This window comes from Grus americana, unplaced genomic scaffold, assembly GCF_028858705.1.
Source record: "Grus americana isolate bGruAme1 unplaced genomic scaffold, bGruAme1.mat scaffold_778, whole genome shotgun sequence".
In the NCBI taxonomy this organism is placed as follows: Eukaryota; Metazoa; Chordata; class Aves; order Gruiformes; family Gruidae; genus Grus; species Grus americana.
This window is the reverse complement of record NW_026561988.1, coordinates 245,077-299,859: the sequence shown is the minus strand read 5'-3', so window position 1 is coordinate 299,859 and position 54,783 is coordinate 245,077. Positions and strand designations below refer to the sequence as shown.

Sequence of the window (54,783 nt, the reverse complement as noted above, 5' to 3'; positions counted from 1 at the left end):
GAGGGCAGCCAGGTAGATGCCCAGGAAGAGCCCGAAGTGCAAGAGCTGCAGCTCCCGTGGTGTCTGCGAATGCCAGGAGGAGGAACTCAGTGATGCAGCTATGGTTGAACATTGCTTCCTCTGGGTAAGCTTATCTGTTGAGGAGGAGAAGGCAGTGCTGAGTTCAGGCCAGACTGCTCCAAGCTAAACATATTGTACGTCTCATTGCAACCCCACATTATGACTCTTTCTTTTTCTGGAAGACCTCTCTGCAGCTCTCTTACTTGAGCTCTGGCTTTTGCTGGCTGAGGGTGCCATTGGGAGCAAGGACTCTGCAATGGGCTCCTGAGGAGTCCTTCCTGCCGTGCAGCGAGAGGGAACTAGGAATGCAGGGGGATGTCCAATTAAATGCACTCATGATATATCAAAAAGCTTTTCAGCATTGTGGTTTGCAATTTGCCCAAGTGCAGAAGAGGGCTGAGGGGATTTGGGGTTGTTTCTCTTCTTCTAGTTGCAAGTGGAGTGGTTTGGGATGGAGGAAATCCCTGACATTTCTAAGGCACTCCAAGTGAAATCTTGTGGGTCCTGCGAGGCAAAGGGACTTTCCTCCACAGTGCTGAGAGAGGAGAGCTGCTCTGCCCATCAGTCCTGTTCTCAGCTGCCCGGTGCTGGCAGCTTGGAGCTGGAGGATGATCACCCCAGGTGTTCCTCTGAAAAGAAACAGGGTGCTGCTGAGAGCAAAGAAATCCAGGTTCACCAAGCAGATTGAGAGAGTCCTCACCTGTTCTCAGGGTACCTGAGGAGGATCTCATCTCTCCCCTTCCAAGCAGGAACACAAAGAGATCATTCCATCTGCCCACGTACAGCTGCCCAGAAGCATTTCTACAGCCTTAGCACTGAGGTGTCTTCTCCATGGGGATCCTTGCGAGCACAGAGATACTATGGGAGAGCTGTGCCCTTCTGGAGGGCACCCTGCAGCCCAGCAGGACACCCCAGGGAAACAGCTGAAGGTCCTGAAGTTGCCCGGAGGAGACTTGGGCACTTTGCTCCCATAGACACATCTGCATAGCAGGACCCAAAGGGTCAGTGTCCCAAGAGGAGATGAACCTGCCACTGCAGCCCCCACCCCCTTCCGCACCGAGAAGGCAAATCCAAGGGTGAGCAGAAGGGCAGCACAGGCAGGAGGGGTGGGCAGTGACATGCCACCATGCTGCTGCCAAGGGAGGAGGGACACACCAAGACTGCTGGACATCAGGGGTTTGTCCTTCTCTGGGCTCTGGCTGCTCCAGAGGCAATGCACGCCCGAGAGCCCATGGGCTTGAGGGCAGAGGCTCTGCTGAGGCTGGGAAAGGAGACCAGGGAGGAGTTGCTCAGGGGAAGGTGTCTGCAGTGCAGGGACAGCAGGGAGGTGCCCACATCCCCCTCCCCAGCGTTTCGGGCAGCAGCTCCCTCTCACTCCCTGCCCGTGTCTCTGCTGCTTGGAGCTGCTCCTGCCAGGAGCCGTCACCTCCCTGTCCCCAGCCCAACTCCCTGTCAGTGCTCACAAACCCCATCCCTCCTGCTGTGTGCTCACCTCTGCCTGCAAACACCTCCCAGGGGCAGGGCACTGCCCAGGGGCCTCTCTGCCTCTGCAGGGGCTAAAGACCAGATCTCAGAAACCTGATGGGGCTGCGAAGGGCAAGTTGTTGCTGCTGCGTTGGCTGGAGGCAGCTGGGAACAGCGCTTTGAGGTGCTTCTCCCAGACTTACTTGTCTCTCAGGCTAAGAGTCTAGGAGTCGCAAAGCCTTCTTCTAAGCAGAAACAGGAAGTTTGATCTCCAGTGCCAACCCCAGACAACCAGACAAAGATTCAGGAAAGCCCTTCTCTTTCCAGGAGCCACTAACCTGATGGGCTTCTTGAGAAGTCCCCTTAGAAATGTCCCGAGGGAGAGCTGAAGCTGTGAGAAGCCCTGACCCATGCAGCACTCTCTCGACAGCAGAAGGACCGTACCCTGCCCTGCCATGCTGGGGCTTTCTCCTTCCACCCACAGCTTTCCCTTTCCCTTTCCCTTTTCCCTTTCCCTTTCCTCCCTTTCCCTTTCCCTTTCCCTTTCCCTGCCAGGCAGCAGAGTCCCTGCGCCAGCACACAGTCCCCGGGGGTGCAGGGACCCTGCTCAAAAGGACAGACCTGGACAACCCTGGTTGCACAGCCACCTTCACAGCCCTGCAGCCATCGTCAAGACAAGGGAGCTGTCTTGCCTTGTGCCTCTGATGGTGCAGCAGGGAAGCCCTGCTCTGGAGCACGTCCTCCTCCTCCACACCTGAGAAAAGCAAGGAGAGCCATCATGACAGGTCCTATGAGAGGTGGCATGGGCCAGGTCTAGTACAGGCTTCCAGGCACTCATCTGCATTGCCCTGCAGCCAGAGACTTACCGTGTCAAGGGCTGTGAAGATTTCTTTCCCCTGGTGAGCTCTCACTTGTCCTCCCAGCCCATACTGCCTTTAACTCCTCTCGTTCCTCTTGTCTGCTCTCAGTGCCTGCAGGCAGTGCCCTCAGCCCTGCTGCGCTTTGCAGAGGAGCTGCTCCTGGGCAGAGCTGTCTCTCTGCAGCGCTGCCCGCTTGCCATGAACTCCCTCCATCCCAGGAGCCCAGCCCAGCTCAGCAGCAGAGGACCAGCCCAAGGCAGCACTTTCTCTGCCCCCTCTGGGCTCCCTCAGAGAATGTCCCTGGGGCTCCAGAGGAACCTGCTGTGAAAAAACCTGAAGTCATTACTGATATTTCTGCCCTGAGCTGGGGAAGAGACAGAGTTAGGTCAAAGAATCCCCTCTTCTTGTCCCACTATGGACAGAATACCCAGAAACTCAAAGGGAGACATTTCCTGTCCCTCCTGTACCCATGGAAACCACAGGTGACATCTGGGGTACCAGAGGGTGTGCAAGACATGTGCAGGTAACTCTGAGCTCAGATGGAGCGATTCAGAAGGACAGGGCAGCATCTTGGTTCATTGTTTGGAGGCTGGTGGGACTTTCCTTTGGCCAGCTGAAGTGACAGTAGATGCCCACATTTAGAATAATGAAGCCTGTCCCTGCTCAGTATGGCCAGGACAGCTTATAGAGGTATTCCTCTGAGCAAACGGAGTCATTGCCATTGGGAGAGCTAAGGCTCTCTCCCTTCTCCACCAGACCTTCATTGACAGTTATGGCAGGCTTAGGTGAGGAGCGATCAAGAGCTGACTCCATGTTGGAGAGAGCCACTTTCAGCTGCCCCAAAATGGACCAGCCACTGCCCAAAGCTGAGCCAATAAGCCGTTGCAGTGGCATCTCTGTGATAACCTCTTTCAGAAAGGGTAAAACCCAGTGTGCAGCAGCTGTAAGAGAGAAAGTACCCTGGAGGCACCAAGGAGAGTGAAGAATGAGGTGGGGATGAGAGAGAGAGGCTGGGTGGGCACCTGGTGGCCAAAAGTCAACCCACCACCCCCTGACATTCACAGGACAGCACTGTGCAAATGCTGCTTTTGGTGTCTGGAGGTTCTTTGCATCAGCTTTTCAGCACAGCTGCCAGATGCGCCAAGAAACGTGATGCTCACCTGGATCTGAAAAGCTGTGTCATCCTTGTCAGCCTTGGCACTCATAGCTAAGAAATGCTGGAGTCTCAGCTCCCAAGGGGAGTGAGGAAGGAGAGGAGCAGAGCGCAGATGCCAGGTCGCAGAGTGGCAGAGTTTGGCCCGTTCCGGGAACGTTCAGTGGGCAGTATCACTCAAGGGGAGCAGCATTCAGTGCAACGGCTTTTCAGGGGCAGCATCCTCTAAGCACATAAAGCGTCCATGCCGATAGTCCAGCAAACAAGTGGACGTCTCAGGACAGCAGCTTGGCTAAACAGGCACCTTGTCGGGATGCTCCATCGAAAAAGGGAAGCACGGAGGGTGTGGATAGAGGACCTCACTTCAAAGGAGGAATTTAGAAACAGGGAGGGCTTTAGGAAAGACAAGGCTCCTGTGGAGTTGATACTTGCTTGGATGTCCAAGGGCATCAAGATGAGCTGTTAGTATTGAAGTTACAGTTCAAGGAGAATCAACAAAATTAATGTGTGGGCACTGCTGAATTTTGCCAGAGAAGATGCAGAACTGTCTGAGGTGCTCTTTGTCCTCTTTGCCTCTGTCTTCACCAACAAGGTCTCCAAGGACTTTGTGCCTTGAAGCAGGACTCTGGAGGAGAAACACCAGCAGTGGATGTGGACCAAGCCAGGGGTTACTTGATCAAGTATTAACAGTCCACAGAACTGGCAGGGCTGTATCCAAGGGTGTTGAGGGAGCCAGCTGATATCATAGTGAGGTCAGCCTGTGTTGTCTGTGTGGCACAGAGCGTGCCTTTGGATTTGGTTTCTGTGTATCTGAAAGAGAGGGTGACTGGATGAACCCAGGGCAGATCACGCTTGACTGTCCTCATTCCTTGCTAAGATGAAAGGACTGCATTTCTTGATACGGGAGCAGCAGCGGGGTTCATTTACCTGGAGTTCCTTAGGGCTTTCAACACCATTTCCCACCATATCCTTGTCTCCATGTTAGGACATTTCTGATTGCCCGATCCTCTATCAAAATAGCAATGTGAGCAATTGCATGACGCTACAGGTGATGAAAGGGGGCACTTATTTCATGGATTTGCTGCCCAAGGAACCCCAGCAACCATCTCAGGAACTCCACAGAGAGTACAAAATAAGCAAAGGGCTGCATCACAGGAACCCCACACAGCCCTGATGACATCCTTTTGCTCTGCACACCTGCTAATCCTTTCCCCATTGGCCGTGATTTTCTTATTTTGGACCCTCCTGTGGTGGGTGAAGGATCGGGCATCTGCCCACGTACCAAAACAGCTTGTGCCTTTCACTGTTGCCCAAGTAGAAAGGATTCAGCTGAAGCTGAGGGTGAGAATTCACTCATGGGCACCCAGGAATTTCAACTTTATTAACTTCCTGTCTTCTAAAAGCCTGAACAAGTGGTCAGAAGAGAAGGATGAAATGAGAGAGGATACTCACTGTTTTTTCAGGCCATACACAGCTGGATTTTTGCTACCAAGCGTGGTTTTTGAAAGTGTTCTGATATTGTGTGATTCCCTTTTTAGGTGCTAAAGACTGTCTAGAAAAGCACCGTCAAACATAAATAGCTGTACGGAGTGCTTTCCCTAATGTTGACAACATGAAGGGGAAGGGACAAAAGCTCCATTCAGGCTGGAAGTGGCCTTGCAAGATGTCTATAGACCAACATTGTGCTCAAAGCAGGGTCACACCAGGTTGCTCGTGGCTTTATCCAGATGTCTCTTTGAAACTTCCAGGGATGGAGGCAGTCTAAACTCTCTTCAAAAGGTCTTCCCAGGTCTGATTTGCCTCATGCATCAAAAATTTCTCCCTATATCGAGCCTGAGCCTCTCTTGTTGCCCGTTGCCTCTTGTCCTTGTGCCTTGCACCGCAATGTCTTCTTGGAAACTGCACCGAGGCAGTGCAAGGCTGTTCCATCCTCCCCCAAAAGCCCTCCGTTCTCCAGTCTGAACAAGTCCAGCTCCCTCAGCCCCTCCTAACAGGGCAGGTGCTCTAGCCATGACCATCTTTCTGGCCCTCCACTGAACTGGCTCCAGTTGGCCAATGTCTCTCTGGCATTACAGTGCATCAAAACATGCTAAAGTGTTCTGGATGCGGTCTAACGTGTGCTGAGTAGAGGAAGATGATAATCACTGCCACTGACTGTGCTCCTGCTCATACAGCCCAGGGTGCTGTTGGCCTTTGCTGAACGGCTCATGGTTTGCCTACTGTAACCCAAAGACCACCACAGCCTTTCCTGCAGAGCTGCTTCCTATACCTCGGCAGTCACAGGCCTCTGGCTTTGCAGGGGCTCAGTCCACCTCACGAGCAGGACTTTGGATTTGTCCTGACTGCATATCGCGAGGTTACCTCTGTGCCTCCAGCCTGTCTAGGTCCCTTGGGACGGCAGCCCTGTCCCCCAGTGTAGTGTCTGCTCTCCTCAAAGCGCTCTGTCATCTAGAAATCATATGAAAAAATACTCTCTCATCTTCTCTGCATCATTAAAAAGGCATTAAATGGGATAGATTGCAGGACAGACACCTGCAGGACCCTGTTAGATAGACACATCCAGGCACAGTAGCACACATTGACCACACCCATCCAAGCCTGAAAGTCCAACTGTCTTTTTGACCATCTACCTGTTCATCTATGTAGACCATAATGACCTTACTGGGACACCAGAACAGCGTGGGGAATGATGCTGAAAGCCTTGCTGACTTTGAGGTAAAGGGCAAGCGCTGCTCTCCCCGCATCCACCAATCCTGTCCTTCCATCACAGAAAGCAAAAAAGATGGGCAGGCACAGTCTACCATGGGTAAATCCAGTCACCTTCTCTTAATGCTCCCCAGAAATGGGATCCAAGTGCACGTGCTCTGGGGACAGCCTTTAGTTCCCCTGCTCATCCTTTTGGGTCTTTTTCAGAAAGTACATGCAGTGTTTGGGTGCTGCCAGTTGACAGGGACTTCCCCCAGTCTCCATGTCCTTTCCAAGATGATGGAGAGTGGCCTCCCTGTGGCATCGGCCTGCTCTCTCAGCTCCCTGGGATGCTGCCCCTTCACTCCCACAGACTGGTAAGGATTGAGCTTCCTCAGGTAACTCCTGACTTAATCCAAATTCGCCAACGGTTGTTCTCCTCCAGAGTCCTGCTCCAGGTAGAAAAGCCTCAGAGACCTTTCTGGAGGAGACGAAGGCAAGAAGGACACAGAGAACTCAGACCTATCAACACCTGCTCTTACTAAATTCAGCAGTGGCCACTCATTCTCTTTGTTTCTTAACTGTTCCTGAAGCAGCAGCAGCAGCAGCTCCTTTTGGTGTCCCTGTAGCCCTTGCAAGGGTCTACACTGGGAAGCTTTAGCTTCCAGGAAACCATCCCTACTTCTAAATCCCTCCTTGAGTCCCAGCATCCACCTCTTGGATGCTTTCTTTTTTCTATGGAGCTTCTTCATGAGGTCCCTTTTTAGCCAAGTTTCTGTCCCGAGATACCCGGTTGTTTTCCTGTGTATTAATGCGGACAGTTCTTTTGTGTGGAATGTGGTGTCCTGAAAGACCAGAAGTTCAGTGCAGCTCTGCTGCCCTTGAGTGCTGCTGCTGCTGCTACTGTGGGATTGCCCCCAAAAGTCCCCTGAGGAGGCTAAAATCTTCTCCTCTAGAGACCCAGCATCTCTACTTTGCTGCAGTCCTTTCTCATTCCCCTTGTGAGCTGAGATTTCATGGTCACTACAGCCCAGGCTCACACTCATTTTCACAGCCCTGATCAGCCCTCCCTCTGCAGGGACTGGATTTGGGTCAGCATCACCTTGGTTGGCCCACCTTGCACCTGTACAAAGAAGTTGTCCCAAGAGACCCAGAAGCCTGCTGGACAATATGCACCCTGCTGTGCACCCCTTCCAGTGAGCGCCAGAGTCATAAAAGTCCCCAATAAGACCTGGCGTCATTCATCTGGAGACTTCCTTGGGTTGCTTAATTAATGAAGGCGTAGTCCACTTCCTTACCCCGGTTGCAGGTTCTTCATCTCCCACCAGGATGCCACACTAAGTGGCCTGTCCTCTCACCCTCACCCACAAGGCTCACACAACCTGTTGCACATCCCGTAGAGGAGCACCATACGTACAACAAGCTCCTTCAGATGGAGGTCATCCCCCACCCCATCTTCCCGGCCTGCCTCTCCTGAAAAGCCCGTACGCACCATGGCAGCACCACTGTGAGCTGTCCCACCACCCCTCACCATTTACTCCATCAATGCCAAGAGTCTATAGTGGCACTTGGGACTCCGGCTCTCCAGCGGTCTGTGCCCCAGGCTGAGGCCATTGATGCACGTTTGGGCTGCAGCACCTCAGCCGTGGCACCAGGGAGAAGCTCAGACTTGTCACAGGCAAACCCAGGACCAAGTACCCAAGACCCATGCTTTGCATGAGACCAGAGACATGCTGGAGGAGATGGCAGATGTCAGTGTGAAGGCATAGAAAGAGGCAAATCTTCTCTCCCCAAGGCCAGAGGCAAGCAGGGCTGGTCTCTGCTGTCCTGGCAGGAGAGGGCTTTGCTCTCCGTGGTGTCTCTGCAGCCCCTGAGAGCCTGTGGTGGAGGCGAAGCTGATCTCAAGGAAGGACAGATGCTGCTGAAAATGTCTTTGGGTGTGGACATCCTGTGACCCAGGAAAACTCTGAAAATCCTTGGGCGGTTCCTTGCTTGTATCATCAAGTGAGTGAATAAGAGGTTGTCTTTAAGAAGAACCAGCAGACTTTGGGAGTAGGCAAATGAGTGGAGATCCCAGTGGGATATGCTTCCTGTGCATGAACTTCTGCATCAACTGGATGGAGCTGGGTCAGACCCCGTCTCATTGCAGTGGTGGGATTCAGTAGCTGGCCAACAGAAACTGATGCAATCGGACATGCCATCTGGAGTGTCTGTCTCACACCCACTCTGGACGCAGATGCCTTTCCTGTAGGTCCCGTGCGGTCCCTGCCAGCCACATGCACTTGTGCTGGAGGGCCCCGGCATCTCACATCATAGCACTGCAGGCCTGTGTTTGGCTGTTGAGTAGCTGCCCTGAATTGGCTTGGGCAACGTAGGGATGTCCATGAGACATCTGCCATTACAGTCAAAGGTGATCTAGTATCTACAGCTGATGCAGAAGATGGCTGACGGCTATGGCAAAGACTCCTTCTGGCCCCCTGACTACCTCAGTAGGCTGCCCTGGACGTAAGGAGTAGGGAAAAGTTCAGTTGTCCAAAATGTGGGCATCTGCTGTTGGCCAAAGGTATTCCCCTCTAAGCTCCAAGACCATGCCTCCAGATACTGCCCTGTCTCTATGAACGGCTCCATTGGAGCTTGCAGCTCCCTGCACATATCTTGGACCACGCCTGACACCTCAGATGTCACCAGGTGTTTGAGTCTGAACAGGTGACTCCTGGCCTCCATCTCCAGTAATTCCCATGGGAACTGAGACAAGCAGCTCCCAGGCAGCAGGTGCCTATTTGGTGCCCACCTGACCTGAGGCAAGAAGAATCCCACCTCCTGAGGCTTTGTGGGAGCCATAGGTGAGAGCTGAGTCCCCTTCCAGCCCCAGGACTGCAAACCAAGGATGAGATGCCTCAACTGAGTCAGCTGAGTCCCTTCCCTCAGCAGGGGTAAAGGAGAGCCCTCCCTGTCCCTACCTGGGTGTCCCGTCTAATGCCGACGCAAGGAAAGGAGATTCTTATGCCCAACGCTTTTTTTATTAGGAGGAAAGACTCTGCTGGAAAGTGGTTCTCCCCAGCTGTGGGAGGGAACATCAGTGATTCCTTCAGCCTGTTTCACAGCAGGTTCCTCTGGAGACCCAGCGACACCTTAAGAGAGCCCGGGGGGCGTGGGGGGACAGAGGAAGTGCTGCCTTGGGCTGGTCCTCTGCTGCTGAGCTGGGCTGGGCTCCTGGGATGGAGGGAGCTCGTGGCAAGCGGGCAGCGCTGCAGAGAGACAGCTCTGCCCAGGAGCAGCTCCTCTGCAAAGCGCAGCAGGGCTGAGGGCACTGCCTGCAGGCAGCGAGGGCAGACAAGAGGAACGAGAGAAGGTGAAAGACTTCTGGTGTGGGAGCTCACCGGGGAAAGAAATCTTCCCAGCCCTTGACACGGTAAGTCTCTGGCTGCAGGGCAATGCAGACGAGTGCCTGGAAGCCTGTACTAGACCTGGCCCATGCCACAACTGATAGGACCTGTCAGGATGGCTCTCCTGGCTTTTCTGGTGTGGAGGAGAAGGATCTGCTCCAGAGCAGGGCTTCCCTGCTGCATCCTCAGAGGGACAGGGCATGATGGGTCCCTCCTCCCAGCGATGGCTGCAGGGGTGCCAGGCTGGGTGTGGGGCTGCCCTGGGCTCCAGGCAGGGTCCTTGCAGCCCAAGGGGGCTCTGTGCCAGGACAGGGACTGTGCTGCCTGTGAGGAGCAGCACTCAGGTTTTCTGGGGAGCTCCCCACGGTGCTGTGGGGAGAAGGTCTGGGTGCAAGGAGCGACACCCGGCAGAGCATGACAGGGCAGGGTCCTTCTGCTGTTCAGAGGCTGCTGCATGGATCAGGGCCGCTCACAGCTCCAGATCCTCCCAGGGCTGGAGGGTCCAGGCAGGGGCTATCTGGAAACAAAGGTGCTTCCCTCAGGCTTCAATTTCATGCTTTGGGGGTGTGAAGGGAAACGGAGCTGCTCACATTTGAGAAGTGACTGAGATTCTTAACCATTACGTGGCATGATCAGAAGGTCTTCTAGGAACCTCAGAAAATGCCTTCGCCTACCCCTCAGCCTGCAGGCATCACCAGCATCACCTTGGCTGGCAACATCACGGTTCGTCTGACCTGCTCTTTACCCGTCGGAAGCAGGGAGATGTCTCTAGGCGGTGCCCTCCCAGGGAGAGTTTTCTGTAGGGCAACACTGAGTGCACCAACGGTGGGATGGGGTCTCTCAGAATTTCCTGTGAGGAAAACATTGTGGGGCAAAGCAGCAGGTTGAAAAGGACCAGGAAGCCGAGGGGTGGGCAGGGAAGAAGATGAAACTGAGAAGGCAATGTCATGGGAAGGAGAATTGGGAAAGTTCCCTGTCACCCCCTCCAGTGCAGACACCTTCCTCGGAGCAAGCCCCCTTGCCTCCTGTCTGACCCAGCAAAGTCTCTGCCCTCGTGGCCGTGGAGCACAAGGCATCAGCTGCCCCCTCTGCAGCCAGAGCTCCAGCAGAGCAGCGGTGCCTCTCTCCAGCCCTGTGCCCATTTTTCTCTGCGCAGCACAGGGGCTGAGCGTGACTGCCTTGCAGCATCGCTGTCTGGGAGGCTGCCTGCACGGCTGGTGAAGGTGACGACTGTCTTAAGTGCCTTTCCTTCTGTTTGTGGTGCTGCTCCTCCTCTTCCCGCCTGTCTGTGCTGCTCCTGCTCCTGCTCGTGGGCTCTGTGGGGTTGGGGGAGTTTCAGACAGTGACCCTTGAAGCCCTGCCAGGCAGGGGTCTGCATGGGAGTGAGGTGCCCCAGCCCCCTTCGAACCCACGGGGGCAGATGCGTCCCCCAGAGCGACTCCGGGATCACTTCAGCACTTGTCTGAGCTGCTCCTTAGCCCCTGCACACACAGAGATTTCTCTGGCCGGTGCCCTGCTGCCAGGAGGGGTCTGTAGGGAAGAGCCGAGCACACAGCGGGTGGCATGAGAGCTGTGAGCACTGGCAGGGAGGAGACTTGGGGGCAGAGAAACGGGTCCCAGCAGGGACAGCTCCAGGCAGTGGTGACATGGGCAGGGAGTGAGAGGGAGCTGCTCCCAGAAATGCCACGGAGGGGGCATTTGGCATCTCCCTGCCATGCCCTGCAGTGCAGACACTTTCCCCAGAGCAACTCCCTGGTCTCCTCTCCCACCCAGCAGATATTCCCACCCTTAATGTCACAGGGACTTGATCATGCGTTTCCTTCCCAGCGGCCCAACCACCGAAGAGGAGAAACACTCAAGCGTCCAGCTGTGTCTCCCTGTCCTGACTCCCTTGGCAGGAGTACTTTGGCATTTTCCCCTCTTGTCCCTGCCGCCCTTGTTCTTCCCCGTTAATCACTGGTGTGAGGGGCGAGGACTAGGGTGCAGCTCAGACACCAGTGCTGCATGTTGTCTCATGCAGATGGATCCATGGAGGAAAAGCATCCGCGTCCTCTCCTAATGTTTGGGGCTCTGGGCACTGCGGTGTATGGGGCCAGGAGTGAGCTTACTCTTCCTGCAGGACCCCTCATATTTATGACATTCAGGTATTTTCTTGGGGGGAATGGGTGGGAGTGGGTCCTGCTTGGCTGCAGGCTGCCCTCCAAAAGGGCCTAGCTCTCCCAGGGCATCTCTGTGTCACCTAGCAGTCCCATGGAGAAGACAGGCAGCTGCAATGAGCCCTCTGTGTCCCTGCCTAGGAGGGGAGAGCTGAGATCCTCCAGTGTCCAGTTTCTTCTCAGAGGAACATCTGGGTGCAATCGTCCTCCAGCTCAAAGAGGTGCCAGCGCAGGCCAGCCGAGACCAGGGCTGATGGACAGATCGACTCTCTTCACTCTGTATTGAGGAGCAGTTCCTTTGTCTCTCAGAACCCACAAGGTTTCCCCTGGAGCGCAGAAGAAATGCCAAGGGTTTATGCCTTTAAAAAATCCCTCGGGTGTGGATAGGCAAACAGAACAAAGTAAGCAAACCGAAATGCCCACAGCTCTACTCTGCAGTCGGGTGTACTGGGACCAACAATCCTGAAAAGCTCTTTGCAATTATGACTGGACTTAACCTGATATCACCCTATGTTCCTGTTTAGCTCTTGCTGTAAGCGGGACAAAGTCCTCCAGAGCCCCCAGAAGAGCTCCCTGCTCCTATGGCACCCACAAGCAGCACCAACCTGAACGTAGCAAAGACACCTGCCAAAGGTCTTCCTGAAAGGGGAAAAGCGCTTTGGGAGGTTTCCATGAGAAATGCAGTAGGTTAAGCTCTATTCTAACTCTTCCCTGTCTTTTCCTCCATGCACAGACCTCTGTGAGCAGCAGCCGCAGATGGCCAACAGCAGCTCCATGACCCAGTTCCTCCTCCTGGCATTCGCAGACACACGGGAGCTGCAGCTCTTGCACTTCTGGCTCTTCCTGGGCATCTACCTGGCTGCCCTCCTGGGAAACGGCCTCATCATCACTGCCATAGCCTGTGACCACCACCTCCACACCCCCATGTACTTCTTCCTCCTCAACCTCTCCCTCCTCGACCTGGGCTCCATCTCCACCACTCTCCCCAAAGCCACGGCCAACTCCCTCTGGGACACCAGGGCCATGTCCTACGCAGGATGTGCTGCACAGGTCTTTTTCTTTCTCTTCTTTATTGTAGGGGAGTATTGTCTTCTCACTGTCATGGCCTATGACCGCTACGTTGCCATCTGCAAACCCCTGCACTACGGGACCCTCCTGGGCAGCAGAGCTTGTGCCCACATGGCAGCAGCTGCCTGGGGCAGTGGGTTTCTCACTGCTCTGCTGCACACGGCCAATACATTTTCCCTACCCCTCTGCCACGGCAATGCTGTGGACCAGTTCTTCTGTGAAATCCCCCAGATCCTCAAGCTCTCCTGCTCAGATGCCTACCTCAGGGAAGTTGGGCTTCTTGTGGTTAGTGCCTGTTTAGCCTTTGGGTGTTTTGTTTTCATTGTGGTGTCCTATGTGCAGATCTTCAGGGCCGTGCTGAGGATCCCCTCTGAGCAGGGACGGCACAAAGCCTTTTCCACGTGCCTCCCTCACCTGGCCGTGGTCTCCCTGTTTATCAGCACTGGTATGTTTACCTACCTGAAGCCCCCATCCATCTCCTCCCCATCCCTCAATCTCTTCATGGCAGTGCTGTACTCAGTGGTGCCTCCAACCATGAACCCCCTCATCCACAGCATGAGGAACCATGAGATCAAGGATGCCCTCAGGAAACTAATGACTGGATGATTTCCAGAAACAATAAAATGCCTGTTTTCTTCTTCAGAATATTCATAATATATCTCATTAGAGGCCCAGCCAGTCTCCTGGAAGTTTTTTTAATGATCATTTTGGTCTTGGGGGAAGGGGGTTTGTGGGGGGTGTGTGAAGTTTGGGTTATTTGTTTTTTGTTTTACTTATCTGAATGCTTTCCACAAAGAAATGTCTTTATTTGACCCATTTCTAATTCACAATCTATCCAGCTTTTGTGTGACCTGGAGGCTGTGCAAATGAGGAGTCATACCCTCTGGGTGTTTAAACAAAATAAAGTGCCCTGCGTTGACTCTTTTTTCTGAGGTCCTTCCTCCAAGACCTGCTCTGCAGCTGCGGGGAGCCTGTGTGCAGAGGGGAAGAAGAAAAGAGCGTCAGCACAGCCGCACTGCCAGGGAGCACCAGCACTTGGTCTTTCCCAAGCTGTTCTCCTTCCATTTCCATGCTCTCCTGAGCCCTTTTTTGGTGGAAGGCCTGGGGGCTCATGAAGCTTGGTTACAGTCCTGCTGTGTGGTGGTCCTGTGACCGCAGGCAGGGAGAGGCAACGGGCACTTCTGATACAGAGCTGGCCTCCATAGCAGCATTTCCATCATACAAGGGGATCTTCTCAGGGCAGTGCCCGAAGGCTTAGGTGTTCAGAAGCTGGTCTCAAGAACATGCCCAAAGAATAGACTCTGCAGAGAGGCTTGTTGCTTTGCTTGTTTCTCTGTGGGCTCAGTAGGATGAGATCAAGGTCCCAGTGTGGTCTGCTAGGGACTGACGTCTGGTACCGGTGTTGCTTGTTGGTGGCCAACACCCATGCAGATGGGGAATGGTTCCCAACTCACCTGCCTGGGGCTCTACAGCAGTTCACAGGGCTGCTGGCAAGTGAATGTTTTTCTGGAGGGACTCAGGAGCTGCCAGAAGAGCACAGGGGATCTGCAGGGACAGCGTGTGCCGGGGAGTCAGCGGTGGATGGAGCCCCACTGAGCGTGAGCCTGTCCAAGGTGGAGACCAGAGGTAAAGTGCCAAATCTGGGTGTGAACAGGAAAGTCCGAGCTCTGCAACGCAGGAGACACAACGGGCACAAGGAAAGCAGTCTGGTGAGTGATGCGTTATCACCCTCAGTGAAATGACATAGGCTGGATGCATTGCAGCACCAAAATGCATCTCATGGCCTTGGAAGTGAGGCAGGGTACCTCTGCGCACCCTCCATGGCCTCAGAAGAACTTGTGTGGGAGGCAGTCAATGGCAGTGACAGCCCTGAGCTAGGTCTGCCACGCAGCCCGACCGGCACCGGCCCTGCAGAGTCAGCCCGTGGCGCCGGGCACCGCAGCCCACGCGCTCTGCAGAGCAGCACCACCAGCTCAGGGGCTGCGGGGAGCATGAGGAGAGGGTGCGGGAATGGCCGGCCAGGCCAACACAGACATGCTCACCTGGGGAAAGGCTCTGTGGGGAAATGGAATGTCCTGGGAGAAGAGCAGGGCACCACGTGTGTGCAAGGCAAGAGAAATCCTTCGACCGGGCAGGCTGCCCTATCCTTAGGGCCGCAGGAGCTGCCTGAGGAGCCGCAGGGCCAGGACTCTGTGCTGTCCTGGGGAGTGGGACTGGCACGGGGGGCTGCAGGCTGTCTGGGGTGGGGATCTTGTCAGCATGCCAGCCAGAGACACAGTCACCGACCTCCATTTCCTGCTGTGGGGCCAGTCCCAACCTGGGCTGCTGTGCTGGGCTGTGCTGGGGCAAGGGCAGGCAGATGGGGAGAGCTGGGGAGGGGCTGGGCTGGGAAGTGCCAGGGAGAGGAAAACACCAGTGATCAGCTACAGTGCGTGAGTGCGGAGGTTGGGGGCACACGGCAGTGTCCTTGCACAGCCAGGCCTCCTGAGAGAGAGAAGGAGGACCGGCAGAGCAGAGTCTGCTCTGGGCCCTTATTCGCTGGACATCCCGGGGAAGTTGCCCCAGGGCAGCCATCACAGAGCAGCCAATAACAAGCACCATTTCCAGCACTGGCCTCTCAGCCCAGCTCAGAGAGGCTGTTCTTCCCTCCCCAGAGGGACATTGAATGACAAGGTCAGAAGTCCAAGTTTGCATGCTTCAGACGAGACATAAGCATGCACAGTGTGTGTGTGTGGGGAGATGAACCCAAGTGAGCACAAATGCCATCAGCTATTCCCATGGCCTCACCATCGCCACCATAGCCTGCAACCAGTGCCTTCAGACCCCCATGTACTTCTTCCTCCTCGACCTGGGCTCTGTCTCCACTGCTCTTCCATCATGGCATCATCGATCCATGGCCAATTACCTCTGAGACAAGAGTGCAATTTCTTTCTTGGGATGCGCTGCTCAAATATTTTGGTTTCTCTTTTTAGTTGTAGCAGTGTTTTCTCCTCACTGTCATGGCCTATGACCGCTACGTTGCCATCTGCAAACCCCTGCACTACGGGACCCTCCTGGGCAGCAGAGCTTGTGCCCACATGGCAGCAGCTGCCTGGGGCAGTGGGTTTCTCTATGCCAGTGTGCACACGGCCAATACATTTTTAATACCTCTCTGCCAAGGATATACCCTGGACCATTTCTTACGTGAAATCCCCCAGATCCTCAAGCTCTCCTGCTCAGATGCCTACCTCAGGGAAGTTGGCCTTCTTGTGGTTAGTGGTTTTCTTGTTTGGGGATGTTTTGTTTTCATTGTGGTGTCCTATGTGCAGATCTTCAGGGCTGTGCTGAGGATCCCCTCTGAGCAGGGACGGCACAAAGCCTTTTCCATGTGCCTCCCTCACCTGGCCGTGGTCTCCCTGTTTATCAACACTATGATGATGGCCTACCTGAAGCCCCATTCCATCTCCTCCCCATTCCTGTATCTGGCGATGGCAGTTCTGTTCATGGTTCTACATCCAACAGTGAACCCCCTCATCTACAGCATGAGGAACCCGGAGCTCAAGGATGCCCTGAGGAAACTGATTAGATGGTATTTAACAGCCAGAGACTGTGTAATTTCCTCTGCAAATCACTCCCAATATATATCTTGACAGTCTAAGCCTGTCTTTCCTTCTCTTCGTTTATTCTTTTTTATTTTCTCTCTTTTTTTCCTTTTCCACTTTTGATGATGCTGTCTGCAAAGAAATGTCTTTATTCACCCCCTCCGTCCTAGGTATCCACCTGTCTTGTGTGACCCACAGTGTCTGTGTAAATGAGGAGCCAGACTCTCTCTGCATTTAAGCAAAATAAATTAACCAGCAGCATCTTTTTGTCTGAAGTCAACCCTTAGGGGGGCAGGAATGAATGAGAAATCAAAGCACTTTTGTCCCATGGTTTAATCCCAAGCAGCAACCAAGCCCTACACAGCCGTTCGCTCACTCCAACCACGGCAGCATGGGGGAGAAAATCATAAGGGTAAAAGTGCAAAGACTTGTGGGTTGAGATAAAGACAGTTTAATAGGTAAAAGTCGTGCATGCAAGCAAAGTAAAATAAGGAACTCCTTCACCATTTCCCATCAGCAGGCAGGTATTCAGCCATCTCCAGGAAAGCAGAGCTCCATCACGTGTAACGGTTACTTGGGAAGACAAATGCCATCACTCTGAACGTCCCCTTCTACCTTTTAAAGTAAAGTGTTAATTCCAGGCATTCACAGGAAAACGAGGACTCTGCGATCACAGGAGAGGCAGCGGGAGCCCCGCTGGCACAGGGAAGGGAGACTGGAGAGCTGTTAGCTGAGGAGCTCCAGCGCCAGGATTGCCATGCTGTCCTGGAGAGTGGGGCTGGTGGGGGCAGAGAAGGGGGCAAATGCAGTCAGCATGGAGGGTCACCTACAGTAGGAACGGAGGAGAGCCAGAGGGTGAGTGGCCTCTGTTTCCTCATGCCCTTGCGGCCAGGTCAAGCCCTGGGACCGACGGGGAGCCGGAACCCCCTGCTCTGCCCCCCAGGACCTGCTGTGCCCTTCAGAGGGGCTGGGGCTGTGGGCTGAGTGCCCAGAGCTCTGCAGCACCCTGCCGTGGGCACTGCCGTGGGCCAGCCCAGACTTGGCCACTGTACTGGGAAGAGGCGAGGAGAATTAGGGATTGCTGGGGAGGGGTTGGGCTGGGTTGAAATGTGCCCAGGAGAGAACAAACACAGTGTAGAGCTAAGCTGTGTGAGTGTGCAGGGTGGGGGCATGTGGCAGGGTGCAGATCACGGTGCAGAGCCAAGGGTCACGGTGAAGGAAGCAAGGAGCAAAGGTGCAGAAGAGAGGGGCCCAGTCTGTGCCTTTTTCCCTGGACGCCCTAGGGACGCTGCCCCGGCAGGGCAATTTTCCCTGGCTGCCCCACACACTGGCCATTTCCATCTCTGGCCATACACCTCAGTCCTGAGGAGGGACCTTTGCTGCATGGCCACCTCTGTCCTCCTCCGGGCCTTCATGATACCCAACTCCACTGCCATTATTAATAAAAAGAAAACGAGTTTCCTACTGACACTCATTACAATCCAAGTCCCATAGCTCTTGCCACAGCTGGTCTCTCAGCCAAGCCCATTCTCAGGCAGGTCCAGCTAGATCAGGGGTTCATGGTCTTGTCTCAAGAGATATTGAAAAAATCCATTGTTTGAGATCCCACCAACTGGCCTGGGTCTTTCTTCTAGTGTTTGACTCCGAGGGATTTCTCAAAAAAACCCCCAACTCTCTCCATCTTTCCTTGTCCATAATGGTCTCCAGGCCCCAACCATCCTTCTTGCCTTTGCAGGACTTGCTCCAATCTGTCAAGGTCTTTCTTGTGCTGGGGAGCTGCAAACTGGACACAGCACTCCTGATGTGGTGGTTCTGTAGTGGCTTAGCCTTGGCCAGCAGCCAGACACCCACTCAGATGCTCATTCACAGCCCCAACTCAAAAAGACAAAGGGAGACAATAAGATAGATTAGCTCACAGGTCAAGATAAAGACCGGAAGATCACTTACTAATTACTGTCATTGGCAAAGAAGAGCTGACTTGGGGAAAATCAATTTAATTTATTGTCAATTAAAACAGACTTTTGATATGACAAAAATATGAAAGACCATTCCCCCTTCATTCCCAATTCTTCTACCTGCCCCAACCCTGAGAGGTGCAGGGGGGATGGTGAATGAGGGGTTACGGTCAGCACAGAACCTCTCTGCCACTCCTTCTTCGTCACACTTTTTCACAGAGATGTGATGTCAATGGAAGAAGAGCCGAGGTGGGGATGGACACCTCCCAGGGCTTTTGTGGTAGGTGGAGATAGAACATATTTAGGAGAGACCAGCAGGGAAGATGAGAAGTGGGGGATGCCCTGTGGGATGTCAGGGCAGCTCAGATAAATGGACATTCTCTATGGAACACGCAACAGGTTAAATGGAGGCGTGGGGGTGTGTGTGCGTCAGCTTCTAAATGGGCCATCCAGTCTTCTGCTCACCTGGATGGGGTACTCCCAAAAGAGGAAGAACTGGTCAGGCATGTGAAGACCAGTGTCAGCCTGGTCTGCAGTGACCATGTGGTCTCCCACATCCCCAGGGACGAGGGGAAGGAGATTAGCAGAGCACAGGCCCTGCACATGAGGGAATGAGACTTTGGCCTCCTGCGGGCACTGGCAGGTGGGATGCCACGGGGGCAGTGTCAGGGCCCTGAGAGCATCCATCGGCCTTCATGGCCCTGACCAGCATAACCTGCAGCCTCCACCTGCATCCCTGCCCATGGGCCCAGGAGCCCATTGAAGCCCACTTTCAGCCCCAGCTTGATCTGCACTGCAGGTGTATGGGTCTCCAGTCACAGCCATAGACACAGCCTGGGCTGTCCATGGACCTTGTCGATTCAGACTTGCAGATTCACTTCCTAGCTGGATTCTTTGTGGGGTGTACAATGAAATGACACCATCACCCTCCAGCTGCCACACCACAGCTGATTCATGGAGGCCTAGGGCCTTTCTGCTGCCTTTCTTCTCATCACTTGGTCAGGTTTTGGCAGGAGAGCAAGGAAAAGCAGGTGAGGAAAAGCAGGGTGCCAACGATTGAAAGCAGAGAGCAGAGCCTTCACATGTGAAATGATCTAAAGCCTATACCAGTTCAAAAGTGTTTTCTTCAGCTCCTTCCTATGAGGCATTGAATCTGTAGCAGGAACGTGGAAGCTCTGAGATGCCTCCATATCCCTCTCTTTGAGCAATGAGGTTGATAGTACCCAAGTCAGAGGCTTTCTTTCAATTCTGTTTACAGTCTAAAGCACTCCATGGGCTGGAGATATGCCAGGGAACTTGCATAAGGAACCCACTCCTTGGAAAAGAAGGTGCGTGTTCCCAGGAATCTCAGGAGGCATGGCCTACCGATAGCGGTGTTCAGGGAGCTGGTGAGATGCCTCGTCTCCAGTTCTGTAATGGTGACCTGGTTTGTGTGTAAATTCTCTCTGTGGATGCTGACATTTCCTGAGCAACCTGGTCTGATCTCAGAGCTGGCCCTGCTTTGAGCTGGGCATTGCACTTGAGACCTCCAGAGCTCCCTTCCACCCTGAATTATCCTATGATGTAGAGAGCCTCACCTCCAGCTTAATCTCTTCCTGTACAGCACGTGCCAAGGAACAAGCTCTTGGAAGGCTTGGCAGGAGGAGACTGCTGGGGGACTCTAGTCCATCCTCCACGTAGCTGTGACTTTGCGGAGCTGAAACCTGAAGAGCTCCAAAGGTGGAGGTCACAGCAGTGCTCCTTCTAGTCCATGTTATTTTTTCTAAGGCTCAGCCCAAAACTCCCAAGAGGCACTTTGTGGCTGTTTCCTCTGTCAGTTCTTTGGCCACTGCAGAAGAGAGCTCGGCTCCCTCATCTCTCAAGGTAGGTAGGTGCAGGCTCTTATGAGGTTGCCCAATGCCTTCCCTTCAGCCAGCTAGAGAGGCCCAGTTCCCTCAGACTCTCCTACAGCTCAGGCTTTAGGCTCCTCACTCCATTTTGGCAGACCTCCCCCGGACACTCTCCATTTTCTCCATTTTCCTTTTGGAATGTGAAGCCCACTGGCTCCTACGGCAGCCATCATGACTCACAGGCCCTTCTCCTCCAGGCACCCCTTAGCCTGCGTGGTCACCGCCCATGCTGCTGCACGGAGTTGTTCTGCAGCTTTTCCTTCTAAATCTTCAAGTTTCGGCTGGCCAAATCCCCAGGTGTGTCAAGGTCCCTCTGGAATGAACCTCCAACATTGAAAGTACCTGTGCTGATGTTCATCCTGAGCCATGGTGCCTCTAACAAGGTGATAACTTAGGTAGCTACAGGACACTACAGATGAGAAAAAGAGTACTAGTGTAGTGTAGTTGCTAATCAAGGCAGAAAGCACCGTTATAACCACCTCAGAAACACCAAATAAGGGTTCAAAGGGAGAATGTGCAGGGCCTGTGAGGAAATGGATAAAAGGGGTTGTCTTTTTGCATGGGAGGGGATAAGGAGTAGGACTGGAGAGGTGGGAAGGGAGTGACAAGGGAATGAATGGTGAAGCAAAGGAAATGGTCAGGACAGTTTGGGGATACCTGTCAAGCAGGCCTGCACCTGAGCAGCAGTGCCTGGAGCAAGGCATGAGAGCTGCAGCTGCTCTGACTAAACTAAGGACCTGACTTACTTCCATGGTCACAGGGAACCTGAGAACATTCCCTGCTGTCATCAAATGCAGACCTTGAGGACAAGAAACCGCTGCATCTTTTTGGTTTTGATTTTCTTAAATGGGATTTCAGGAGGTGTCTGTTCTGGCCTTCTGCTCGCAGCAGAATCAGATGTGGAGTCAGGCCACATTGCTCGAGGCTTTATCCCTTGGGGGCTGGAAAACACCCAAGGGCAGAGACTGCACAACGTCTGTGTGAAACCTGTTCCAATGCTTGGATGTCCTCATGGAGAAAAAGATTTTCCTTATCTCTGTGCTGAACCTTCCTTATTTCATCATCTAACTATTGTCTATTATACAATGACCCTTTCTAAAGTCATCTTTTCAGCAGACTGTCTAGACAAAGGCCCTTTCCATTGTGCTCCAGTTTTCTCCTCTCCCTGCTCTTTGTTCACTCACATTCCTGTCACCCACCCCAAGCTGCTGCTTTGACATCAGGGAGTTAAAAGCTTGCCCTGTCATTAAGTAGTCTAATTGTCTCTTTAGCCAACTCTTTAGTTATGTTTATATCTATATATCTATATATCTACTGACCTACCTACCTACCTGTCTAAAACATTTCTCATAAGATTATCCCTTGTAGAAAGGCAACGTCATTAGAGGCAGCTTGTAGTAAGCATATGGTGCAGAGTGTGTTTTATTGCACGATGAAACTTTATCGTGCTTGACTTTTCTTTGCTTGCAAATAGGCAAAAAAAATCTGTGCCTGTGTGCAGCCATTTCTCTAAGGAAAGCAAGTGCGGGTTGGTACAAAGGAGCTGTAACATCCAGCTGCAGAATTCAGTGGAGAAGTCTGATGTAAGGAAAAGTCCCTGGTGGCCAATGAGAGAAATGGTGGGGCTGGGGAGCTGAGGTGAAGGCTGTCCATACTGTGTCAGACCTCAAGGGAGTGCAATTCCTCCTGTCCAGGCGTCCTTAGGAGAGACCCTGGAGCAAGATCTACTGGGGAATGCTGCCATCACCTCTTCTCTAAACTGAAAAGTAGTAAAATACACCCTTGGAAATAAAACCTCCTCTTTGTTAGAAGTTCTTTGAAATCTTTCTCCACAACTACACTAGGAAACAGCTCCAATTATCTGTACAACTCTTGAAGACTTGAAGAAAATGACAGGGAGAGAGATGGCTCGTTAGGGCTTAATTTATTTTAAAGAGTCCCATGGTGTATTTGGAGGAGATTGCACAAACCTCTCAAAGACTCAATGTAAAAAGAAAAAACCCAAAGTACCTTGAAGCATTGAGTCCCACTGAGCACCATGACCAGCAAAGGCTCCCCGAGGACTCGTTAGAAGGGATAATTGGAGGCCATGATTGCAGGTAGGCAAAGGTAATGTGCAGGCAGCTGAGATGCAGAGGAAGCCCTGCTTTTGTTTGATGAAGCAGAAGGGCCAAGGCCTGAGCCCCAGCCCCTGGGAAGGCAGATCCTGTCCTTCACGCCTTGCTCAGGGCTCTTCCTGGGGCAGTGGGATGTGGGGGGTGTCGTGCTGAGTGAAGGACAACGGGATGGCAGTTCCCAGCCTTACTGGGGGTGTGCAAGGAGGCAACGAGGCCCCCCCAGTGCCTTAGGACAACATGTCTCCTCACAGGCCTTGGTGGCAGAGATGATTGCCAAGGGGACACGGACTTGGGTTCTCTTGGCGACTTCCAGCCTTGCCAGCGCCCTTTGCCATCTCCACCACACGTTGTCCTACGCTGTCCCACAGCTGCTTCTTTTCCCTCCACACCGTAGACACCCCTCTTACTACCTCACCTTGCTCTCACCCTGGCAGGTCCATACATTCACGGACATCTGTCCACCCTCACGCTCTGTTCCTTGAAACACAAAGAGATGGACTGATCTCATACTCCTTCTGGATGACCTCTTGTACCACAGCATTACCCTTGGAGTGACAGTTCTTCCTCCTCATGTCCAGTCTCCACCTTCCACGCTGCACTGTGTGGCAGCGTTTCTCTCTCCTGTTGTTTCCTACCTCCAAGGAAAGCTCCACCATCTGAGAAACAACCCTTCAGGCAGGCATCCCAACCCACCAGTCTTCTTGAGGCCTTTCACCTGACCAGGCAGAAGTAACCTCACCATGATCTCCCAAGGCTGCTAGCCTTTCAGCTTCTCAGATAGACACGACCAAGCCGTGTGCCTGCTGCTGTCCCATCATGTTCTCAGGCAGAACAGACATGACCACCAAGATATAAGCCCCCTTCCTGGACTAAGCCTAGGTCCTTTGGCAGATGGGATCTCACAGACAACGTGCCAACCAGGTGCCTTCTGCTGGCCTGTCAGAGATGCTGTCAGATGTGAGCTTTAAAGCACATATCCCAGCCATGGGCCAAGGTCTGGCCTATCAGCTATTTCAGAGTGAAGTGACCTCAGAGTCCCTTTCTCAGCCACATTCCTGCTGCTGGCCTATCACCTCCAGAGGCAGAACTGACCTCACCTCCCCATTTGCTTCCTACTGGATTATGAGGTACTTATACACAATTGACCACATCATACCATGCCCAACCATCACCCTCTTTGTGGCCCAGTACCTGAGCAGGTAAAAGTAAGCTGCTTTCATCAAATTTATCCAGTAGATTTCCTACCAACAATTTGAGTGGAGAAATGTTCCTCAGAGGAACTGCTGTATTTCTACCGCTGCATTTTATATCTCTACTGCTGCCTCTTTGTTTTGTCTTCTTCCTCTGTCGATTCTGTCTCCAAAAGCTCTCCAAGGGAGAGACTCATGGAATCATCAAATAACTCAGGTTGGAAGAGAGCCCTGAAGTTCCTCTTGTCCGGCTATCCTGCTCAAGGCAGGGTTAACCTGATGAGGTCGCTCAGAGGCTCTGCCCAGTTTGGCATCATCCACAAAGGAGCTGAAAATGCCCTCTGTCACATTGTACAGGGAGTTAATAAAGACATTCAACAGGGTTGGCCCAATCCGACTACATGGAGACTATGGAGACCATGTCAAAGCCCTTGCTAAGGTCTAGGTACGAAACATGCCCTTCTTGTCCCTACCCATGTGGGTTCGGCAGTCCCTTCCTTCTCTTTCAAGTGCCTGTAAATCCCTGCAGGTGTATTTGGCCCATCACCTTCTCAGGGACTAAGGTGAGGTTGACCAGCCTGTAATTCTCCCAGTCCTCCTCCTTGCCCTTCTTGAAGAAATGTTTGATGTCTGCCCTTTCTGAGGATCCCAAAACCTCTCTGATTGCTCTGACACGTTTGAGGGCACAATCCAGAAAGGGTGACGTGAGCAGAGAGGAGTACTGGTAAATGGTACAGACCACGGTACATCCAGGAGTTAGTGATCAGTGTCACAGAAAACCTGAGCAGACCCAGGCCTCTACTATGCTCTATGTACAGCTTGGCCTTCAGGCCATGTTCTGCCAAGCTTATCCCTGGGATGCAGAATTAATTTCATTGTAATGAGAAGCGTGCAGGAAGCTCCCACCTGGTAGCGGTGATTAGACCTTCTGCATGTCCTTACCTTTATCTAAAACTGCAACAATGATTTCACATGTGAAGAGCCTCTTTTGGGGGTGGTAGAAATGATGACTTGAATTTTGTTCCTTGTAAGAAAACACTGACAGTGATCACAGGAGTGTTGTGGTTTAACCCCAACCGCCAACTAAGCACCACCAGCGGCTTGCTCACTCCCTGCTCCAGTGGGATGGGGGAAAGACTCGGAAGGGTAGAAGTGAGAAAAGTGGTGGGTTGAGGTAAAGGCATTTCAATAGCTAACACAAAAGCTGCGCAAACAAACAAAGTAAAACAAGGAATTAATTCACCACTTCCCATCAGCAGGCAGGTGTTCGACTGTCTCCAGGAAAGCAGGGCTCCATCACATGTAATGGTTACTTGGGAAGACAAATGCTGTAACTCCAAATATCCCCATCTTCCTTCTTCTTCCCCAGCTTTATAACGTTAAGCACGATGTCATATGGTATGGAGTATCCGTTTGGTCAGGTGGGGTCAGCTGTCCCAGCCATGTCCCCTCCCAACTTGTTGTTCACCCCCAGCCTCCTCGCTGGTGGGGTGGTGTCAGGATCAGGAAAGTCCTTTACTCCATGTAAGCCCTGCTCAGCAATAACAAATCCATCTCTGTATTATCAAGACTGTCTTCAGCACAAATCCAAAACACAGCCCCATCCTAGCTACTCTGAAGAAAATGAACTCTATCCCAGCCAAAACCAGCACAGGCATGTTCCTGAGAGTGACTTTGGAGGAAGGCTTAAGGCTTCATGCACTGCCCTGAGGAGATCCCCTTTCATGATGGAACCACTCCTACAGAGGCCAGCTCTGTCACAGAAGTGCCCGTTGCCTGTCCCTGCCTGCGGTCACAGCACGACCACGCAGCAGGACTGTGACCAAGCTGCAGGGCAATCAGGCCTTACACCAAAGCCAAGTGTGGTGGGTCGACCCTGGCTGGAGGCCAGGTGCCCACCAGAGCCGCTCTCTCACTCTCCTCCTTCACTAGACAGGGGAGAAAAGGCATAACGAAATGCTTGTAGGTCGAGATAAGGACAGGGAGAGATCACTCACTAATTACCGTCACGAGCAAAACAGACTGAACTTAGAGAGGGAATTCATCTAATTTATTACTAGGCAAAACAGAGTAGAGGAATGAGAAATAAAATCCACTCTTAAAACACCTCCCCCCACCCCTCCCATCTTCCTGGGCTCAACTTCACTCCCGCCTTCAACCTTCCCTCCCCCTCAGCGGCACAGGGGGACAGGGAATGGGGGTTACGGTCAGTTCATCTCACGGTGTTTCTGCCGCTTCTTCATCCTCAGGGGAAGGACTCCTCTCATCGTTCCCCTGCTCCAGCATGGAGTCCCTCTCACGGGGTGCAGACCTTCAGGAGCAAACTGCTCCAGCGTGGGTCCCCCACGGGGTCACAAGTCCTGCCAGCAAACCTGCCCTGGCATGGGCTCCCCTCTTGACGGGTCCACCGGTCCTGCCAGGAGCTTGCTCCAACGTGGGCTTCCCACGGGCCGCAGCCTCCTTCAGGTGCCTCCACCTGCTCCGGCGTGGGGTCCTCCACGGGCTGCAGGTGGAATCTCTGCACCCCCTCATCCTTCCTCCATGGGCTGCAGGTGGAATCTCTACACCCCCTTATCCTTCCTCCATGGGCTGCAGGGGGACAGCCTGCCTCACCATGGCCTTCACCACGGGCTGCAGGGGGATCTCTGCTCCGGCGCCTGGAGCACCTCCTGCCCCTCCTTCTGCACTGACCTAGGTGTCTGCAGAGTTTCTTACATCTTCTCACTCCTCTCTCCGGCTGCAAAAGCTCTCTCTCTCTCTAAGTGTTTTTCTTCTTCTTAAATATGTTATCACAGAGGCGCTGATTGGCTCGGCCTTGGCCAGGGGCGGTTTTATCTTAGAGCCAGCTGGCATTGGCTCTGTCAGACACAGGGGAAGCTTCTGGCAGCTTCTCACAGAAGCCACCCCTGTAGCCCCCCCGCTACCAAAACCTTGCCACGCAAACCCAACACACCAAGGGATCAGAAAGAGATTGTGGAAGTGAAAAGAGAACAGCTCTGGGAGATCAAGTGCTTCCTGGCAGTGCTGCCATGCCAGGACTCTCTTCCCTGCCACCTCTGCACACAGGAACTGTCCCTGCACATCAATAAAGCTCTTGGAGGAAGGATCTCAGAAAAAAACCCAACCTTGCTGCAAGGCCCTTTATTTTACTTAAACACACAGAGAGCATGGCTCCTCATTTACACAGCCACTCGGTCAGAAAAGAAAAGCAGAGACTGAATTAGAGAGGGGACGACAACATCACTGCGAGTAAAACACCATCATCAACAATATAAATTACAGATGACACGCTGGGCCTGTAATGAGTTAATTAATAGCTGTTATGCAGCAGAAGATGGGCAGTTTATTGCTGCCGAATACCATCCAGTTCTCAGTTTCCACACTGCATCCTTGAGCTCCTGGTTCCTCATGCTGTAGATGAGGGGGTTCATGGCTGGAGGTACCACTGAGTACAGAACAGCCACCACCAGGTCCAGAGATGGGGAGGAGACAGAGGGGGGCTTCAGGTCAGCAAACATGGCAGTGCTAATAAACAGGGAGACCACGGCCAGGTGAGGGAGGCACGTGGAAAAGGCTTTGTGCCGTCCCTGCTCAGAGGGGATCCTCAGCACGGCCCTGAAGATCTGCACATAGGACACCACAATGAAAACAAAACACCCAAAGGCTAAACAGGCACTAACCACAATTAGCCCAGCTTCCCTGAGGTAGGCATCTGAGCAGGAGAGCTTGAGGATCTGGGGGATTTCACAGAAGAACTGGTCCACAGCATTGCCGTGGCAGAGGGGTAGGGAAGAAGTATTGGCCGTGTGCAGCAGAGCAGTGAGAAACCCACTGCCCCAGGCAGCTGCTGCCATGTGGGCACAAGCTCTGCTGCCCAGGAGGGTCCCGTAGTGCAGGGGTTTGCAGATGGCAATGTAGCGGTCGTAGGCCATGACAGTGAGAAGACAATACTCTGCTCCAAGCAAGAAGACAAACAGGAAGACCTGTGCAGCACATCCTCGGTAGGAAATGACCCTGGAGTCCCAGAGGGAATTGGCCATGGCTTTGGGGAGAGTGGTGGAGATGCAGCCCAAGTCAAGGAGGGAGAGGTTGAGGAGGAAGAAGTACATGGGGGTGTGGAGGCGGTGGTCACAGGCTATGGCAGTGATGATGAGGCCGTTTCCCAGGAGGGCAACCAGGTAGATGCCCAGGAAGAGCCAGAAGTGCAAGAGCTGCAGCTCCTGTGTGTCTGCGAATGCCAGGAGGAGGAACTGGGTGATGGAGCTGCTGTTGGACATTTGTTCACTCTGGGCTTGGGGAACTGTTGAAAGACGACATTGACAAGTCAGGGCAGACTTCTTTGAGCCTGTCCTATGCTGTTTCTCAAAAAATCCCCTCAAAATTACTTCTCTTTTTTGGGAGGGATCTTTATTTAAATCCTCTTTATGAGCTCAGGTTTGTGCTGCTGAGTGAGGGCACTTTCTCTGAAGGGGCAGAAATCCTCATCTTTCACCTTGCTCTCAGCCTGGACACTGGTGAGCCCTGAGGGACAAAAGGGCTCCCTGATCCCTAATGCAGAGTCAGGAGAGCTGGTCTGTCTATGAGTGATCTGCTGCTCACCACACAGTTTCCCTGTGGTTATTACGCTTTTATTCATCAGAGGTGATCTCACGCACTATATACTTGAAGAAGAAACTGGATGTTTCTGAGCTCGGAAGAATTCAGTTTCAAAGTCCATTCCTCAAAACTCTTCTCTCTTTCTCTAAGCAGCTGAGCAGAGAGTGATGCCGAGGGGTGGCCTGGCTCTCTGCTCCCTGGAGTTGTCCCTACTGGGAGCCGTTTCTCTGTCTCCAAGTCTCCTCCCTGTCAGTGCTCACAGACCCCATCCCACCTGCTCTGTGCTCAGCTCTGCCCTGAAGACACCTCCTGGCAGCAGGGCTCTGCCCAGGGCATCTCCCTGTTAGCAGCTCCGCAGGAGTAGGTCAGAGAAGCACTGATGCTGCAAGCAAAGGTGATGGTGGTGCTGTCTGCTGGTAGAGGAGTGGGTGAAGGCACTTAGGAGGCTTCTGGCAGCTGTGTTGATCCCTCAGTGTAAGGGTTCAGGAGTCTCGGTGACTTCTTCAAACTTGACAGCTCCTCTCCCCTTTCCCTTAGAAGAAAGCTGAGAAGGTAGTCCCTGCCTTGACCTTCCTCTTGAAATGCTGCCTCCGCCATTTTCCTCGTGGTGATCTGGAGCACTAACCAGCCCTGCCTACACAGCACCCTCTCAATCAATATCAGAAGGCTCCTACCCTGTTGGGGGTCACTTCTTCCACCCACTCCTTCTCCATGGTGTGTAACGCCGTGGGGAGCTCCCTGGTCAGGCTGAGTGCTGACCCTGGCAGGTGGCAGAGTCCCTGTCATGGCACATGAGACCCCTGGGGCATAGAGACCCTGCTCTGAAGAACAGTCCTGGGCACCCCTGGGCTGTACACCCACCTTCACACCCTGCAGCCGTCCCTGTCCCTCTCATGCCCTGTCCCTCTGATGGTGCAGCAGGAAAACCCTGCTCTGGAGCACGTCCTCCTGCTCTGTAGAAGAGAGAGATCCCATAGGCTGTGGGTTATGCCAGCTTTAGGAGATCCCTCCATGAACTGCAGCTGCATTTCTCTGCAGCCAGAGACTTACTGTGTCAAGGGCCGTGAAGATTTCTCCTCTTTTGAGCTCTCAGCATCCTCCCAGGCCCATCTGCCGTTGGCCATTCTCTTCCCCTCGCTGCCTGCAGGCAGTGCCCTCAGCCCTGCTGCGCTTTGCAGAGGAGCTGCTCCTGGGCAGAGCTGTCTCTCTGCAGCGCTGCCCGCTTGCCATGAGCTCCCTCCATCCCAGGAGCCCAGCTCAGATCAGCAGCAGAGGACCAGCCCAAGGCATTTTAATGACCCCTCTGGTGGGATTGGTCCCTGAACCTCAGACACTGAGAGGAAATTGAAGAAACCTTTGAAGAAGTCCAAGTCAGATGCAAACTCCAAAGTTTCTTGGAGTGTTAACAGGTCCCACTGAGGACCATTACTGACAAAGCCTCCCCAGGGGCTGGTTAGAGCAGAAAGCTGGAGGCAGAGATGACAGGTAGATAAAGGCAATGTAAAGGTGGAACAGATTCTGAGTAATCCTGGATGTCTTGTATCAAGTCAAAGGGACAAGCTGTGACCCCCAGCCCCTGGGAAGGGAGATCCTGTCCCTCACACATTGCTCAGGGCTCTTCCTGGGGCAGTGTGATGTGAGGATGGGCAATGTCAAGGGCAGGACCACGGTCCAACACCTCCCAGTCTCCCGGGTGGGGAAGGGGAGGCCATGAGACTCTAGTGCTGTAAGGATAAGGTGCTCCCTCATAGGCACCAGTGGCAGAGACAACAGCCATTGCCAAGGGGAGAAAGAGCTCATCTCTGTTGGGGGCTTTTCAGACTTTCGTCATCCCTCTATCCTCTCCACTGCAGGCCATCGTCCTATGGTGTCTCACACCTGTACCTCCTCCTCCTCCTCGAATCATCATAGAATGGTTTGGGTTGGGAGGGAGCTCAAAGATCATCTAGTTACAACCCGCCCTGCTGCGGGCAGGGACACCCTCCACTAGACCACGTTGCCCAAAGCCTCATCCAACCTGGTCTTAAACACTTCCAGGGATGGGGCATCCATCCAGGAGGATCTGCTCCATGATCTTGCCAGACACGGAGGTGCCTGCTGCCTCTTTCTCTGCAGGCTGTAGACATCCACCCTGCTACCACACCTTGCTCTCACCTCAGCATCTCCCTTCCTTTACTGATATCTCTCCACCCTCCCTGGCTGTTCCTTGAAACACAAAGCCTTGGGCTGATCCAGTTTCCCTCTGGGTGACTTCATACACCATGGCACTGCCCTTTGAGTACATTTCATCATGTCCAGTCTAGGCCTCCTCAGCTGCACTTTGTGGCATTACTTCTTTCTCATGCTCTATCTCACTACAAAGGGAAGCTCTATCATCTCTGAAGCAACTCTTCAAGCACTCTCAGGCCACTCCTGTACTGCCTGGAGCCTCCACACTGCTGGGCCAAAGAACGCCCAGTCCCTTGACAACCCCACACAGGTCATGTGCACTAGGTCCCAAGCCTCACCTTGGCAGACCTCCACTTGACACTCTCCACTTCCTCCCTGCTTCTCCAAAAGCCACACCCTGGGACACACCCATGTGTGTAGGCCACACCAATGTGAGTTGAGGGGGATGATAAGGCAGGTTGGTTGAGGGGCCCATGTTCCTCCTAATGCAGCCCCGTGACGCAGCAATGCCCCTAATGCAACACTGTGGTTGGTGAATGTCTGCTGTGGACCTCCTGATGAGGCAGAGGAAGTAGATGAGGCCTTCTTCAGACACCTGGAAGAAGCCTCATGTTTGCAGGCCCTGGTCCTCATGACAGACCTGCAGTATCCCAGTATTGACTGAACGGGCAAAACAGCAAGGTGAAAGCCATCCAGGAGGTTTCTGGAGTTCACTGACAACGCCTTCCCGACAAGGGTGACTGAGAGGCCAGTGAGGGGGGCTGTCCTTCAGGACGTCATCCGTCGAAACAAGGAAGAGCTGGTCAGGGATGGAATATCTGGGGTCAGAAAGTAGAGCTGAGTTTCCTGAGGGAAGGGAACAAGGCAAAGAGCAGGACTTGAGGAGAGACAGCTTTGGCGTGCTGAGGAACCTGCTTGGAAGAATCCCATGGTTTAGGGTCCTGCAGAGAAGAGGGAAGAGCTGTTTGCTAGACAAGGATCTCCTCTTCAAGCTTCATAACAGTACACCCAGACATGCAGGAAGTCAAGCAACATTGCAGGAGGCTGGACTGGGTGAGAAAGGAGCCCCTGACAAAAATCAAGCATGAAGAGGAAGCCCAGAGAAGGTGGAAGCTGGCTGCCTTCCAGCCTCAATGGTTCTGTGATTTGGCGATGGAGAGAGCCGTTGTGGTGGGTTGACCCCAGCTGGATGCTGAGTTCCCACCAAAGCCTCTCTATCACTCCCCCTCCTCAACTGCACAGGGGAGAGAAAAGATAACAAAAGGCTTGTGGGTTGAGATAAGGACAGGGAGAGATCGTTCACCATTTACCATCACGGGCAAAACAGACGCAACTTAGAAAAAAATAATCCAATTTATTACCAAGTGAAACAGAGTAATAAGAAATAAAACCAAATCTCAAAACACCTTTCCCCCACACCTCCCTTCTTGCCGGGCTCAACTTTGCTCCCGATTTCTCTACCTCCTCCCCCTCAGCAGAACGGGGGGACGGAGAATGGAGGTTGTGGTCAGTTCATCACACATTGTCTCTGCCCCTCCTTCCTCCTCACGGAGGACTCCTCATGCTTCCCCTGCTCCAGCGTGAGGTCCTTCTCCTAGGAGACAGTCCTCGGTGAACTTCTCCAGCTTGAGTCCTTCCCACAGGCTACATTTCTTCATGACCTGCTCCAGCGTGGGTCCCTTCCACGAGGTACAATCCTTCAGGAACAGACTGCTCCAGCATGGGTCCCCCAGCGGAGTCACAAGTCCTGACAGAATAACCGCTCCAGCGTTGGCTCCTCTCTTCATGGGTCCACAGGTCCTGCCAGGAGCCTGCTCCAGCGCTGGCTTCCCACAGGGTCACAGCCTCCTTCAGGTGTCTCCACCTGCTCCGGCGTGGGGTCGTCCGTGGGCTGCAGGTGGATATCTGCTCCACCATCAACCTCCATGGGCTGCAAAGGAATCTGCTCTGGCGCCTGGAGCACCTCCTCCCCCTCCTTCTGCACTGACCTTGGTGTCTACAGAGTTGTTCCTCTCAAATTGTCTCAGTCGCTCTCTTTTTCTTCCTTCTTAAATATGTTATCACAGGGGCACTGCCACAGTTGCTGATAGGCTTGGCCTTGGCCAGCATTGGGTCCGTCTTGGAGCCGGCTGGCATCAGCTCTATCGGACACAGGGGAAGCTTCTAGCAGCTTCTCGCAGAAGCCACCCCCTGTAGCCCCCCCCCCGCCCCCGCTAGCAAATACATGTCTCTGTGTGTGTGTGTGTGTGTTAGTCTGTGTGTGTGTGTTTCTCCATGGGGTAACTGGAGGGATGAGGGAATCCCAGGGCCAGCTCCTGGATAGATGGAGAGTTTAAGATCAGCTCCTGGAGACATCACTACTGTACGTATGGGCTTTCCCATAGCCCCTGCAGAAACTGTGATACATGTTCATACCCGCATCTTCCAAAAGCCTTCAAAATCGTGTGAATCCTGGTGAATTTTGAAGGTGTGCTTGCTTTCATCCTAGGACTGCTGACTCCCCAAAAGCCTCACAATCATTGCACCAGAAATTGCATTAAGTTGTCTGATAGGTGTCCAGAGGGAAAGGCAGCTCGAGGAGAGTGGCATGACTACTGCATGCAGGGAAGGGAATACAATGATTTGGCTAGCAGGCAAGGATTTGGGTCCTCTGTGCTGTAGGCACTACAAGGGACACCATACCAGCCAGTGGTGCGTGCTCAGCGTGAACAAGGTCAACTGCATCTGAGGCCGTGGTAGGAGAAGCTCTGCCACCCCAGACATCTTGAGTTTTCATCCCCCTGCAGTGAGCCGTGGTGTGGTGACATCTGGACCGGTGTGTCCCTCTGTGGGAATTGCTGCTGTCGAGAGGTGGGGAGGAACTGGAGAGTGCCCCGAGGAGGTCTGCACATGTCCTGTACTTTAGGCCTCAACCCCATCTTTGCCGACCTCTTCCATACCCACTCAACCCTGGGAACATGCCGCTCCTGGAGAACCACTGCGCCCTCCAGGCAGCTCCAGATTCCTCTCCTAGACGATGGGTGTCCTTAATGTCACCTGTGTGAGAGCCCTGGGCACACCCCTCAGTTACACTCACCATCTTACCTGTCATCAGACACCGACTGGTGACGCATAAATCCCGTCCGACGTCTCGTCTCTAAAAGGTCACAAACAGACGCTGAGCTTTTTGCTCCCAAACACATGGAGGAAGAGGAATTTCAGTGGGGCAGTTCCTCATGCCTCTTTGGAGAAAGAGCCCGGACAGAAAGCACTGCACCGGAGAGATCCCACGGTATTATCGAGATGCTACGAGTCACGCTAACTCTGAGCAGTGTTGAACATACTTTTATAAAGGCAGCCAGGCTCACTTATACATGCAAAGTTGGTACATGACTCAGATACAGTGACGTAAATGCAAATATTTGTGAAGAAAGAAACATAAAAACCATGAATGAAAAATATCAACAGCAATAATGATAATTATAGTTTAAACCAAAGGAAACTAAACCAAAAAAACCCAACCTCACAACAAACAAACAAAAAAAATGGAATCAGATACACTGGGAATCATTTGTGGACAGAGGTGGTAATTCTGTCACTACAGCAAAATGTCCTTGGAATCATTTTCTCAAGGGCATCCTTGAGCTCCCGGTTCCTCATGCTGTAAATAGTGTGTCACTACTGGAGGTACCACAGAGTACAGAACAGCTACCACCAGATCCAGAGATGGGGAGGAGATTGGGGGGACTTCAGGTGGGCAAACACGGTACTGCTGCTAAACAGGGAGACCACGGCCAGGTGAGGGAGGCACGTGGAAAAGGCTTTGTGCCGTCCCTGCTCAGAGGGGATCCTCAGCACGGCCCTGAAGATCTGCACATAGGACACCACAATGAAAACAAAACACCAAATGCTAAACAGACACTAACCACAATAAACCCAGCCTCACTGAGGTGGACATCTGAGCAGGGGAGCCTGAGGATCTGGGTGATTTCATGTCGGAACAGGTCCAGGGCATTGCCCTGGCAGAGGAATAGGGAACAATTATTGATACTTGGCAGGAGAGAAATCCCCATATTGCTATGCTGCTGGAGGCATTGACCCACAAATCTCGAATGCTGACATGTGGGAGTTTCAGGCCAGAGGGACCTTCACACCCTCGTGCCTTTGGCCAACAGAAAGGCAAGGTCTGCATCTGGAGCAGAATAAACCGCATGCATGAGGACCATGACGTGCCTGGCTGAGGAGTGTCCTGAGGAGAAGGGCATGGGAGTTATGATGGATGCCATATGAGCCAGTGGGTTTCCCATTTTGAAAGGTGGATGGAGAAACTGGAGAATGTCCAGAGGCAGTTTGTCGTGATGAGATTTGGGGCCTAAAGCACGAGCCGTGTGGAGAGGCAGAAGGAACTGGGTCTCTTTAGTCTGCTGAAGGTGAGGAGCAGGACACTCAAAGGCAGCTGAATCCTGGCAGAGGCAACAGCCACAAGTTTCCTCCTGGGACCTTCACACTGGGCCTTCAGAAAGAGTGAACAGAGGGTGCTGCTGATGGCAGCAGGACACCCAGAACTCTCTGTGATCTCCATCTTTGGAGGTCTTCAGTTTCCAGCCAAGCTGACTGTGGGACTGGCGATACCCCACCCTTTGCTGGGAGGCTGGACCAGAGATCCCAGCGCTCCCTTTCCCAACAACCCTTCCATAAGCCTGTGCCTTGCAGTGTGCCCCAGGAGAAAGGATTCAGCTGGAGGTGGGGGTCTCTGCAGCAGGGGGTCATAGGACGATTCAGGGTGGAATGCTCCTGTACTCAGGAGGTCTCTAGTTCTACCTTTGGTTCCAAGCAGGGCCAGCTCGGAGGTCGGAGCAGGTTGCTCCATAGACATCAGCATCCCAGTACAGAGGCTGCACGTGTGCCAGGCATTGAATCCACCGTTATGGAAATGGACACAAAGACTTTGAGCGGCTCCTTGAACCCAGGAATCGGTATGCCATGCCTCCCGAGATTCCCAGGAACACCTAAGCTTTCTGTGCAGAGGAATGCGAGTCCACTTTCCCTGTCCTGGCCCGTCTCCTGGCAAATGTGGTGCTGTAGGTTCTGAAGAGAACCAGAAGAATCTCTTTGAGGAGGTTAGTTTCATTTTACATGCTGAATTGCAGGGCAGATGAAGGGAGCTCAGAGCTTCCAGGCTCCCTGCCGCACAGTTAGGACATCAGAGACTGGAAATGCAGGTAGCGGTGTTGTGTTAGCGTACACCACGTGGAAATGTTGTCTTCCTTTGTGCTTTTGCATAAGCTGGGGTCTGTCCCTTGGCCGCCTGTGGCTAAATAAGCAACAGCTCCCCTCTTCCACCTCCCTCTCCTCCACACAACAGGGAGGAGAGAGATGAAGCAGGGATAATTTAAGGGCAATACTGTCTAAGAAGTGTAATATTGAAATGGTAACAGTGAGGGAAGCAGCACTGCATTTTAAGAACTTCATGCCAGAGGCTAACTGCTGAGAACTTATGGCTCTTTTGTAAAGTAGAAATGAATGTTGGGAATGAAATTGAAGTGCTTTGATTAATCCTAATGAAGAAAAAGAAGGAATTCCCTTACAGCACTGTGCTGTTCGTGTTATTAGTGACAGGACCACTAATTCCTTAAACGTCCTTGAGAGAGTCTTTATTTTCCTCCTTTCCAAAGCTTAGTCTACTCAGATTGCCAGAGGACTACCTCCAATCTCTGCAACCCAAAGCTCTCCAGCCTTCTCTCATCAAAGGTCTTTTACCCCGGGACATATCTCACCATCACTTCAATACGCTGCCCGGGGTCTATTTTTCAGGTGGGTGAGGTCAGGCTATTCCTTTGCAAAGCCTTCCCTACAAAAGTCTTGTCTAGGTGCTGATCCCACTGTAGCACCTCATGCTGGGCACCACTCCAGCCTCCTTCTGCAGAGCTCCAGTGGATGGGCAATTTTCCTGTTTCTGTCCTACCCATTCACCTTCCCAATCTTTTTGTATTGTTTGCTTATCGAATATTGTCTCAGGAAACACATTTGTCCTCCACAGCATCAGCCATTTGCAATTGCAGGCTGAGATATTTCCCCTCGTGGAGCAGACATTGTGCAAAGCTGCTCCATTTGGGGAAACCCACTTCATGCTGCATAGGCATTTGGGCTACAACCCCCCACTGGCTCATTTTTTAAAGAGACAGTTTCAGACTGGCAAAGCAGATTCAGCACATAAATGCGTGTGCTGGTTTTGGCTGGGACGGAGTTAATTTTCTCCATAGTAGCTTGCATGGGGCTGTGTTTTGGATGTGTGCTGAAAACAGTGTTGATAACACAGGGATGGTTTAGTTACTGCTGAGCAGTGCTTGCACGATGTCAAGGCCTCTTCTGCTTCTTGCACCATCCCACCAGCGAGAAGTTTGGAGGGGACACGGCTGGGACAGCTGACCTCACCTGACCAAGGGATATTCCATACCATATGACATCGTGTTGAGCCATAAAAGCTGGTGGAAAAAGAAGGAAGGAGAGGGCATTGGGAGTGATGGTGTGTGTCTTCCCAAGTAACCATTGCGCGTGATGGAGCCCTGCTTTCCTGGAGATGGCTGAACACCTGCCTGCTGATGGGAAGTGATGGAGGAATTCCTTGTTTTGCTTTGCTTGTGTGCACGGCTTTTGCTTTACCTAATAAACTGCCTTTATCTCAGCCCCCCAGTTTTCTCACTTTTACCCTTCCGAGTCTCTCCTTTCCCACCAGGGTGGGGAGTGAGCAAGTGTGTGGTGCTTAGTTGCCGACTGGTATTAAACCATGGCAAAAAGACACTCCACGGGTCCCTGGGACTCTATCCCAGTGCTGGACTTTCCCCCCGGTGACTTTTTTTTTTATTCTTTCTGTCAAGTTAGTGAAACATTACACAACTCAGTGCAAGACATCATAGCAGGGGAAGATGACCTTCATGTCTTTTAATGTTTTTAGGTTGATTCCATGCGGTGACACTCTAGACAGTCCATGGGGTCTAGCAAGTGATTTCTCAAACCTGAGGGGAGTCATCTCTTCATCGGTTGTGTCACCTTTGGGCCTCCTTGACTACTGACCACAATTCGACTATTTCCCTTTAACTTTACATTGGTCAGACAGAGCTTGAAGGAGCTGTTTGCATTAATCATGGTGGGGCATGACATACCAGGAATGCCTCAGGCCACCTTCCCCCTTCTTGAGGAGGATGGAAGCCAGGCTGGACATGTGGGGTTTTTTGGGGCAAATGTGGGATGCCTTTTTTCAGACAACCACGTACCCCAGTGGGGCATTTGGGACTATTTGGGGCTATTTTACATACTCTGTAGTATCACTTTGTCCATAGGAGTCTCTTCAAGGCAATTCTCACTTCCTTGTTCCTCAGGCTATAGATGACAGGGTTAAACATGGGGGTCACAATTGTGTAGAACAGGGCAAGGTACTTGTCAGGGTCTACAGAATCCCTTGACCGTCGCTTTAAGTAGACAACTGTGGCTGAGCCATAGAAGAGCGTCACCACCGCGAGGTGTGAAGAGTAGGTGGAAAAGGCTTTGTGTCTGCCCAGAACTGAAGGTATTTTCAGAATTGCCCTGATAATTTTAAGGTAAGAAATAACTATGAAGGAGAAGGGAAGGATCGCAAAGACCAGGATGATGGTGTACAGCATCACTTGGTTCCAGAAAGTGTCTGCACAGGCCAGTTCCAGCAGAGGGGGGACATCCCAGAAAAAGTGGCGAAGGTCCCGGGATGCACAGAAGGGCAAAGTGAACACCTGGTAGGTCTGTCCTACTTGCACTGGTATGACGACCACCCACGACCCCACCAGCAGTCTGATGCAGACACCCCTGCTCATGATGAGGGTGTAGTGCAGGGGGGTCTCAGATGGCTATGTAGCAGTTGTAGGCCATGGCAGCCGGGAGAAGGCATTCGATGCTGCCCAGCAAAACCAGGAAATAGAGCTGGGCAGCACAGCCAAGGAAGGAGATCCTGCCGTCTTCCGTCAGGAAACCCACCAGCATTTTTGGCAGAGTGACTGACGTGGAGCAGATCTCCAGGAAGGACAGGTTCCTCAGGAAGGCACTCCTTTTGGTCAGTTGAAGACCTCTATAGGATGCCCTGGAGCTAAGGTATAGTTACAGTTTCAGTTGTCATAAACGTGGGCATCTGCTGTCATTTCACCTGGCCAAAGAAATTTCCCACCAGCCTCCAAGGTGATGGCCCCAGATGCTGCCCTGTCGCTAGGAAGTGCTCCATTAGATCTTGCAGTTACCAGCACACATCTTGGTCACCTCTGGCATCTCAAAGATAACCAGGTGTTGTGTCTCAGCAGCTCACTCATGGCCTTTATCTTCATGAATTACCATGGGAGCTGGGACAAGCAGCTTACATGCAGGTGCCTGTTTTGTGCCCACCTTAACTGAGGCAAGAGGAATCCGACATCCTGAGGGTTTGTGGCAGGGAGCTGAGTCCCCCTCCGGCCCCAGGACTATAAAACTACAACTGAGATGCGTCTAATGACTCGGGTGCATCTCTTCCCTCAGCAGAGGTAAAGGAGATCCCTCCTGGTCGCTGTCTTGGTTTCCTGTCTCTAATGATGGGACATGAAAAGGTGAATCTTGGACATGACTCAGTCTGTTTGGAGAAATGACTCTACTGGAAAGAAGTGTCCTTCCCCAGCGGAGGGAGGGAACATCAGTGATTGCTTCAGCCTGTTTCACAGCAGGTTCCCCCAGAGCCCCAGGGACATTCTCTGAGGGAGCCCAGAGGGGGCAGAGAAAGTGCTGCCTTGGGCTGGTCCTCTGCTGCTGAGCTGGGCTGGGCTCCTGGGATGGAGGGAGCTCCTGGCAAGCGGGCAGCGCTGCAGAGAGACAGCTCTGCCCAGGAGCAGCTCCTCTGCAAAGCGCAGCAGGGCTGAGGGCACTGCCTGCAGGCAGCGAGGGCAGAGGGGGAAACGGCAGAGATATTACAGGCACTGTGGAGTGGGCTAATGCTGAGAGTTCGCTGTTGGAGAAATCTACACAGGCCTTGACACGGTAAGTGTCTGGCTCCAGGTCGATACACAAATGTCCTGGAGGGGCTTCCTAGAGCTCACACATCTTGCTGCAGCTAAGATCTGGCAGGATGGCAATCAGGGTTTCTTTACTGTGGAGAAGGACATGCTCCAGAGCAGGGCTTCTGCGTAGCACCATCAGAGGGACAGCACACGAAGTTTCCCTTCTCCTGGGGCTGGCTGCAAGGGTGTGCAGCCAGGTGTACAGCCAGGGGTGCCCAGGGCTGTCCTTCAGAGCAGGGTCCCTGCACCCCAGGGGCTGTGTGCTGGAGCAGGGACTCTGCTGCCTGCCAGGGTCAGCACTCAGCCTGCCTGGGGAGCTCCCCACAGCACCTGGGGATAAGCTCTGGGTGGAAGGGGTGATGCCTGGCAGGGCAGAGGCCTTCTGGAGTCAAGAGGGTGTTGCATGGGTCAGAGGTGCTCACAGGTTCAGATCCCCCGCCAGGGCATTTGCAGAGGGTCCTTTTGAAGTAGGACATCAAGGCAACATGTACCTGAAAGTGCAGGAACCTGTGCTTTCAGTTTTGCGCTCTTCATTGGCTGGGGGGCAGTGGGAGATGGGAATTTATTTTTCTGCTCTGGTGAAGGCACGGAGACCCTAGTTCTAATTCAGACTTCTCTGAACTGCTGCTGAGCCCCCGCACACACAGAGATGTCCCTGCTTCCAGGAGGGGTCTGCAGGGCAGAGCTGAGCACACAGTGGGTGCGATGGGGTCTGTGAGCACTGACAGGGAGGAGATGTGGGGACAGAGAAACAAATCCCAGCAGGAACAGCTCCAGGCTGCAGAGATATGGGCAGGGAGTGAGAAGAAGCTGCTGCCAGAAATGCCAGGGGAGGGGGGGGGATTCAGGCACCTCTGTGCCATTTGCTACAGCGCCGACGCCTTCCCCGGAGCAAGCCCCTGATCTCTTCTGCCACACAGCAGAGCCTTCACCTTGAAGGCCATGTGCTCCACGGCATGAGTTACCTCCTCGGCAGATGGACCCCTGATGAGGGGAATCTCCCAAGTGCTCATCCGTTTGTCCCCGTACTGCCTCCATCAACAGGGGCATTGGGGAATTTCTCCAGTTCCCCCCTCCTCTTCATGCTGCCTTTCTTCCCACCTAAGGTGGGAGCTCCGGGCAATGCTGCTTGCAGGGCTCAGTGAGCCAACTCACTGTTCCGGACAGGTGATCTTGAGGACATTTGGTTATTTCCCTGGGCCATCCTGCTGTGCTGCAGGCTGTCTTCCAGAAGGGCACAGCCTTCCCATTCCGTCTGTGTGTTACGTAGCAGCCCCTCAGTACTAAGGCCATGGAAATGCTGCTGGCAGGGTGTATGCAAGCACCTGTGATGAGCCCCCTGCGTCCCTGGCTGGGAGGGGAGGGCTGAGCTGAGACAATGTGAGGAGTTTGGAGATGGGCACTTGGGAACTGCATTCACCCCATTGTCCATTTTCTTCTCAGGGGGGTCTGGGTGCAATCGCCCTCCAGCTCAAGGAGGTGACAGCCTAGGGTAACTGAGACCGGGTCTGACGGACAGACTGTCCCTCGGCACAAAGGGACAGTCCCTTTGCCACACAGGACCCACAAGGTTTCTCTCAGCGACAAGCAGAAGTGCCACTTGGGGGATCCTCAGCCAGCTCCCACCCGAATTCACTAAATGGACCAGCAAAAGGTCTTTCTGAAAGGAAAGAGGCGGTTTGGGGGGTTTCCATGAGAACTGGAAGAAATACTTCTCTGAGATGTCTACCCTAACTTGTCACTACTTCTTCCTCCTTTGACAGGTCCCAATGCCCAGAGACAGCAAATGTCCAATGACAGCTCCATCACCCAGTTCCTCCTCCTGGCATTCGCAGACACACGGGAGCTGCAGCTCTTGCACTTCGGGCTCTTCCTGGGCATCTACCTGGCTGCCCTCCTGGGAAACGGCCTCATCATCACTGCCATAGCCTGTGACCACCACCTCCACACCCCCATGTACTTCTTCCTCCTCAACCTCTCCCTTCTAGACCTGGGCTTCATCTCCACCACTCTCCCCAAAGCCATGGCCAGCTCACTCTGGGACAACAGATCCATCTCCTACTCAGGATGTGCTGCACAGCTCTTTTTCTTTCTCTTTTTGATTTCAGCAGAGTATTTTCTCCTCACCGTCATGGCCTACGACCGCTACGTTGCCATCTGCAAACCCCTGCACTACGGGACCCTCCTGGGCAGCAGAGCTTGTGCCCACATGGCAGCAGCTGCCTGGGGCAGTGGGTTTCTCACTGCTCTGCTGCACACGGCCAATACATTTTCCCTACCCCTCTGCCACGGCAATGCTGTGGACCAGTTCTTCTGTGAAATCCCCCAGATCCTCAAGCTCTCCTGCTCAGATGCCTACCTCAGGGAAGTTGGGCTTCTTGTGGTTAGTGCCTGTTTAGCCTTTGGGTGTTTTGTTTTCATTGTGGTGTCCTATGTGCAGATCTTCAGGGCCGTGCTGAGGATCCCCTCTGAGCAGGGACGGCACAAAGCCTTTTCCACGTGCCTCCCTCACCTGGCCGTGGTCTCCCTGTTTATCAGCACTTGCATATTTGCCTGCCTGGAGACCCCCTCCATGTCCTCCCCATCCCTGGATCTGGTAATGGCAGTTCTTTACTCAGTGGTACCTCCAGCCGTGAATCCTCTCATCTACACCATGAGGAACCAGGAGCTCAAGGATGCAGTGTGGAAACTGAGGACGGGATGATTTTCAGAAGCAATAAACTGTTCATCATCATCTCCATATCACTCATAATATAACTCATTGCAGCCCCAACCTGTCTTCTGAAGTTTTTTTTGCTTTTGTTTTGGGGGGGATTTCGGGTTTTTTCTTTTGTTTTACTGATGATAATGTGGTCCACAAAGCAATGTCATTATTCATGCCACTTCTGCATCAGGATCTACCTTTCCTGTGTGATCCAGAGAGTGTGTTAATGAGAAGCAAGACTGTCTGTACATTTAAAGAAATCAAAGGACCCTGCAGTGACTGGTTTGTTTGAGATCCTTCCTGAGAGACCTTTCTGGAGCTGCAGGTCAGTGCCTGTGTGCACAGGTGGAGGGGAAAAGAGTCCCAGCACAGGAGCACTGCCAAGCAGCACCAGCGCTTGGTCTTTCCTGAGCTGCTCTCTTTTCACTTCCACACTCTCTTTCTGAGCTCTTGTTTTGGTGCAAGGCCTGAGAGCACTGGCAGCTTGGTCAGAGTCCTGCTGCGTGGCAGTCCTGTGATCATAGGCAGGGACAGGCAATGGGCACTACTATGACAGAGTTTGCCCCCATAACAGTGTTTCCGTCAGACAAGGGGACCTCCTGAGGCAGTGCCTGAAGGCGTAGGTCTTCCTTCAAAGTGGCTGTCAAGAACAAGCACAAGAAAGTGCCCTGGTGAGGAAAACACCAGTGAACAGACCAAGTGTTTGAATGTGCAGGGTGGGGGAACGCACACAGCAGTGTCCTCGCACAGCCAGTCCTCCTGGGATAGCCTTGAAGGACCAGCAGAGCAGGGTCTGGTCTGTGCCTGTGGTCACTGGACACCCCAAGGAAAGTGCCCCAGGGCAATCATCACAGGCCAGCCCCTTGCAACCACCATTCCCAACACTGGCTTCTCACTCCAGCTCAGAGAGGTGGTTTGTCCCTCCTGTTCAGAAGGAGGACACTGCATGACTAGGTCAGAAGTCCACGTCTGCATTTTACAGACGAGATAGAAGCATGCACATCATGTGCATGTGGGGAGATGAACCTGAGTGAGCATGAATGCCGTCAGCTCTCCCTTAGAGGTGCCACGAAGGCTCGAGGGACAGACAGTGTCTTGAGGTCACTTCACTGGGAGAGTAACTTCCCCTGGGAAACCACCTGAATGCAACACTGGGATGGGCTTCCTTGGACCTAAGTCCCGGTGTCCATTCCTCATGCCGTGGGGCATCTCAGATGAGTGCAGGGCAGGGCGACACACTGCAGGGCTGAGGTGCCTCCCAGCCTCCTCCCGGAGTGGCAACAAGAGGCCAGAGAGACACTGTGACTGCTGCGATGCACTGCCTCTGTGTCTGCAAGGGAAGGACTCGTGGCTCTGAACACCCCTGTGTATATGAGGAGTCAATGAGGCCAGCTCAGGTGCGGACATCTCACAGGGCCTTGACGTTTCTATTTGTGACTGCAGGAACAACCCCCAACTTCCCCTTGAGATTCCTCTCACCCGCCTTGGACAGGCTCATTGCAAATACTCCTGTCTGCTCGCGTCACCCTTTCTGGATTGTGCCCTCAAACGTGTCAGAGCAATCAGAGAGGTTCTGGGATCCTCAGAAAAGGCAGACATCAAACATTTCTTCAAGAAGGGCAAGGAGGAGGACTGGGAGAATTACAGGCTGGTCAACCTCACCTTAGTCCCTCAGAAGGTGATGGGCCAAATACACCTGCAGGGATTCACAGGCACTTGAAGGAGAAGGAAGGGACTGCCGAACCCACATGGGTAGGGACAAGAAGGGCATGTTTTGTACCTGGACCTTAGCAAGGGCTTTGACATGGTCTCCATAGTCTCCATGTAGTCGGATTGGGCCAACCCTGTTGAATGTCTTTATTAACTCCCTGTACAATGTGACAGAGGGCATTTTCAGCTCCTTTGTGGATGATGCCAAACTGGGCAGAGCCTCTGAGCGACCTCATCAGGTTAACCCTGCCTTGAGCAGGATAGCCAGACAAGATGAACTTCAGGGCTCTCTTCCAACCTGAGTTATTTGATGATTCCATGAGTCTCTCCCTTGGAGAGCTTTTGGAGACAGAATCGACAGAGGAAGAAGACAAAACAAAGAGGCCGAAGTAGAGATAGAGAATGCAGCAGTAGAAATACAGCAGTTCCTCTGAGGAACATTTCTCCACTCAAATTGTTGGTAGGAAATCTACTGGATAAATTTGATGAAAGCAGCTTACTTTTACCTGCTCAGGTACTGGGCCACAAAGAGGGTGATGGTTGGGTATGGTATGATGTGGTCAATTGTGTATAAGTACCTCATAATCCAGTAGGAAGCAAATGGGGAGGTGAGGTCAGTTCTGCCTCTGGAGGTGATAGGCCAGCAGCAGGAATGTGGCTGAGAAAGGGACTCTGAGGTCACTTCACTCTGAAATAGCTGATAGGCCAGACCTTGGCCCATGGCTGGGATATGTGCTTTAAAGCTCACATCTGCCAGCATCTATGACAGGCCAGCAGAAGGCACCTGGTTGGCACATTGTCTGTGAGATCCCATCTGCCAAAGGACCTAGGCTTAGTCCAGGAAGGGGGCTTATATCTTGGTGGTCAGGTCTGTTCTGCCTGAGAACATGATGGGACAGCAGCAGGCACACGGCTTGGTCGTGTCTATCATCTGAGAAGCTGAAAGGCTAGCAGCCTTGGGAGATCATGGTGAGGCTACTTCTGTCTGGTCAGCTGAAAGGCCTCAAGAAGACTGGTGGGTTGGGATGCCTGCCTGAAGGGTTGTTTCTCAGATGGTGGAGCTTTCCTTGGAGGTAGGAAACAACAGGAGAGAGAAACGCTGCCACACAGTGCAGCGTGGAAGGTGGAGACTGGACATGAGGAGGAAGAACTGTCACTCCAAGGGTAGTGCTGTGGTACAAGAAGTCATCCCGAAGGAGTGTGAGATCAGTCCATCTCTGTGTGTTTCAAGGAACAGAGCGTGAGGGTGGACAGATGTCCGTGAATGTATGGAAATGCCAGGGTGAGAGCAAGGTGAGGTAGTAAGAGGGGTGTCTACAGTGTGCAGGGAAAAGAAGCAGCTGTGGGACAGCGTAGGACAACCTGTGGTGGAGATGGCAAAGGGCGCTGGCAAGGCTGGAAGTCGCCAAGAGAACCCAAGTCTGTGTCCCCTTGGCAATCATCTCTGCCACCAAGGCCTGTGAGGAGACATGTTGTCCTAAGGCACTGGGGGGGCCTCGTTGCCTCCTTGCACACCCCCAGTAAGGCTGGGAACTGCCATCCCGTTGTCATTCACTCGGCATGACACCCCCCACATCCCACTGCCCCAGGAAGAGCCCTGAGCAAGGCGTGAAGGACAGGATCTGCCTTCCCAGGGCCTGGGGGTCAGGCCTTGGCCCTTCTGCTTCATCAGACAAAAGCAGGGCTTTCTCTGCATCTCAGCTGCCTGTACATTACCTTTGCCTGCCTGCCTGCAATCATGGCCTCCAATTATTCCTTCTAACGAGTCCTCGGGGAGCCTTTGCTGGTCATGGTGCTCAGTGGGACTCAATGCTTCAAGGTACTTTGGGTTTTTTCCTTTTACACTGAGTCTTTGAGAGGTTTGTGCAATCTCCTCTCAGTACCTGAGGTTTGTTACTCAGCACCAAATACACCATGGGACTCATTAAAATAAAGTAAGCCCTAACGAGCCATCTCTCTCCCTGTCATTTTCTTCAAGTCTTCAAGAGTTGTACAGATAATTGGAGCTGTTTCCTAGTGTAGTTATGGAGAAAGATTTCAAGGAACTTCTAACAAAGAGGAGGTTTTATTTCCAAGGGTGTATTTTACTACTTTTCAGTTTAGAGAAGAGGTGATGGCAGCATTCCCCAGTAGATCTTGCTCCAGGGTCTCTCCTAAGGACGCCTGGACAGGAGGAAAAGCAGTCCCTTGAGGTCTGACACAGCATGGACAACCTTCACCTCAGCTCCCCAGCCCCACCATTTCTCTCATTGGCCACCGGGGACTTTCCCTTACATCAGACTTCTCCACTGAATTCTGCAGCTGGATGTTACAGCTCCTTTGTACCAACCCGCACTTGCTTTCCTTAGAGAAATGGCTGCACACAGGCACAGATTTTTTTTGCCTATTTGCAAGCAAAGAAAAGTCAAGCACGATAAAGTTTCATCGTGCAATAAAACACACTCTGCACCATATGCTTACTACAAGCTGCCTCTAATGACGTTGCCTTTCTACAAGGGATAATCTTATGAGAAATGTTTTAGACAGGTAGGTAGGTAGGTCAGTAGATATATAGATAGATAGGTGATATAGATATAAACATAACTAAAGAGTTGGCTAAAGAGACAATTAGACTACTTAATGACAGGGCAAGCTTTTAACTCCCTGATGTCAAAGCAGCAGCTTGGGGTGGGTGACAGGAATGTGAGTGAACAAAGAGCAGGGAGAGGAGAAAACTGGAGCACAATGGAAAGGGCCTTTGTCTAGACAGTCTGCTGAAAAGATGACTTTAGAAAGGGTCATTGTATAATAGACAATAGTTAGATGATGAAATAAGGAAGGTTCAGCACAGGGATAAGGAAAATCTTTTTCTCCATGAGGACATCCAAGCATTGGAACAGGTTTCACACAGACGTTGTGCAGTCTCTGCCCTTGGGTGTATTCCAGCCCCCAATGGATAAAGCCTCGAGCAATGTGGCCTGACTCCACATCTGATTCTGCTGCGAGCAGAAGGCCAGAACAGACACCTCCTGAAATCCCATTTAAGAAAGTCAAAACCAAAAAGATGCAGCGGTTTCTTGTCCTCAAGGTCTGCATTTGATGACAGCAGGGAATGTTCTCAGGTTCCCTGTGACCATGGAAGTAAGTCAGGTTCTTAGTTTAGTCAGAGCAGCTGCAGCTGTCATGCCTTGCTCCAGGCACTGCTGCTCAGGTGCAGGCCTGCTTGACAGGTATCCCCAAACTGTCCTGACCATTTCCTTTGCTTCACCATTCATTCCCTTGTCACTCCCTTCCCACCTCTCCAGTCCTACTCCTTATCCCCTCCCATGCAAAAAGACAACCCCTTTTATCCATTTCCTCACAGGCCCTGCACATTCTCCCTTTGAACCCTTATTTGGTGTTTCTGAGGTGGTTAAACGTTGCTTTCTGCCTTGATTAGCAACTACACTACACTAGTACTCTTTTTCTCATCTGTAGTGTCCTGTAGCTACCTAAGTTATCACCTTGTTAGAGGCACCATGGCTCAGGATGAACATCAGCACAGGTACTTTCAATGTTGGAGGTTCATTCCAGAGGGACCTTGACACACCTGGGGATTTGGCCAGCCGAAACTTGAAGATTTAGAAGGAAAAGCTGCAGAACAACTCCGTGCAGCAGCATGGGCGGTGACCACGCAGGCTAAGGGGTGCCTGGAGGAGAAGGGCCTGTGAGTCATGATGGCTGCCGTAGGAGCCAGTGGGCTTCACATTCCAAAAGGAAAATGGAGAAAATGGAGAGTGTCCGGGGGAGGTCTGCCAAAATGGAGTGAGGAGCCTAAAGCCTGAGCTGTAGGAGAGTCTGAGGGAACTGGGCCTCTCTAGCTGGCTGAAGGGAAGGCATTGGGCAACCTCATAAGAGCCTGCACCTACCTACCTTGAGAGATGAGGGAGCCGAGCTCTCTTCTGCAGTGGCCAAAGAACTGACAGAGGAAACAGCCACAAAGTGCCTCTTGGGAGTTTTGGGCTGAGCCTTAGAAAAAATAACATGGACTAGAAGGAGCACTGCTGTGACCTCCACCTTTGGAGCTCTTCAGGTTTCAGCTCCGCAAAGTCACAGCTACGTGGAGGATGGACTAGAGTCCCCCAGCAGTCTCTTCCTGCCAAGCCTTCCAAGAGCTTGTCCCTTGGCACGTGCTGTACAGGAAGAGATTAAGCTGGAGGTGAGGCTCTCTACATCATAGGATAATTCAGGGTGGAAGGGAGCTCTGGAGGTCTCAAGTGCAATGCCCAGCTCAAAGCAGGGCCAGCTCTGAGATCAGACCAGGTTGCTCAGGAAATGTCAGCATCCACAGAGAGAATTTACACACAAACCAGGTCACCATCACAGAACTGGAGACGAGGCATCTCACCAGCTCCCTGAACACCGCTATCGGTAGGCCATGCCTCCTGAGATTCCTGGGAACATGCACCTTCTTTTCCAAGGAGTGGGTTCCTTATGCAAGTTCCCTGGCATATCTCCAGCCCATGGAGTGCTTTAGACTGTAAACAGAATTGAAAGAAAGCCTCTGACTTGGGTACTATCAACCTCATTGCTCAAAGAGAGGGATATGGAGGCATCTCAGAGCTTCCACGTTCCTGCTACAGATTCAATGCCTCATAGGAAGGAGCTGAAGAAAACACTTTTGAACTGGTATAGGCTTTAGATCATTTCACATGTGAAGGCTCTGCTCTCTGCTTTCAATCGTTGGCACCCTGCTTTTCCTCACCTGCTTTTCCTTGCTCTCCTGCCAAAACCTGACCAAGTGATGAGAAGAAAGGCAGCAGAAAGGCCCTAGGCCTCCATGAATCAGCTGTGGTGTGGCAGCTGGAGGGTGATGGTGTCATTTCATTGTACACCCCACAAAGAATCCAGCTAGGAAGTGAATCTGCAAGTCTGAATCGACAAGGTCCATGGACAGCCCAGGCTGTGTCTATGGCTGTGACTGGAGACCCATACACCTGCAGTGCAGATCAAGCTGGGGCTGAAAGTGGGCTTCAATGGGCTCCTGGGCCCATGGGCAGGGATGCAGGTGGAGGCTGCAGGTTATGCTGGTCAGGGCCATGAAGGCCGATGGATGCTCTCAGGGCCCTGACACTGCCCCCGTGGCATCCCACCTGCCAGTGCCCGCAGGAGGCCAAAGTCTCATTCCCTCATGTGCAGGGCCTGTGCTCTGCTAATCTCCTTCCCCTCGTCCCTGGGGATGTGGGAGACCACATGGTCACTGCAGACCAGGCTGACACTGGTCTTCACATGCCTGACCAGTTCTTCCTCTTTTGGGAGTACCCCATCCAGGTGAGCAGAAGACTGGATGGCCCATTTAGAAGCTGACGCACACACACCCCCACGCCTCCATTTAACCTGTTGCGTGTTCCATAGAGAATGTCCATTTATCTGAGCTGCCCTGACATCCCACAGGGCATCCCCCACTTCTCATCTTCCCTGCTGGTCTCTCCTAAATATGTTCTATCTCCACCTACCACAAAAGCCCTGGGAGCTGTCCATCCACACCTCGGCTCTTCTTCCATTGACATCACATCTCTGTGAAAAAGTGTGACGAAGAAGGAGTGGCAGAGAGGTTCTGTGCTGACCGTAACCCCTCATTCACCATCCCCCCTGCACCTCTCAGGGTTGGGGCAGGTAGAAGAATTGGGAATGAAGGAGTAATCTGAGCCTGGGGAAAAGGAGTGTGGTGGGGGAATGGTCTTTCATATTTTTGTCATATCAAAAGTCTGTTTTAATTGACAATAAATTAAATTGATTTTCCCCAAGTCAGCTCTTCTTTGCCAATGACAGTAATTAGTAAGTGGTCTTCTGGTCTTTATCTTGACCTGTGAGCTAATCTATCTTATTGTCTCCCTTTGTCTTTTTGAGTTGGGGCTGTGAATGAGCATCTGAGTGGGTGTCTGGCTGCTGGCCAAGGCTAAGCCACTGCAGAACCACCACATCAGGAGTGCTGTGTCCAGTTTGCAGCTCCCCGGCACAAGAAAGACCCTGACAGATTGGAGCAAGTCCTGCAAAGGCAAGAAGGATGGTTGGGGCCTGGAGACCATCATGGACAAGGAAAAGTGGAAAGAGTTGGGGTTTTTTTTTGAGAACTCCCTCGGAGTCAAACACTAGAAGAAAGACCCAGGCCAGTTGGTGGGATCTCAAACAATGGATTTTTTCAATATCTCTTGAGACAAGACCATGAACCCCTGATCTAGCTGGACCTGCCTGAGAATGGGCTTGGCTGAGAGACCAGCTGTGGCAAGAGCTATGGGACTTGGATTGTAATGAGTGTCAGTAGGAAACTCGTTTTCTTTTTATTAATAATGGCAGTGGAGTTGGGTATCATGAAGGCCCGGAGGAGGACAGAGGTGGCCATGCAGCAAAGGTCCCTCCTCAGGACTGAGGTGTATGGCCAGAGATGGAAATGGCCAGTGTGTGGGGCAGCCAGGGAAAATTGCCCTGCCGGGGCAGCGTCCCTAGGGCGTCCAGGGAAAAAGGCACAGACTGGGCCCCTCTCTTCTGCACCTTTGCTCCTTGCTTCCTTCACCGTGACCCTTGGCTCTGCACCGTGATCTGCACCCTGCCACATGCCCCCACCCTGCACACTCACACAGCTTAGCTCTACACTGTGTTTGTTCTCTCCTGGGCACATTTCAACCCAGCCCAACCCCTCCCCAGCAATCCCTAATTCTCCTCGCCTCTTCCCAGTACAGTGGCCAAGTCTGGGCTGGCCCACGGCAGAGCCCACGGCAGGGTGCTGCAGAGCTCTGGGCACTCAGCCCACAGCCCCAGCCCCTCTGAAGGGCACAGCAGGTCCTGGGGGGCAGAGCAGGGGGTTCCGGCTCCCCGTCGGTCCCAGAGCTTGACCTGGCCGCAAGGGCATGAGGAAACAGAGGCCACTCACCCTCTGGCTCTCCTCTGTTCCTACTGCAGGTGACCCTCCATGCTGACTGCATTTGCCCCCTTCTCTGCCCCCACCAGCCCCACTCTCCAGGACAGCATGGCAATCCTGGCGCTGGAGCTCCTCAGCTAACAGCTCTCCAGTCTCCCTTCCCTGTGCCAGCGGGGTTCCCGCTGCCTCTCCTGTGATCGCAGAGTCCTCGTTTTCCTGTGAATGCCTGGAATTAACACTTTACTTTAAAAGGTAGAAGGGGACGTTCAGATTGATGGCATTTGTCTTCCCAAGTAACCGTTACACGTGACGGAGCTCTGCTTTCCTGGAGATGGCTGAACACCTGCCTGCTGATGGGAAATGGTGAAGGAGTTCCTTATTTTACTTTGCTTGCATGCACGACTTTTACCTATTAAACTGTCTTTATCTCAACCCACAAGTCTTTGCACTTTTACCCTTATGATTTTCTCCCCCATGCTGCCGTGGTTGGAGTGAGCAAACGGCTGTGTAGGGCTTGGTTGCTGCTTGGGATTAAACCATGGGACAAAAGTGCTTTGATTTCTCATTCATTCCTGCCCCCCTAAGGGTTGACTTCAGACAAAAAGATGCTGCCGGTTAATTTATTTTGCTTAAATGCAGAGAGAGTCTGGCTCCTCATTTACACAGACACTGTGGGTCACACAAGACAGGTGGATACCTAGGACGGAGGGGATGAATAAAGACATTTCTTTGCAGACAGCATCATCAAAAGTGGAAAAGGAAAAAAAGAGAGAAAATAAAAAAGAATAAATGAAGAGAAGGAAAGACAGGCTTAGACTGTCAAGATATATATTGGGAATGATTTGCAGAGGAAGGTACACAGTCTCTGGCTGTTAAATACCATCTAATCAGTTTCCTCAGGGCATCCTTGAGCTCCAGGTTCCTCATGCTGTACATGAGGGGGTTCACTGTTTGATGTAGAACCATGAACAGAACTGCCATCGCCAGATACAGGAATGGGGAGGAGATGGAGGGGGGCTCCAGGTAGGCCATCATCATAGTGTTGATAAACAAGGAGACCACGGCCAGGTGAGGGAGGCACGTGGAAAAGGCTTTGTGCTGTCTCTGCTCAGAGGGGATCCTCAGCACAGCCCTGAAGATCTGAACATAGGACACCACAATGAAAACAAAACACCCAAAGGCTAAACAGGCACTAAGCACAAGAAGGCCAGCTTCCCTGAGGTAGGCATCTGAGCAGGAGAGCTTGAGGATCTGGGGGATTTCACAGAAGAACTGGTCCAGGGTATATCCTTGGCAGAGAGGTGTTAAAAATGTATTGGCCGTGTGCACACTGGCATAGAGAAACCCACTGCCCCAGGCAGCTGCTGCCATGTGGGCACAAGCTCTGCTGCCCAGGAGGGTCCCGTAGTGCAGGGGTTTGCAGATGGCAATGTAGCGGTCATAGGCCATGACAGTGAGGAGAAAACACTGCTACAACTAAAAAGAGAAACCAAAATATTTGAGCAGCGCATCCCAAGAAAGAAATTGCACTCTTGTCTCAGAGGTAATTGGCCATGGATCAATGATGCCATGATGGAAGAGCAGTGGAGACAGAGCCCAGGTCGAGGAGGAAGAAGTACATGGGGGTCTGAAGGCACTGGTCGCAGGCTATGGTGGTGATGGTGAGGCCATTGGAATAGCTGATGGCATTTGTGCTCACTTGGGTTCATCTCCCCACACACACACACTGTGCATGCTCATGTCTCGTCTGAAGCATGCAAACTTGGACTTCTGACCTTGTCATTCAATGTCCCTCTGGGGAGGGAAGAACAGCCTCTCTGAGCTGGGCTGAGAGGCCAGTGCTGGAAATGGTGCTTGTTATTGGCTGCTCTGTGATGGCTGCCCTGGGGCAACTTCCCCGGGATGTCCAGCGAATAAGGGCCCAGAGCAGACTCTGCTCTGCCGGTCCTCCTTCTCTCTCTCAGGAGGCCTGGCTGTGCAAGGACACTGCCGTGTGCCCCCAACCTCCGCACTCACGCACTGTAGCTGATCACTGGTGTTTTCCTCTCCCTGGCACTTCCCAGCCCAGCCCCTCCCCAGCTCTCCCCATCTGCCTGCCCTTGCCCCAGCACAGCCCAGCACAGCAGCCCAGGTTGGGACTGGTCCCACAGCAGGAAATGGAGGTCGGTGACTGTGTCTCTGGCTGGCATGCTGACAAGATCCCCACCCCAGACAGCCTGCAGCCCCCCGTGCCAGTCCCACTCCCCAGGACAGCACAGAGTCCTGGCCCTGCGGCTCCTCAGGCAGCTCCTGCGGCCCTAAGGATAGGGCAGCCTGCCCGGTCGAAGGATTTCTCTTGCCTTGCACACACGTGGTGCCCTGCTCTTCTCCCAGGACTTTCCATTTCCCCACAGAGCCTTTCCCCAGGTGAGCATGTCTGTGTTGGCCTGGCCGGCCATTCCCGCACCCTCTCCTCATGCTCCCCGCAGCCCCTGAGCTGGTGGTGCTGCTCTGCAGAGAGCGTGGGCTGCGGTGCCCGGCGCCATGGGCTGACTCTGCAGGGCCGGTGCCGGTCGGGCTGCGTGGCAGACCTAGCTCAGGGCTGTCACTGCCATTGACTGCCTCCCACACAAGTTCTTCTGAGGCCATGGAGGGTGCGCAGAGGTACCCTGCCTCACTTCCAAGGCCATGAGATGCATTTTGGTGCTGCAATGCATCCAGCCTATGTCATTTCACTGAGGGTGATAACGCATCACTCACCAGACTGCTTTCCTTGTGCCCGTTGTGTCCCCCGCGTTGCAGAGCTCGGACTTTCCTGTTCACACCCAGATTTGGCACTTTACCTCTGGTCTCCACCTTGGACAGGCTCACGCTCAGTGGGGCTCCATCCACCGCTGACTCCCCGGCACACGCTGTCCCTGCAGATCCCCTGTGCTCTTCTGGCAGCTCCTGAGTCCCTCCAGAAAAACATTCACTTGCCAGCAGCCCTGTGAACTGCTGTAGAGCCCCAGGCAGGTGAGTTGGGAACCATTCCCCATCTGCATGGGTGTTGGCCACCAACAAGCAACACCGGTACCAGACCTCAGTCCCTAGCAGACCACACTGGGACCTTGATCTCATCCTACGGAGCCCACAGAGAAACAAGCAAAGCAACAAGCCTCTCTGCAGAGTCTATTCTTTGGGCATGTTCTTGAGACCAGCTTCTGAACACCTAAGCCTTCGGGCACTGCCCTGAGAAGATCCCCTTGTGTGATGGAAATGCTGCTATGGAGGCCAGCTCTGTATCAGAAGTGCCCGTTGCCTGTCCCTGCCTGCGGTCACAGGACCGCCACACAGCAGGACTGTAACCAAGCTTCATGAGCCCCCAGGCCTTCCACCAAAAAAGGGCTCAGGAGAGCATGGAAATGGAAGGAGAACAGCTTGGGAAAGACCAAGTGCTGGTGCTCCCTGGCAGTGCGGCTGTGCTGACGCTCTTTTCTTCTTCCCCTCTGCACACAGGCTCCCTGCAACTGCAGAGCAGGTGTGTTGGTTTTGTGTGGCAAGGTTTTGGTAGCGGGGTGGGGTCTACAGCTTCTGTGAGAAGCTGCTAGAAGCTTCCCCTGTGTCTGACAGAGCCAATGCCAGCCGGCTCTAAGACAGACCCGCCCCTGGCCAAGGCCAAGCCAATCAGCGCCTCTGTGAGAACATATTTAAGAAGAAAAAAAACCAGTTAGAGAGAGAGCTTTTGCAGCCGGAGAGAGGAGTGAGAAGATGTAAGGAACTCTGCAGACACCAAGGTCAGTGCAGAAGGAGGGGCAGGAGGTGCTCCAGGCACCGGAGCAGAGATCCCCCTGCAGCCCGTGGTGAAGGCCATGGTGAAGCAGGCTGTCCCCCTGCAGCCCATGGAGGAAGGATGAGGGGGTGTAGAGATTCCACCTGCAGCCCGTGGAGGACCCCACGCCAGAGCAGGTGGAGGCACCTGAAGGAGGCCGTGGCCCGTGGGAAGCCCACGCTGGAGCAAGTTCCTGGCAGGACCTGTGGACCCGTGGAGAGAGGAGCCCACGCCGGAGCAGGTTTGCTGGCAGGACTTGTGACCCCGTGGGGGACCCGCGCTGGAGCAGTCTGCTCCTGAAGGTCTGCACCCCGTGGGAGAGACCATGCTGGGAGCAGTTCGTGAAG

The 54,783-nt window shown here is 53.0% G+C and overlaps 1 protein-coding gene and 1 pseudogene across 1 annotated transcript; both read left to right on the top strand.

The window, feature by feature from the left end:
• Positions 1-9,198: 9,198 nt before the first annotated feature.
• Positions 9,199-42,059, top strand: LOC129201110 (olfactory receptor 14J1-like; annotated as a pseudogene).
• LOC129201111 (olfactory receptor 14J1-like) lies at positions 12,521-13,438 on the top strand. Its single transcript, XM_054812274.1, has one exon. The coding sequence runs from the start codon at positions 12,521-12,523 to the stop codon at positions 13,436-13,438; it is 918 nt and encodes a 305-aa protein (XP_054668249.1).
• Positions 42,060-54,783: the final 12,724 nt, after the last annotated feature.

Excerpts from the sequence above, each read along its gene's own strand:
- LOC129201111 (XM_054812274.1), top strand. The coding sequence starts at position 12,521 with ATGGCCAACAGCAGCTCCATGACCCAGTTCCTCCTCCTGGCATTCGCA.